The sequence below is a fragment of the Amborella trichopoda genome, chromosome 10 (genome assembly GCF_054954075.1).
Source record: "Amborella trichopoda isolate Santa Cruz 75 chromosome 10, AtrichopodaSantaCruz75HAP2 v2.0, whole genome shotgun sequence".
In the NCBI taxonomy this organism is placed as follows: domain Eukaryota; kingdom Viridiplantae; phylum Streptophyta; class Magnoliopsida; order Amborellales; family Amborellaceae; genus Amborella; species Amborella trichopoda.
The window spans coordinates 35,300,562-35,368,492 of NC_142345.1; the positions used below are offsets into that span (position 1 = coordinate 35,300,562).

Genomic DNA, 67,931 nt, shown 5'->3' on the forward strand with positions numbered 1-67,931 from the left:
GCTTGTCAGGTTGCCATTAGGGACTATACCCAAATTGTCTTCTATATACTATTGCAGGTCACTGATAAGACGACATGTAACTGGCTCGTCATCCACAACCAGTCCTAATATCTCGTATATATCAAATAGCGTTGGTGTCATCTCACCAATATGAATGTTAAAATGAAATATGTTGGTCTCAGAACGCCACCTCTACATTAGCTGAGACCAAAGGATGATCAATTCGGCCTGGCAGAATGATAGACAAGGGACCCAACCCAGACGCATTAACTAATTCAACTTGCTCTTCTGTTAATTTCCATTTGTTTAATTGAAAATTCTTTTCATCAATTCTAATTTCTTCTTTCTCCTGAAATACAACAAATAGACAACATATTAGTCCGAATACATATACATGTACTTCTCATAGAATGTTTAAACCTATATACAATTTATTGAAAAATAACAAATTAATAGAAAGAGCAGATGAATATATTCACATACATGTCCTTCCCATATAAAATATGATGCATGTCCAAGATGAAGTTGCAGTAAACTAAGGTCCTAAGGACCTCCGGGATATCCTCCATCGGGATGTAAACGATTCATATTCACTGAAATCCCATATGGTCACCTTGTTAATCATAAGGTTATATATACATAAATTTATTGGATAACAAATGAACAAACAATAATGACATGCTATTATTAAACAGAAAAACTGATTGTTTCTTGAAATTGAACTAAAGTCTCTAGTTGGTCCAGGTCAACTTGGGAAAATTTTTAGTTGGCCCAGCGGTTTTCTAATTACTGGTAATTAAATATTTGTTCTATCCAAAATTCATTATATCCGACCACCCAAAAACAACCACCCATTGGTAAATTATCACTCAGAATATGGATTAATACATATTTCTAACACTACAAATTGCATGTACCAAGTTAACCATTTTTAACCGTTCAATTTCATATATTCAAAAGAGGAGCAATAAGCATTCAATAGAAGACACAAATTTCAAAAGAAGAACAATAAGCATTAAAAAAAACACACAAATTTCACCAACACAAATATTCACTAATTGGGCAACCATAGATTTCATAAAATTGATATAATTGATAAATTGATCAAATGCAACTAAAAGAGATCAATATTATATAAAAAAAGTGAATAAACAATTAAGAAATTCACACCCAACATTAAAAATGATGTAGAGAATAGTCAAACTGATGTATTTTTAGGGATGCATCATATACTAAATAACTTCTATACTGACGTATTTTTAGGGATGCATCATTTACTGAGTAACATCTATACTGATGTATTTTTAGGGATTGAGTAAGAAATTCACTCCCAACAGTAATAAATTGAGTCATTTCTATACTAACGTATTTTTAGGGATGTATCCTAGTAAAAAATAAAATACCAATAGTAAAAATAAAACCGCCAAAATGATGCAGAGAATAGTCAAAATAAAACTACCAAAATGTAACTTCTATACCAATATATATTTAGGGATTCATCATATACACAACAAAACCTAGAAAAAAATAAAAAAACCAATAGTAAAATTAAAACCACGAAAATGTAACTTCTATACTTATGTATTTTTGGACCATTAGATGCATAGAATCATTAGGAACATTAGATGCAGAGTAGATCACAATGATTAATTTGAAATAAAAAGTAATAATGAAAAACGAGCAAAAAAATAAAAAACCTTACCTTGTTGATAAGATGAAGGAGGTTGAAGACTTCGAAACAGTAGCGACGGTGGATTTTGAAGATGATGCGAGGTTTACAATAGCAGCGAGGGTTTTCGGATGTGCAGCTAGGGTTTTTCGGAAAACCTTGCTAACAGTAGCGAGGTTTTTTTTTTGTTCAACTATCAGTCATTTTCGGATATTCAACAACCGAATTTCTGATATTTTCCAATGTTGAACATCCGAAAATGGGAAAAAGCATCGTTTGACCTGCGGCTAAATTCGGATATTCAACATCCGAAAATATCAGAAATTCGGATGTTGAACATCCGAAAATAGGCAAAGTTGTCTTTTTTAAAAAATAGCATTATGGAAGATAAAAAACGGACAGTTGTGTAATAACGGAAACTATTTGGTGTAATCGTAATAACGTAAACTATAACAGATTTCTACGTAATTTTCATACGATATATTGGGGAAGAGAAAGAAAATGAGAGCGATTATTTACCAAGTTCATTATGTTAAAAAAGATAGATAATAAGAGTCAATAAACTGAATAAAAAAATGGATAAGTGGACTAGTTTATTTCTTTATTTAGAGAGAGATAATAAGAGTGAATAAAGAAAGGGATCAGTGCACCGATGCCTTTCTTTATTTAGATTGGCCCATTTTTTTTAATTTTTCTTTCTTATTTATGTATTATTCTTGTCCCTTGATTCTCAAAAAAAAAAAATATGAAGAGTGAAGATTATTTTAAAAAAAAAACAAAAACAAAAACGAAGAAGAAGAAGAAGAAAAAGGTAGATGGGCTGGGCTTTCCTTGTCCAAGATATCATTTTCTTTATTTAGAGAGACAGAAAGAATAAGAGTTAATAAAAAAAAATGGATAAGTGCACCGGTGCCTTTCTTTATTTTGAGAGATATAATATGAGTCAATAAAGAAATAGATAAATACATTGGTGCCTTTTTTTTTATTTAGAGAGAGATAATAGGTGGCAATAAAAAAAGAGATAAGGGCATTGGTGCCTTTCTTTATTTAGAGAGAAGATAGATAATAGAATCAATAAAAAAATGATACGTACATTGGTGCCTTCCTTTATTTAGATTTCACCTTTTTTTTATTATTTGTTTTGTTTATGTATTATTCCCGTCCCGTTATTTTCAAAACAAGAAAATTATGAAAGTGAAGATTTTAAAAAAAAAAAAAAAAAAAAATTCTAAATAGCTCGGGCATTTATTGGGCCGAGATGAACATTTTCAGGTTGACTAGACCAGCACGGCCACATGGGAAAAATTTCGAGTTTTCCAGGCCCGCCAGTTAAAAACCCGACCTGTGCCATATCACTATTTATATCTATACCTGCCATGCCTGGCCTGGCCCAAAGCCCATTAGCGACCTATTAACAGGCCCGTCCTGGAAGTCCGAGGCCCGGCCCTGTCCATTGGCAGCCCTATATTAGGGCGAGGCCCTAAATAATCAAATTGAGGTATACCATAAAAATTCACTAAAATATGTTGTTTCGATGCTGAAAACCTTTTGTTCGATCATCTCAATCTCAAGAATTATGGATATGAGAAAAAATAGATTTTAAGTCTTGAAAATAGTGCATCTTATAATGTATTATTTCCAAAAGTTTTCAAGTGCATAGATCTACTCAACCTACACTGTTTTTAATATTTATTGTAATTATAGTTCAAAACAAATTTTCGAATTGTTTTACATATGTCTAAATATAAAGCACCATATTTTGACACTAATATACAAACCACCCTTTATCAAAAGCCAAGTTATAGTCTAATAGGACTGAAAAAGTCATTCTCCGTTCGCATCACCCACCAAACAATGTGCGGATGGTGACCATAAAAAGTTCAAAAGTCGCCTCTGTCCCCAACAAATATTCTAAGGGGCTGTTTGGATACCTGGAAATATATTATCTATAAAATATATTACTGGCGTAATATATCAAGGGACCGTTTGGATACCTAGAAATATATAATATGTGAAATATATTACTGGCATAATACACTACCTGGATTGTCACTGTTTGGATAGTATTTAGATGCAACCTGGGAAACACATTGATACTGTTTGACTATGTCCCGAAGAAATATGGGAAATACATTACCAACAATTTTTTTCCTTTTTTGGCTGTATACCAAAAACATGGTTGTGCGTACAATCCCTATTAGTATGTAGCTTAAACTTTATAATTGCATCAGGCATAAGAATCAGCCGCACCTTTTGTATGCCTTTGCGTCTTGACTTGGAATCACTTGTTTTTAAGATGTTAACACTTTGGAATAACATACTTTTATTATGATAAGCCATCATATTTTTTATGTTTTTGTGCTAAAGCCTTTAGATCATCTCTCTCTAGAAAAATTCAATGGGCAAATTCAAAAGAAAAAAAAAAAGTTTGGAGAAATTTGGCTAGTAACCTAGAAGGCTTTATTACTAAATAAGATGTATTGGAGGAGAAATTATGTTGGGGCATTGGAGGATATTGACAATGTAAATTAATTAAAAAAGTTCAAAAAAAAAAAAGAACATACTGATTTGAGGATTCTCTTTGGGTGAACTCAAGTATTTAGAATTTATTAGCAAACAATAGCAGCAAAAAAGAAAAAATAACGTCAAAAAAATAAACAGATCGATCTTAATAGAGAACCCAAATTCGTTTATTTTTTTGTAACAATAGCTACTGGTTGCATAACTAAAAAAATAAATCTTGTATATCTAAAAATAAAGAATAGCTACAACTGTGATTGCAGAACATGGGCCTACTCGATTTTAGCTGCTAGTTGAAAAAGATGGGTTGTTGTATGATTTGTGAGGTTTAAATATATATGGGATTCCATTTGCAAAAGGAGCTATTGATTGCAGAAGATCATTTTTGAGCTTTTAACCGGTGGTTGAATATATTTTTTTATTTTTTTAATTTTTTATTTTTTTTGTTGGTTTTTTAAGAGGTGAATCACGGAATTTTTGGGTAAAAAAAATCAAGAACAAAGATTTCCTTGATTACCCGTCAAGCCCGTAATAGATTTTTCACCCTTGAGCATGCCTAATAGATTTCTCACCCTTGAGCATGCCTTATAGATTTCTCACCCTTGAGCATGCCAAATAGATTTCCTTATTTTTGTAGAAATCTTGGGTAATCTTTTCCATTTCTTTACCATTAAAGTGTACCCAAATAATAGAAATATCATATTTATGTCTAATCTACTTTCATGTAATAGATTTTCAGGTTCCTAAACGACTCCTAACCTGTAAATGGATTGTTACTATTTAGGTAGTATTTAGATGCAACCTGGGAAATACATAATTACTGTTTCGCTATGTCGGGAAGAAATATGGGAAATGCATTACCAATATTTTACCAACACTTCCTATAAAGTATCATTTCTTCTCCTTCTTTTTATCACAAAATTCCACTGAAATGTAGAATTTAAGTTACCATCATCTCATTCCAAACAAAATTTCTAATAATAACATCATCACCGTTCCAAAAAGATTTTCTAATAATAACTTGTATCATTCTAAAGTCATCATCACACAATTTCTTACTTATTTTGCATGCCTTTGGCACTTACATGGAATCACATGTCTTTTAATATGATTAGACTTTGGTTACAACATGATATGTCGTTGGAATAATATGATTAGAACAACATGTTTTTATTGTGATAAGCTTTATTTTTATTTATTTATTTATAGAAGCCTTTCAAATGTCTATCTATATAAACATGTTCTAAATTTGTTTGTTAAAGGTTAGAAATATGCTAGGTGTTATAAAGTTAATCCATGATATTTTTATAGCCCATGGTAACTATTTTTTCCTCAATGATAATTAACTAGACCAAGGTAATTTAGATGTTATAAATATGTTGGGAGGCAGTCTCTCTTCCTCCTCAAACTGGGGCTCGAGAAGGAGGGAGAAATGGAGGAGTATATGCCAATATTTGCTCAAATCATGGTACAAGTCTTCTTAGCAGGCATGCAACTCCTCACCAAAATTGCATTTTCTCATGGCCTAGATTTTTACATCTTCACAACTTACAGGACCATAATTGGAACACTTGCCATTTTTCCCTTCGCTTATTTCATGGAGAGGTACTCTCTCTCGCTTATTTTTACTCTCTCTCTTTCCTTTTTGTTGTTGACTAAAATGTTGGACTAATTTCAGGGAGAGAAGGCCTGCCCTGCGCATCAAAACTGCAGCTCACATGTTCCTACTTGCACTGATAGGGTAAGAGACTAAGGCCACTTTGCTGGTATTGGGTTACTTCCAGTTTTCGAATCAGATCTATTAATGCTCTACTGTTTGTTAAATTGCAGGATAAGTGTTGCTCAAAACTGCTATTTCATGGGGCTTTACTATACTTCCTCAACACTTGCCGCCACTGTTCTGAATCTCATCCCTGTCGTCACTTTTGTCATGGCCTTCTTTCTCGGGTATCTCTTTTCTCTGCCCTCTTCCAATCACCCACAAAAACAAAATCAATCTCTCTCCCCCCTTTCTATTTTGAGGACAGAAAAGTTCCAAAGCTAGGACAATTTGTGAACAATGCTCAATTGCATGAACCGGCAACGGAACCCACCCATCGGCCAGGTCAGGTAACCTGGAACGGGTTTGAATGACCGGTATATGGAAAAGTTTATATAAGGTTGCAACCTTAATATGTAGAATCACATATGCATCTAAAAATTCTATCGAAAATGTTGTTTTAATGTTAAAAAAAATACTATAATCGATCATCTTGACATCGAGATGTATGAATATGAAAAAAAAAAGTTTTTTGAGTCCTGAAAATAGTGCATCTTACAACACATTATCTAAACCGTCCATTTTCAAGATTTTCATATATCTATAGATTTACTTAATTTTAACAATTTTTTAAATTAAAAATTTTTTAATTAGATATGGAAATAGATTTTAAGATAATACTAAGAATTTTTTACAACAAAATAAAATGTTTTGATAAAATTTTAAGGTGTGCCTTAATTGGATTGTTTAACCTTATAAAAACCGCACCCCCGTAACGTTACAAAAAAAAAATAGAAAAAGTATGATTAAAGTATAATTAAATAAAAAAAAAAGTTTATATTAAGTTGCAACCTTAAAATGTAGAACTACGGATGCACCTCAAAAATCTATTGAAAAATATTATTTTAATGTTCAAAACCCCTTTAATTGAGCATCTCGACTTCGAGATATATGATTATGAAAGAAAAAAAGATTTTGAGTCTAAAAAATAATGCATCTTACAACACATTATCTAGACCATCTATTTTTAAAATTTTCATATAATTTTAACCATTTTTTGAGTTTAAAATTTTATAATTAGATATAAAAATAGATTTTGAGATAATTTTAAGAATATTTTACATCAAAATTATATGTTAATGATTAAAATTGAATGTGCGCTTTAATTGGATTGTTTAAGGTTGCAACCTTATGTAAACCACACCCTTAAATAAATTCATCCAAATAAGATTAAAAAAGTGAAAAATGGATTTTGAAAAATAAATATCCTCCTAAGGATATCTTATAAATAAATTAAAAAAATTAAAAAAATAAGTATTTATGGCCAATAGGAAAACTATTAAAAAACATTATACAAACAAATTTCATATTTTTATTGAAATTTATATAATTTTTTGGTTTTTTTTTTTTAGAGCAATTGCCGTATAGACTTTAGCAGAAATTAAAAAAAAAAAAAAGTCAGGCAACCCATTTTTCTATATTTTTTTCAAAATTGTCCCGTAGTGAACCCCTAATTTTGAATATTGTTTTTTAGTTTTCTCACTAGTAGGACATAGCCATTGGCCGATTCGGGGTAACCCTGCCGGCCGGTTTTGTAAACACTGATTGTGAACCAGAATATTTTCTCACTCTCTCTCTCTCTCATCGATGGAAAACCAGAATAGAGGCCTTGGACTTACGGTGCAGAAGGGGACAAGCAAAGATAGTGGGAACATGCTTTTGTGTAGGGGGAGCCATGGTCATGACATTGTTAAAGGGTTCAGCCATTAAAATGCTAAATATCAGTAAATCCCCCACTTCATTTTTGTGGCTTTCTGATGCTTCCCTGTACTCTAAGTGGGCCTTTGGGACTGCGTCGCTTTCAGCCAGTGTTTTAGCCTGGTCTGCATGGATAAATTACCAGGTTATGTATCTCCTTTTCTCTCTCTACAAATCAAATAATGTTTTTTCGTTTCTGACTCTCTCTCTCTCAATTTGCTTTTGCAGGCATTGGTGTTGAAGCAATATCCTGCTCAGCTATCCATGACTGGAATTATGTGTTTCATGGGTTCAATTCAGTCAGCCATTATCGCACTTGTCACCAAGGAATCCACAGCTTGGAGAGTGGGGTGGAACGTGGAGCTCCTTTCCTGCGTCTACACGGTAAGAATTTTCATTTCTCACATATATTTTAATGTAATTTATGCGTTTGTGTTTGCTTTTTTGAAACGGTGCCGGTTGTATAGAGCCCAGAGCCTACTTTTTAAATAGCGTCAAGAAACACGGTTTCAATACTTAAAATATATCTTTGTGAGGGCTATATAAAATATATTTTCATCTTTATTCATGAAGATTAAAGCTTTGTAGATCGATAATTATATGAAAACTTGCAATTCGATGGTTCAAAAATGTGATATAAAATATATTATTTTTAAAATTTGAAATTTATTTTTTCTCGTCCATGTATCTTGATGTCGAGATGATCAATTTGAAGATATATAGACAGTAAAACAGTCTTTTTCGATGAAATATTTAAGGTTAACTTTAATTTAATTGTTTAGAACTTCGGCTCTATATAAATTTTTTCTTTTTTAAAAGCTTTTCAGCTTTCAAGTAGCAAATGAGAATTATTTATGTTAAAGATAAAAAAAACATATTTAACCGACTTCAATTAATTGAAATACAATTGCAATGGCGAGTAAAAGGATAAAAAAGTAAAAAAATAATTTCGTCATCAAGGATAAATAACGACAAACTCCGAAGGAAGAAAAATGAAAGCTCGACTGGTTTGGTTGTTCAAAAAAACAGTTGTATCCCATCCCATCCTCCATCAGTCTACGAATATAGAACACTTGGGACCTACCTACACATTGATTAAAAGATGTCATAAGATTCTATAGAACCCTTTTTTCAAATATACGGTGTGGTCGTACTGAATATAAAATGACGCTATTGACTACAACATACCATTGATGTGGTCCTCGACAGTGGTATCTGATGTAACTAATGAGTAATAATTGGAGTGATAACAAGGAGAGAAATGAAACGTGTCAAGCTCTAGCTCCTTAATAAATGACGACAAGAGGGAAGCCATGGATCAGGTAAAGCTAATAGATATTTTTTGTAGGGTGACATGACAACCTCCAACGCACCCCAGAATCATGAATTTACGGACAATATGGACACACGCAACGTGCAAGTGCTTCCTAAAGTAACTGACAGTAAAAGGGGGCCTTACCGCACCAAGGCGAGCTCTACATTTTACGCCGTTAGCATGTAATCCAATGGTGTAGATTGCTTATAAAAATTAAATTTGAAACTTTTTGCATTAAATCGACACATCAGACGGTGCAGATGTCAGACTTTCCGGTGCACACTAAATACATGTGTCGCTTAGGTATCAACAACTTTTTTTTTTTTTTTTTTTTAAGGGTGCAGTTTGTATAGGGCCAAGGCTCTAAACAACCCAAATAAAGCCCACTTTCAAATAGTATCGAGAAATAAGGTTTTCCTATCGGATATTTTTGTGATAGCTTTAAAATATATTTTTATATATAATTATAAAATTTAAAGCTTCAAAAATAGTGTGCATAAAATAGGTCTATGAAATTTTGAAAATTGACGGTCCAAAAATGCATTTCAAGATGCATTATTTTCGAAATTTGAAATCCATTTTTTTCTCATGTTGATATGGTCAATTTGAGCATATTTGGGCTAAAAAACAATCTCTTCTAGTGAAATTTTTGAGGTGGGCTTTAATTTGATTGTTTAAAGCTTTTGTTCTATACAAATTTTTTCTTTTTCTTACAAAGACAAAAAAGTATCTCATATATTAGAATTGGGTTAGGTTATGGTAAGGGTGGCAACGGGTCGGGTCTAATTGGACTCGGATCCAGACCCGAATAGCATTCAGGTCTAGGTTTAAGATTCGGACTTAATCTGTCAGGTCCAAAAGTTGGACTCCTACCTGTACCTGTTAAGTCCAGTATCTATCACGTTGGGTCCCAGGTATATCCCGTCAGGTCTCGGGTTTAACCAAGTCCATTGCCACCTTCACTACGAGCTTCTTCTCTTTTTTTTGTGCTTTTTGTTTTACCATCATATGCTCATTTTATTGGCAACAGAGTCACAATCGTCCACCATTAGATTTCAAGCCATCTGATTTGTCGTGCAACAACTAAAAATGACTACGAGTTCTTATTGTACATTAATACACCCAAACAAATAGGGCTTGAATAATTTTGTCTCTAACAATTAATGGGTGCGGGTTGGGTATGGGTTGGATCCAACCAGAACCGGACTCGGACCCAGACCCGAAGAGTGTTTTGGTCCAGGTTTTGGACCCAAAACCAACTACGGGGTCCAAATGTTGGTCTCATACCTAGACCCTTATCAAGTATACCCAACAGGTCCTGCATCAGGTTCGGGTCCATTGCCACCCTTTTGTTAGGATGCTCACACTATAGAGCATTTTATAAGTATATTAAACAAATTTTGGATACTCATTAACCTTTGTTTTTTAATACAATATTTTTTAGGATTGTATAGATTGAGACCAATTACCTCTTATGTAAAGAGGTCATAATTACTTGTAACCATCTTATGTGAAATCTGATAGCTTGAATGTATCACAAAATTTGAAAAAATTTCTTTTGAACTTTGAGCTTAGGCGATACAATAAATGTAGCCACACAATTTCACATTCAATGGTCAAGATTAATTGTGACCATCTTGTATCAAAGATACATAGTCTCATTGTATACTTTTCTATATTTTTTTTAGGGCAATATATACAATGAGACCATTTACATTTAGAACAAGATGGTCACAATTAATCCAGACCATTGGATGTGAAATTGGATGGTCGTATTTATTCCATTGATCAAGTTCAAAATTCAAAAGAAATTTCTCTCGAACTTTGTGACAAATCCAAACGATCATATTTTATATTGAATGATTGCAAATAACTGTGACCTCCTTATATCCAAAGTAAATAGTTTTATAGTATACAAGATCTTTTTTTAGTCATTTAGAAGGATGTGACATCATCCACAGAGGTTATGACATCATCCACATGGAGCACATTAAAATGCTCCATGTAGGTAATGTCACACTCTATGTAGATGATGTCACACTCCTCTTAATGACAAAAAGTAGCCTTAACAAAAGTTGCTCTATATACAAAACAATAATATATAAATATCCAAAATTTGTTGAGTACAATTATAAAATGCTATACAAAATTTGTTGATTACAATTATAAAACTATTTCTTCTACTAGTAGAAACCAGCCTTGTATTTAAATAACAAAAGAAATTAGGTCAAAATAGCAACATGTGAATGGATCTTTTCTAAATCCTTTACTTCACTTACCATACTTTCTAAGATATTTTGAACACCCAACTCAGGTACAATCCTCTTTGTAAAATTCACACAAATTCGGGTCCAACAGCCATATTTTTCTATCCTTCAAATCCAAATCATATATTCAAGAAAAGAATCTCAACACATTGGATCTATGAGATTTGTAATTTTGAAATACCCCTAGCTCTAAATCAACTACTTCCGAAGTTGAATAATAGCATGTATTATAGGGTTTGTATATGGGATGTCATAAATATCTTATCTTTTTCCTTTTATATTTTTATGCTTTTTCTTTATTTTCATAATTTTTTTGGGATTTTTCATGAACTCGGAGCCAGCGTGTCCACTCACTCTAGGTACTCGCCTGTTTCTAGTTTGTGAGCCATGTGTATATATATATGCATATGACCTATATAGAGTTATCGATATAAATGAAATTTTGGGATAAAAATAATAATTATAAAGAAAACATAGCATAACAGAAAGGAAAATTATCAGAAATAGCCTTCACGGAAAATTGAGGGTTTAAGTAATATAATGTGATAGTCATTACGATCACAATTTTGATATTTTTTTATTAAAATAACCTTTACAATAGTTGTATTACCGTGAACATTCTACCATTACGGTACTTTAAGTAATATAATGTGATAGTCATTACGATAATACAAATACCTTGAAAACTATTTTGGTAAAAAAAAAAGTTAAAATTAGGAAAAAAGATGTGGACAAAGTTTATAAAAGTTGAAAGCTTTTTTCCAATTAGGCGAAAATTAAAATATATTTCTGATAATTTTCCTCAAAAAAATAACAGAAAATAAGAAAGAATAATGAAAGAGTAAATAATGAAAAAAAAAAAAAAAAGCACCAAATTTAGTGAGTTTAGAAAGAAAAGACAAGGTAAGAGATGTTGCATTTGAGAGAGAGAATGAGAGATGATGATGAAAATAGAAGTTACATGAAATAAAACATATATATATATATATATATATATATATATATATATATATATATATATATATATATATATATATATATATATATAGAAGTTATATGATATGAAAATATAAATTACATAAAATAGAAAAAAGGTATTTATCTTTCAAAAATGAAAAAAGTATGAAAATAGAAGTTGGGAAAATGTCTTCATACCTCTCATTTTTAAGTTTTATATCTCACTAGACCCAATATTTCAAAACATATCTTGGGTCGTAGAAATTCTAAGTCTTGTATCTTCTAACCTCCTAAGCTAACTTTATCACTTTTAAACCTAATTTTTTGCTCCAAAAAAATATAATCAAGACATATCATTTATCTGTCTTCACGTGATTTTTCCCTAAATATCTCTCTCCATGACTTTTACCGAACCCTCTCTCTCCCTATTTTCCCACACTCTCTCCACGGTTTATTTTTCTTTATATATTTACTTGATTTTTGTGGATTTTTTCTATTGATTAGTTGGATATTATTCGCATGGATGATTAACTGTATGTAGATTGTGTCTATTTTTGGAATCCAAAATGAGAGAGAGGGGTTTCGGGAAACATGGGGTAGAGAGAGAGACCTAGAGAGAGAAAGTAGGTGAAAATCAAAGAGAGAGAAAGGGTTTGGGAGAATCAAGGAAGAGAGAGAAAGAGAGAAATTTGGGGGAATATACCACATAAAGAGATGAAAGGTTTAGAATAAGCATGTTTTTTTGTATTTGTTAGGGCTAAAAAAATACTTAAAAGTGGTTAAAGTTAGTCCGGAGGTAATGAGATATATTTTAACTCCTTAAATCTATTCAAATATGAAAACAAAAAACAGGGGATACGGGGACATTAAATAGGAGATTGAAGTTACATAAAATAGAATAAATGTATTCATCTTTCAAAAAAGAAAAGTTTTTTTGAAGAAATTTTTTATAAAGCTTTAAAAATCGTATTTTAAACTTTTTCATGAAAAAAACGTCTTACAATCTATTGAAAAATACGCATTTTAAAACTTTTTTCTAAAAAACCGACAATTTTTTTAAAAAGTCGTGTTTAAAATGGCGACTAACTGACTATGGTCCATTAAAATGGCGACTTACTAAATATGGTCCAGAATGGACATGGACTCCATGATTGATGTTTAGTTTTTGTTTGTGTGGTCATTGCCCTTTATTTGGCTGCCCTGTTTCAAGTTGAAATCCTCTTCTGGCTTAGTCTATCGAACTGAGTCAGATTAGCTATTTGATCTAGCCCGATTTGGGATGGTCGAATTAAAAACAATTGTAAATATAGAAAAATGGACAAATAGGAAAGCTGGGTAGTTCCTAGGTTCTTAGAACTAGAATCATCACGTCAGTGTCGAGCCATGATTTCAAGTCAGCTCGGCTATATCAGAACACTTATTTAAACAATTTTTTATAAGGCATTTAATATGCAGGGAGTGATGTGCACAGCAATTGCATACATGGTCCAAAGTTGGTGCATAAAAAAGAAGGGTCCCCTCTTCTCTTCTTCGTTCAATCCAGTTTGCACAGTCATCGTAGCCGTCTTGGAGCCCATACTCTTTCATGTTGATATCCATGTTGGAAGGTAAGTGTCACAATAGAGGTTCTGAAAACTCAACGCACCCCAACTATTTGTTTTTTTTCTTTTTCTTTTTTTTTAATATATAATTCAGGGCTCAAGCTACCGTCGTCACCAAAAATAATTTTATTGCTAAAAGATTTATCACATCTTGTGTACTTGGTAATAAGACAAAAAGATGAACATTAAAAAGAAATATATACGATGAGACAATTTACATTTCATCAAGAGGGAAATGTTTCTATGTGACCTCAACAACCTATAAGATATATGCTACCCCAATGTTTTGCCATTCGATTTGAATCGAACGGCTACAATTGTTTATACCACCATGTCAAACACTGTTTTATTTATTTACTTTTTCTACAAAATATTTTTTAATCACCAAATGACCAAAAAAAAGGTAAAACTAAATGACCAAAATGACCCTATAATTTTCAGAGATATTCTGGTAATTTTTCATAACCAGAAATATTGTTTTTATATATTTATCATGTGCCTCCTTGTTAGATCTATTCATGTCCCAAATTTTGATTCAAAATTATTTGTAGAAAAAATATTGAAAATAAAATATTATGAGCATCTGATCAAGATTCGATGGTTCAGTGGTAGCTTGTGACATTGTGACTCAAGCCATCTCAGCCATTTTCTCAGATCTGATGGTTGAGAACAGAGATCACATATACCATATATATGGGTGGGGTCACATAGAAAGCCGTCCTTTGATAAAAGGAGGTCATAATCATTTTTTACCATTAGAATTGCAATCCGGTGGTTGATGATATATTATTGTTTAGGCACAATATATAAAATAAATTTTCTCAAATGTTGTGACACACTTTCATCTCTTGGATTTCACATTCAACGTCTAAAAGTGACTATGACTTCCTTGTATTAAAAATAAATGATCTCATAGCATACCAACCTTTTAAAATAAGGGCAATTTTTTTATGTTTCTCCTTCAACATAAAACTCATATACTTCCCCTTATCCAACCATCCATTCTGAATGGAGCTTTAAGATTGTCTCAATCACAATGTCATGTCTCTACACTATTTTATTTTATTTTATTTCTATGAACTATTTTGACACCAAATTTTGGATGCCCAATCCTCTATTAAACTCGTACTAGTGGAAAATATAAAAAATGTTTTCAATAAATAAAATATCCAAAATACTTCGAAAAGTTTCAAAAGGTATTTTGGTCATTATATTTTATCAAAAAATTATTTTTCATATTTTTTTATAGGTGCGCCTCAATCAAAAGATGGCAGGTACTAACTTTTACATTCATACAATTTGTATAAAAAAAACTAAAAATAAAATACTTTGATACGTCGGATCTAAGATCAAACGGTGAGTGACCCTCTTGATCAAATTGGACGGCTGGATGGTAGGGGAAGCATAGATCTTCTATGATGTAGGAGAAGTATAAAAACCTTTCCGTTAAAATAAAATCTTTTAGAACCCACAATGTAAAAAGCATTAGTTGACCAATCTCATATTACATTTATTTTATATTTTCGCTTTGCGAGCTTTCAAATTGCTCTAACTTGAAAAAGAACGATTAAGATCTCAAAATGGAGTTCCCCAAATAAAAATAGTTGCTCAATTTTTAAATTTTTATTTTGAGTAGTTCCTTTCTCAATTGTCTTTTTTCTTTTTTTCTTTTTGACAATGTTACTTTCTCAAACTTACCCACCTCGCACACAAATGCACACCGTGTATCTAAATGGTTTTTGATATTGGTGTTTTGGCTTGGCAGTTTGGTGGGAATGGTTATGATAATATTTGGGCTTTATGGTGTGCTATGGGGAAAAGCCGGAGACATGAACAAGAAGCAGGGAATGAGAAATGAAGAGGCAGAAGGTCATGCATCACAATCCAGAGATGAGGAAGCCAATGTTGTAGGCCTTCAGGAGCCTTTGTTCAAGTGAAAAAAAGATAAATGTTCAGGGCACGTGTGAATGGATCATTATAATATTATGAGATGATTATTATATATCGGTATTTTATTTTTTGTAATTCAGTGGAGAAGAGGTCCCCTCTTCTTAATAGCAATGAAATTCAAAATGTCATATTATATCACCACACTATCTTGGCTTTAAGCCCATTCCCTATATTAATCAAGTTCTATGGAGAAAAAGTCATTATTGAAACAAATTTATGTAATGAAAATTATTATTGAAGCAGATTTATATAATGGTAAGCAATTAGCGATAAAAGGAAAGAATTCAATGAAAGAAAGTCCCGGTTTTTTTGTAGAGAAGCGGTTCCCACAGATATTTTGAGTGGTTTCCCTTTCAGTGAAAGAAAGTCTCGGTTGCTCTCAAGGTACTCTTCCTGGATAGTGGTTTAGCTATGAAATGGAGATGGTTTCTTCCTGGATATTGGTTTAACTGTGGAACAGATATGAGAGATCGCCAGGTCTAAAAGGGTTTACTCGATTGGGTTTTGTCGAGGTTATAGAGGTAACTCTATGTCTCAAAATCTATAATGTAACTTTTATTGATATAGTGGATTTCAGTTTGTCTTTCTTGTAGGTGTAGCCCTCTTGGAGCGAACCACGTAAATCTTTGTGTTCTTGTAGCGTGTGTGTTTCATGCTTTATTTATCATATTATGGCTCGTGCTCTCTTTTATTTTGTTTCTAGCTAGAGAAGTACACGATCTTAGTGGAATCTAACTTTTGGGATTCTTGTTTCCGCATCTATGAGAGTTTTTAAATCCAAACAAATAGTATCTGAGCGCACGGTTCAGTACATGGCTAGTATTTGTGCATTCGGTTGAATAAAAGCACATGGCAAAGTATGCAAGCATTTTATTTAACGTGGAAACATATGATGGAAAGAACAGTCTTTTCAGCAAGAATGATGAAGGAATTAATTTGGCAAAAGATGAAGAATTCATAAAATTATCCAATGGATGTTCGCATGGTGAGCTGGTGATTTTAATATCAAAGTGGAGATTGTTGGATATGATGAGTATCTAAAATCACCTACATACAGAAATCTCATAATATGTAAGATTGAGATTGATATCGATAAGTTTCCTAAAAGAAATAGAATTCCAAAGGGATTAGGACTCTAGATATATCTCTTGGTTCTTGAGATATATGTAATACTTATAAGAAGTTATATATATATATATATATATATATATATATATATATATATATATATATATATATATATATATATATATAAGTGTAGAGAGTTTGTGTGCCCCATTTGGGTCACCATAAGAGAAATGTGGCTTCCTCTAGAGAGAAAGGCAGAGCCTCGTCAGTATCTGCAAGGCTTCCCCTTAGAGAGAAGAGAACCTCTTATGGAGAGAAACGTCCCGATGTGCCTCTCGTAAATTGAGAGGCTGGTTTCTTGTAGAGAAACAATTCCCATGGACATTTTGGGTGGTTTCCCTTTTAGTGAGAGAAAGTCTCAGTTGCTCTCCAGGTTCTCCTTCTGGACAGTGGTTTAGCTGTGGAATGGAGATGGTCTCTTCATGGACAGTAGTTTAACTGTGAAATAGAGATGAGAGATCGGCGTGTCTTATTAATAGGGAGAGCAAGTCTAAAAAGGTTTACTTAATTGGATTTTGTTAAGGGTTATAGAGATAACTCTACGTCCCAAAATATGTCATGTAACTTTCATTTATATAATGGATTTCAGTTTGTAGTGCCCGTAGATGTAGCTCTCATGAGGTTAACGACGCAAATGTGTTCTTGTGGAGCGTGCATTTCATGTTTTATTTCTCATACTATGGCTCATGATCTCTCCTATTTTGTTTTTAGCAGAATAAGTACACAATCTTAGTGGGATCCAACTTTTGGGATTATTGTTTATGCATCTAAGAGGGTTCTTAAATCCTAACAAGTGGTATTAGAGCTCATGATTCAGTACATGGCTAGTGTTTGTGCATTTGGTTGAAGAAAAGCACATGACAAAGTATGTAAGCGTTTTATGTGGAGAAATATGATGGCCAACACAATCGTTTCAGCAAGAATAATGAAGGAATTTATTAGGTAAAAGATGAAGAATTCATGAAACTATCCAATGGATGATGGCATGGTGAGCAGGTGATTTTGATATCAATGTAGAGATTGTTGGATATGGGGATTATCTAAAATCACCAACATAAAGAAATCTCATATTATGTGGGATTAAGATTGATAGTGATAAGTTTCATAAAGAAAATCCAATTCCAAAAGGATTAGGACTCTAGATATATCTCCTGGTTCTTGAGATATATGTAATATTTATAGGAAGTTTTCTATTTGGTATGGACTCCTAGGGTGAAAATGCAGAGAATTTATGTGTCATGTTTAAGTCATCATATGGGAAATGTGGCTTCCTTTAGAGAGAGACGCAGGGTCTCTTCAATATCGACAAGGCTTCCCCTAAGTGAGAAGAGAGCTTCATATCAAGAGAAATGCCATGATGTGCCTCATGTAGATTGAGTGACTGATTTTTTGTAGAGAAGCGTTCCCATCGAGATTTTGAGCGGTTTCCCTTTTACTAAGAGAAAGTCTCGATTGCTCTCAAGGTTCTCCTGCTGGACAATGGTTTAGCTGTGGAATAGAGATAGTTTCTTCCTAGACAGTAGTTTAACTATGGAATAGAGATGAGAGATCGGCAGGTCTTGTTTATCGAGAAAGCGGGTCTAAAAAGGTTTACTCGACTTGGTTTTGTCGATATAAAGGTAACTCTATGTCCCAATATCTATAATGTAACTTTCATTGATTTAATAGATTTCAGTTTGTCGTGCTCGTAGATGCAGTCCTCTTGGTGTGAACCACGTAAATCTTTGTGTTCTTGTGGTGTGTGTGGTTCATGCTTTATTTCTCATACTATAGCTCGTACTCTTTCCTATTTTGTTTCTAACTGGATAAACATACGATCTTACTGGATACAACTTTTGGGATTCATGTTTCCACATCTAAGAGGATTCTTAAATCCTATTAAATGGGGTATCAGAGCGCATGGTTTAGTACATGGCTAGTGTTTGTACATTCAGTTGAAGAAAAACACATGGTGCGAGCATTTTATTTGAGAGGGAGATATATGATGACAAGCATAATCTTTTTAATAAGAATGATGAAGGAATTTATTTGGCAAAATATGGATAATTCATAAAGCTATTCAATGGATGTTGGCATCGTAAGCAGGTGATTTAAATCTCAAGGCGGAGATTGTTGGATATGGTGATTATCCAAAATCACCCACATTAGGAAATCCCATATTGCATAGGATTGAAATTAATATTGATGAGTTTCACAAAGGAAATAGAATTCCAAAAGGATTAGGAGTGTATATATATCTCTTGGTTCTTGAGTTATATGTAATACTTATAGGAAATTTCCTATTTGGTGTAGACTCCTAACCTTATATTTAAGAGATGAAAGTGCAGAGAATTTGTGTGCCCTATTTGGGTCACCATATGGGAAAGGTAGCTTCCTTTAGAGAGAGAGGTAGGGCCTCGTCTGCATCGACGAGAAATGTGGCTTCCTATAGAGAGAGGCAGGGCCTCGTCAGCATCGACAATGCTTCCCCTTCGAGAGAAGAGAGGTTTCTATGGAGAGAAACACCCCGATGTGCCTCTTGTAGATTGAGAATCTGGTTTCTTGTAGTGAAGAGGTTGTTGGGTTTATATGGCCTTTAAATGCCTTATGAGTTATTGTGAGGAGACATTTGATATAGTGGATCATAAACTCAGTGGGAGTGTGGTCATTCGTGGACCATACCATGCAAATGATGTTTGCAGATACCGAACTATATTTGACGATCTAAGCCAGTCGGTTGGAAAAAACTCATGTTACTTGGGCATAGTGAATAAACCGAGAAGGGTTCTAATTGTTCATCCCTTGATGAGGTCGGAGTATATGCCCAGATGAATGAGCCGAGGGATTGTGTGATCTTTGTGTGTGAAAGTAGCCTACGGAAACAAGGACCAAAGCCTCATCCATATACTATCACACAACATGCATATTGATATACCGTTTCGAGAAAGCAAATAAGCCACATTTTTTGGTGAAGCGTTTGCATGTGCGAGAGATACCCCTATGCGTCATAGAGTTGTGGTAGCATTAGGTCTAAGTGACATTGACTAGTTTCTAGGGGAGAACCTGAAATCTACAGATAGAGATTGCGACCCCTTAACTCATCGACCAAACTTTGGTGACGATCTAATGAGCTTCTGCTCGGACTGTGGGTCATGGGCAACACTGGGTCGGCATGATAAAACAAGTGCAGTTTGTAGTTCAAAATTGAATGTAGAGTGCCTCATTATTGATTTAATTCCTTGACCATAAAGATCATTTTCCCATCAAATTAATTTAATTATGTTTATTTTATGGTATATATTATCTTAGAATTATTATTTCATTTTTTATAAACCCCTAATTATTTTATTTATAAGATTTGGGTTTATAAAATTAAATATATTGATTTTTAATGATTTAAATATTCAAATAATATTTTAAAATTTATTTTTAAATATATGAATTTTATAGATGACTTGATTTTGGTTTATCTCAAATAAATTTGAGATTGTAAGTAGATATGAGTTTTAAATTGGTAAATTGATATGGTTTATCTAAATAATTTTGAGTTGATAAGTGTGATATATCTTAATGAGATTTGAGTTAATTTTTTTTAGAAAGCATGATAAAGTTTATGAATATATTTTAGATAAACTCACTTTTACTTAATTAATTTTTATTTGATGGGATATTGGTCAAAAGAAGAGGAAAATAATGGTATAAATAGCTTAAATCTCTCACCCCACAAGTCACCCTTGATCAACAGTTAAAATTCAATCTTGTGGGACATGCAATGGAAATCTTAAACCCAATATTATAAGGTTATAGTTCTCTCCTCTCTATCATGTACCGCTCTCTCACACGTCCATCCTCTCTTCCTCCACTTTATCCTCAAGGGGGACTTCATACCCCATTCTCCTTTCTCTCTCAACTTTTCTCTCTCCCAGTTTATCTACTGTCTCTCCTCTACTCTCTCTCTCCTTTGGCCTTTATAAAAGTTGGAGCACGTCTCTCGTGGGGAATTAAAAATTCTCTTCTCTCCAAATTTTGTTCAAAAACCTAGGGTCTAAGAAAAATAGAAAAGGGAGATTTTAGGGGATTGATCCCAAGGATCTTACGAGTGCATAAAGGTGGGTTCCATTGAAGAGCTTGACCGAAATTAGCTTTTTTTGGTTGAGATTGAATGAAGACCGTTGATCTTGCGTCATCAAATAGTGGTGACTCGGTGTGGAGTATAATAAGCCATGTTGAGGTAATCTCCGGAATTCTCTTCTGTTTCTTGCATATTTAATTGTATAGCTTTTATATTCTTAAGCACAAGATTTGTGGTTATTTTCTTTGATTAAAGAAAATTTGTTTAATAGCATCAAAGTTTTAAGATCTTGGATTTATAAGTTTTTATTTGGCAAGATCACACTTTCAGAGGTTCCCATAGAGATTTTGGGTGTTTCCTTTTTAGTGAAAGAAAGGCTCGGTTACTCTCAAGGTTCTCCTCCTAGACTGTGGCTTAGGTGTGGAATGGAGATGATCTCTTCTTAGATAGTGTTTTAATCGCGGAATAGAGATGAGAGATCGATGGCTCTAAAAGAGATTACTCGACTAGGTTTTGTCGAGGGTTATAGAGGTAACTCTATGCCCCAAAATCTGTAATTTAACTTTTATTTATATAGTGGATTTTAGTTTGTCGTGGTTATGTATGTTGCCCTCTTGGGGTGAACCACGTAAATCTTTATGTTCTTGTGGCGTATGTGTTTCATGCTTTATTTTTTGTACTATGGTTCATCTCTTTTATTTTGTTTCTAGCTGGATAAGTACACAATCTTGGTGGAATTCAAGTTTTGGGATTCATGTTTTCGCATCTAAGAGGGTTCCTAAATCCTTACATTTAATTGTATTATGGGTTGCGAGTGAAGAAATGATTAATGAATGCAGCATCAATAGTGATCGATGTGATAGCAAGTGAGACAATGCGATGCATATCAAGATCTAGTTGATATAAAATTTTAATTTTATTTTTAGAGTTGTGGGTACTTTTTTTATTTTTTATTATAATCAATATTTAGAAATAGGATTAGTATGAGTTTTTTGGTTTAGTTGATAAAGTACGCTTTTTAAAAGGTCCAGTTATTTATCTTAGAAAAGTCGTATCGTTTAATTAAGAAGGTGGATAAGTTCATTTTTTTATAAGGTTATTTTCCAAGAGTCGGTTTTATGAAGGATAGGCCCCCTTTTTATAGGAGTTAGCTTCGTAACAACTGTTTTTTAGGAGGCATTGGTTTTTGAAGGTTTGCATCACAAATAAGGGCATATTTTTAAGATTGGAAAATTGTTTCATGCATGCTAGACTGTATTTCTATATATGCGGTCCAGAACAGTGTAAAGCATCTACCTTAAAGAAGGATGCAAGTAGGTGTTCCATCTAAAAATAATAGAAACTAACAGTCCAAATGTTTTTTTACTAGAATTATTATTTTTAATTATTAAAATTTATGTATTTATTCCTATACATGATCTCCATATTAGAGATTACATGTCCTTAAATATTTAAGTCTTAAAATCCATCTCAAAAATAGATTTATTAAGAGGCCCGCATTTCTACATATGCAAGCTTGGACGCATAGGAGGAATATGCTACTTGTTTTTTTTTTTTTGGTGTAGGAGGGATGATGTTTTTTGGGAAGTTTAGAAAGGAATAAAAGTGGTACATCCCATTGTAATTGAGGGAATTAATTTTTATAGAATAATAAAAAAAAGGAGGTAATTAATTTTTATAGAATAAAAGAAAGTTTTTTTTGTAGAAAGACCATTTTTATAGGTGTTTTTTCTTCTGTTGTGCTTGTGGGTATGTAGCAGAATACTCGGATCTACACGTTTGTTCCTTCCACTTGCGATTTCCTTCACGGTTTTTATTTCGCTCTCTAAAACACGATGGATTTTGCTGGGTGTTATTCGCCAGTGAATTTTTCAACTACGTCACAATATTAATATTGATGTATTTGTTATCACTTGTAACTTACTATATCAATAAAATTAATTTGGTAGTGAATTATTGATGTATTTGTTAATAAAATTAATTTGGTAGTGAATTATTGGTAGTTTGACAATGTCCTTTGTAATTGTATGAGACAAACTTATAGGTTGTTTTACGTATAAGATTGTTTTTTAAAAAAAGCTCCTTTTACTATATCTAAAGTAATTTGCTAGAAATAAAATGTTGTTAACGAAAAATAACCAATTGAGCGAAATATCACCTAAAATTTTGAATAAATTAATGACATATATATAGAACAATATGTGTATCAATTCAGCTAATAGAATAATATTATGCAAAGTATATTAATTTCAAAAAAGATAGTATACTCTAGATAAGAAGATTAACTGTTATCTAAACAGCCCCTTAATAAATTCATATAAAATTAAGAATAAACTTAAGACTATGTGGTCAGCCTGGAAACACACTACAATATGATGCCTTGAGTTCCACCCCTATCATATATAAGATAGAGACAAGAGAGTTGTAAAATTGAAAAATCCAAAAGGATGAGAGAGAAAAAGGGTGAAAATAAAAAAGTTACATGTTGATAGATGAAACTTGAAGGTATAGTACCACACAAATTTGTGATTCCCTAAGTTTTAGGGCATGTTTGATTATGGTGAAATCCCTTTTTGGAGCCCTTATAGAGGTTGTTCACTAAGAGAGATCTGCCATTAATACAAATAAAAAAAAACAAGAGCTCTAGCATCAGTATAGAAAAGTTCATACGCAAAAATGCATATTGCGCTAGAAAATGTGATTTTCGAGCTTACTATTGTTTGTCGCTTTCCCAAACACAAACATTAAAGGAAAATTGTTTATTGCGGGTTGGACCGCATTTCTACAATACATTAGGTCCAGAGGTATAAAGCATCCATCTTAAAGATGATGCAACAGGTGATCCATCTTAAAACAAGTGGAACTAATGGTCCAAAAGTTTTTTTTCAATATAATTATTATTTCTAATTTTCAACTGTTTTTATTTTTTTTTTCCATATTCATGATCTCCATGTTAAAGATTATATATTCTCTAAAGTTGATGATCAAATTTTTTTTTAAAAAATATATTTATTACCAAGCCGGCATTTCTACAATCTGCAGGTTGGCGTCATAGAAACTGTGCCCAACATCAAAAAGCATTTCCATCCAAAAGAGACCCTCAAAAAGTCATTTTCTGTGGAAGAAATGTGCCCTAAGGGTGCATTTGATAACTTTCTCTACAGTTTCTCTAGAATTCTCTATGCTGTTGACTTTTTTAGATTCTAGGAAGCGTATGAATATTGGTAGCCTGAAAACTAGGGAGCCTGTTTGATAAATTATACTGCTAGTATTTTCACCTATTTGGCAATGGAAAAGCTAGTATTTATATATGTTATATATAATATTATATTTTATATAATAATATATATAATTACAATATATAAAAATATTATTAAATTATATTATAATATTATATTATATTATATTAAATATAATAATATATTATATTATAATATTTATTATATTTTATGTTATATTAAATATTATTATTTTATATTATTATAGTATAAAACATTTAATATAACATGATAATATTGTATTGTATGATATAATAATTTATATATAATATAATATGTAATACAAATATACCATTATTATATTTGTTGATGGAAATAGTGAAATGGAGAAAAACTAAGTGCCGACTTTCCCTAATTTACAGTTTTCAAACAGGTGAAAACTACAATACAAAAAAAATATGAGACTTTCCCATGTTTTCTCCATCATTAAATGCCCCTTTAAAATTCCTTGCTTTCCATCGCTTTTAGTTACCGCGACGCCCCATTCGTAAGTGCAGAAAATGGGAATCCTCTTTCAATCAAGAATTTCATTGAATTTTTCATATTTTTCCCACTCTTTCCTTTCTATAATTCATCCTCCTACTTAAATACAATAGGAAAATTTGAAGTATCATCCGATTGGTGTTATGTTGGTCACAAACCCAGAGAGTATAACTGAAATAGAAAAGGGAAGGAGACCAGTTCTAAGTCTTGTGATGATGGGAGACAGAGAATGTGAAGTAGGAAGCTTTTATGAAAGATGAACCATCAAACTTGAAAGAAGTTGAGCTTTGAAACGTATTTCTTCAAATAAGTAATTCTTATAAAATAGATTTATGTTATTTGGTTGATACATGGATGCATAACACTCTTTTGTCGTTTTTGTTTTTTGTTTTTTACTTTTTTGTTAAGAACTTTTTAATTGTATTATTCATTGTAATCTTATTTTTTTGGGAGTGTATACAATGAGACCATTTATCTTTGTTGTAAGCAAGTTACAACTACTCCTAGTCATTGCATATCAAATTGGATAGCTTGAGATGTTTTACAAAATTCGAGAATTTTTTTTTGAATTTTGAGTGTAGTCAATCATACTCTTAAAACCATCCAATTTGAAATCTGATGGACAAGAGTAATTGCGACATACTTGTATGAAAAGTAAATGGTATCTTTTTATACTTTTCCACTTTTTTCTCCATTTAAATTTGAAATAGTTTCTTTCTCTAAAAATTTTGAGATAATTTCTCTCTAAAAAGTTTTAAGTAGCTTCTCTCTCTAAAATTTGACATAACTCTCTCTCCAAAATTTTATGGTATTTTTCTCCCTAAAACTTAAATTTTGATATAATATCTCTCTTTAAAAATTTTTAGATAGTTTTTCTTTCTAAAAATTTCAAGTACTTTCTTTCTTTAAAATTTGATATAATTTTTCTCTCTATAATTTTAAGACACTTCTCTCTCTGAAACTTATAATATAAGATAGTTTCTCCCTAAAAATTTTTGGGTAGTTTTACTCTTTGAAATTTTAAGATATTTTCTCTATCTAAAACTTTAAATTTAAATAGCTTCTCTCTCTAAAAAACTAGATATAGTTTATCTCTCTAAAAACTTTCATGTACTTTTACTTTCTAAAATTTAAAATTAGAGATAGTTCTGCTAGCTAAAAACAAATTTGAGATAGTTTTTCGCTCTAAAAATTTTGAGAATCTTTCCTTTCTAAAAATTTTCAAGTACTTGCTCTCTCTAAAATTTAAAATTTGAGATACTTTCTGCAAAAAATTTGATATAGTTTTTCTCTAAAATTTTAAGATACATTCTCTCTCTAAGACTTAAAATGCAATATGGTTTATTTCTCTAAAATTTTTGATATAGTTTGTTGCTCTAAAACTTAAAATTTGAGATGGTTTCTCTCTAAAAATTTTAAAATAGTTTCTCTCTCTAAAAATTTGAGGTGGTTTCTCTCGTTGAGACTTAAAATTTGATCTACTTTCTATCTTTACAAATTTTGAGATAGTTTCTCTATAAATATTTTTAAGTACTTTATTTCTCTAAAATTTAAAATTTGAGATTGTTTCTCTCTTTAAAATTTTGAAAATGTTTCTCTCTAAAACTTAAAATTTGTCGCTCTCTAAAATCATGAGATAGTTTCTCTCTTTCAAATTTAAAATTTGAGAGAGTTTTTCTCTAAGCATTCTTAGATAGTTTCTCTCTCTAAACATTTCCAAGTACTTTCTCTCCCTAAAACTTGAAGGAAAAAGTTTATATAAGGTTGCAACCTTAAAATGTGGAATTACAAATGCACCTCAAAAATTCATCGGGAAAGGTTCTGTTAATCTTGAAAAACCCTCTAGTTGATCATCTCGACATCAAGATGTATGAAATAGTGCATCTTGCAACACATTCTCTAGATTGTCCGTTTTCAATATTTCCATATGTTTATAGATCTACTTGATTTTAACCATTTTTTATGTTTAAAATTTTATAATTAGATATGAAAATAGATTGTAAGATAATCCTATGAATTTTTTATATAAAAATTACATGTTATGATAAAATTTGGAGGTGCACCTTAATTGGACTGTTTAAAGTTGCAACCTTATAGAAACCGCACGCAAACTTAAATTTGAGATAGTTTTTCTCTCTTTCTCTCTTTGCCTAAAACTTAAAATTTAAGATAGTTTTTCTTTAAAAAAATTTAGATAGTTTTTCTCCCTAAAATTTTCACGTACTTTCTCTCTATAAAACTTTAAATTTGATATAGGTTTTCTTTTTGAGAATTTTCTGGTACTTTCTCTTTATAAAACTTAAAATTTGACATAGTTTCTCTTTCTAAAAATTTTAAGATAAATTCTCTTCCTAAAACTTAAAATTTGAGATAATTTTTCTCTCTAAAAATTGAGTTAGTTTGTCTCTCTAAAACTTAAAATTTGAGATAGTTTCTTTCAAAAAAATTTGAGTCTCTCTCTAAAATTATTCAAATACTTTCTCTCTAAAACTTAAAATTTGAGAAAGTTTCTCTCTCTAAAAATTTTGAGATAATTTCTTTCTCAAAATCATTTTTAACGAGTTCTCTCTTTAAAATTTGATATAGTTTCTCTTGTAAAATTCTAAGATATTTTCTTTCTAAAACTTAAATTTTGAAATAGTTTCTATTTATAAAAAATTTGAGATAGTTTTTCTCTCTAACAATGTTTAGATGACTCTCAAAATTAGATATAGTTTCTCTCTCTAAAATTTTAAAATGCTTTGTCTCTCTACAGCTAAAAATTTGAGATAGTTTCTCTCTAATTCGTGGGGGTGTTTTGGTAGAGTTAATTATATTTTATAAAATAGGTGTCTCCGTATTGAGGAAATATCGTTGAAAATTAATTTATGAAGGTAAAGGCAAGGATACGTTTTTTTATTTTGGGCTTGATATGAGAAATAATTTCTGACATAAATACGTTTTTTGTCTCAAACTTTCGATCCAAATGACCCTTTATTCGAAATATAACCAAAGCGCTTGGGGAATGAGTGAGAGCTGCTTGGAATGCTAGGCATGCGCATTCTTTTTTCGTTTTTTTTTAACATCACCAAAACTCATTTGGATATCTATTTGTGAGTTGTGACAAATTTGAGGACCCCACAAGAAAATGGGAAGTTCAAGGACATGGGTCATTTGCTATGTTCAATGTCATCCCGTCATGAATAGGCTCAAGGTGTGGTAGACAGGGTGGGTGGCAGGGTGCCACAACATAATATTTTGAATATCTTATTGGCAACCGAGGCCATCTCCATTACCTTTTGTTACAAATTGGCCAAACATAAATCCTTATTTGATATGGTGAGTACCCCCTAACACTAAATGCAACAATTCAAATAAAATACCTCAAAAACAATAATGTGTAAGTAATATATTTGGAAAAATTATAGAATCAATAAATAGGAAATTTGAGAAATAATCAAAACACAATAGTAGAGGGGGACACATAAATTTACGTGGTTCGTTCAAGATGGGCTATGTCCAGGCAAGAGAGCAAGGATACATTTACTATCTCAAAGAAAAAATTTAAAATCTTACAGTTTTCTAGAGATTACCTCATACATGGAAAGAAAACTCAATAGAAATCTCCTACCATTAATCCGATCATCAATCAAATCATTACTTTATTTCCATCGACTAACACTGTCGTCGCAAGGAAACCTCGATCAAATCTGGTCCAACACAAAGCCACAATGATACTAGAGTTTACACAAGAAAGCCTCAATCTCTACCTCCCAAAGCTTCTATACACTTTTCTTTTCTTTTTTTTTCTTTTCTTATATTTTTTCTCTTTAAAAATGTCTTTTATAGACCTCCATAAAAGGCCAATTTTCTATGGCAAAATGTTCTTTAACAAAAAAAAAAATACCATAAAGGTGACATTTGCATCACATCCCAATAATCTCTACCTTGATGCAAAATCACACTCTTGTCTTGCAAAACCATATCTGGTTATTCCCTTCTTGAAAAACTTAAAGAACTTAGACAATTCAACAAAATCTCTAGCCAATAACCGACATGAACATGCCCTGCTTATCTTCTTTCGTGCTTGTTCTTCTTATGCAAACTCCATCTTCTTCAATACTATCGTTCTTGAGGTCATCTTATCTTCACCCATGCTCTAGGTGAATCTACACACCTACAAGCACAACTGGTGTTTTATCACTGAGATCCCTTCCATAAGTCTCTCTCCCACAAAGCCTTCTTTATATTTTCATAAAATTGGCAATGCTTTCACATACTTTTCAAACATTCATGTACGCATTTCACTCTATTCCAGCATTTTCTTTCTGGGCTAAACACAAGCCAATCAAGAAAACTACAAACAAGTGAAATAACAAATTTTATAGAAATTATGGCAATAATCATAATCAACATTAGAGTAGTATACAACGCTCTAATCACACTGGCCCTTGCTTCACCAAACTTTAAACATTGGCCCAAAGAAAACTCACGTAGTGTTTTCGGTCTGTGCCGCACCAAACTTTAAACATTGGCCCAAAGAAAACTCATGTGGTGTTTCCTGCTTCATATCCCCTTCTAAAAGTCCCATATCTTTAATTTCTTGATGTTACCAAATATCTTCATCAAGATCTTTAATTGCCAAATCATGTACTTCCTTTTGAGTTTCATCTTTCTCTACAACCAAATTTACCATTTTACTTATAATTATGCTCCCTAATAATTCATACAAGTTTCTTTCTCGGACTCCCTACATCATAACTAAAGCCCATTTTGAAACTTTGAGCACTCCACATTACCCGATAAATTTGCAACTTTCCAAATCTAGAGAAGAAAGTGAAATCAAGCTTTGCTTCATATCCGGCATATGTTTCACATTTTCAAGTATTTGAATCATCCTATCATACATCCTTATGAGAATCGTATCATTTTCGATCGTTTTACTCATTGAAATATTTCTCATTAATGCTAAACCACCCTCAAATGGCTCATATGCACACATATGATGTGTGGCTCCACTATCAAGTATCTAACTTTGATAGTACATAGGATTACATCCCACTATCAACACCTCATCTTCAATATAAACAGATGTTGATTCTTCAACTTAGTGAGCCTCATTCTTGGCCTTATATTTTTCTTCCATTCCCAAACCAAAACACATAGAGGAATTTTGCTATTTTCATTGCCAACAATTTTTCTTTATGTGACCAAGTCTGCCACAAAACCAATAAACTTGTCATAAGGACCCCTCAACTTTGATTGGCTATTTGAGGAACTCTTGATGAACCACCCCATCCATCGAACCAGTATCTTGGCATAAGAACATCCATCATCGAAACCACCAAATCATCCATCGATGCTATCTTTCGAAATTCATTGGCAAGAAGAGCACTACACACTGAGCCCAAATCAAGAGAATCTTCTTCACTACAACTCAACGTAGTAACAAGGTTATAAAAGGATTCGGACCATATGCAAGGTAAGGTGACCGCCTTATCTTCATCTTCCATTCTCACACCAATACTTTCAAGTTGACAAATGATATTACTAAATTCATTCAAGTATTCTAATACTTTTATACCCTCTTTCATTCTAGAGGAATATAATTTTCTTTTTGAGAAAATTCGGTTTGTGAGAGATTTTGTTCGAAACAAACTTTTCAATTTTTCCCACAAATCTTTTGTCGTCTTTTTACCAATAATATTAAATAACACTTCATTCGCTAAACACTAGCAAATAGTGACACGTGCCTTCATATCAAGTTCCTCCCAATCATCATCAGTCGTATTAAAGATTTCTTATCTTTTCCAAGTAGTGCTTTGTGTTACCCCTTAATGTTCCAATACATCTTGCATTTTTAATTTTCAAATTTCAAAATCATCTTTCCCCATTAAACTTCTTCACCTAAAACTTTTGAGATGTTATTTTCCCAAAATTATTATACCACTTCCTTGATCTCTGATACCACTTGTTGGCAAATCGGGATAACACATATCTCTATTTAAAGTGGTGAGCACCCCACAACAATGAATCCAATAAGCCAAATAAAATACCCCAAGAAAAATAATATGTATGCAATATATTAAGAAAATTTATATAATCAAGATAAAGTTCTTATTGTTACTAATCTGATTACGAGATGGAAGATAATTATGAATGTGTGGTTAATGTATGAGGAAGATAGCGAGACTGGGGCACACTTGTTTATTCAATGCTCATTCATATCCAAAATTTGGTTGTGACGTTTTCAAATGATGGGGATAAATCTAACTTTACCACAATATGTTTTGGATTTGATAACTCAAATGGAAGTGCCTTTATCGAAAATTGGAGGATCCATCTGGAAGATTTTACGGGGAGTTATCTTGTGGGAAGTTTGGTTGGAGAAGAACCAAAGAACATTTGAAGAGGTGGTTTGTAGCTTTGAAGGGGTGAAACAACATCAAACTATCTATATGGTCTTGGTTGTCTGTTACTAAGGAAGGAATGAGAATTTCTAAGACCGATGTTATGATTAATCTTTCTAATATATTTCAATTGGATGTGCCTAGAAACAGACCAAGCGCTAGATGGAAACCACCAAACCAAGGTATTTTAAAATTGAATTTTGATGGTAGCTCTTTGGGCAAACCAAGTCCAACTAGATTCGATGGAGTAGTTCGTGATTGGCAAGGAAATGTAATAGTTGCATATGCGGGCCCGTGTGGAGTTACTACGGAAACCATGCTGAATTACTTGCTATCTTCCATGGTTTGAAATTATTAGTAGCTAGAAATTTTGGAGGTGGATTTATGATTGAAGGGGATTCGTTGAATGTTATTAAGTGGTGTAAGAAAGAACAACGTTTCCATTGACAACTTAAATTGATCGGCTTGCAAATCTTTGATTTAATGTCATCTTTGACTCTTTCCCTAGCACATGTGTATAGGGAGAATCAAGGAACAAGTACTATGATAAATAATCAAACCACAACAAAACTAAAAGCCGAGAGGGACACACACATTTACGTGGTTTAGCCAAGATGCAACTACGGGCAAGAGGGCAATGATGCATTATCTCAAAGAAGAAATTTGCAAGCTTAGGGTTATGTAGAGATTACCTCATACATGGAAAGAAAGTCCAATAGAAATGGTCTACCATAATCCCACCATCAATCGAATTCTTGCTTTGTCTCTATCGATTAATTTTGTCACAACAACGAAACCTTGATCAAATCTAGCTAATACAAGAGCCACAATGGTGGTAGTGTTTACACAAGAAACCCCCAATCTCTACATCCCAAAGCTTCTCTACACTTTTTTTCTTTTCTTTTTTTCTTTTCTTATGTTTTCTCTCTCTAAAAATGTCTTTTATAAACTTCCATAAAAGGCCCATTTCCTATGATAAAAATATCCTAAAACAAAAGAGAAGTACTACAACAAATGATATTTGCATCATGTCCCAACATATTCCTACCACGAAAAGGAGACCCTTTCCTCATTGAACTCTCTAAAAAAATTGTCATTCCCTAGTATGGGTTGGGTTGAATTGAAAATCTTTGGTTGATGGGGAAGTTGGATATCAAGTTACTTCTACCACACCTTCGTTTTTAAGAAAGTACTTTCTCAAGCTAGTGAGAATGCCTGTTCCTCAAAATAATTTTGTTCATGAGCCATGAAATAGCACTTTCATACTTAAATAGGTTGGATATGGAGTTACTTCTACCACACCTTTTGTTTTAAGAAAGTACTTTCTCAAGCTAGTGGGAATGCCTGTTCATGAAAAGAATTTTTTTATGAGCCATGGAATAGTGCTTTCATACTTAAATAGGTTGGATATGGAGTTACTTCTACTACACCTTTTGTTTTTAAGAAAGTACTTTCTCAAGCTAGTGGGAATGCCTGCTCCTCAAAAGAATTTTTTCATGAGCCATGAAATAGCGCTTTCACACTTAAATAGGTTGGATATGGAGTTACTTCTGCCACACCTTTTGTTTTTAAGAAAGTACTTTCTCAAGTTAGTGGGAAAGCATGTTCCTCAAAAGAATTTTTTCAGGAGCCAAGGAATAGCGCTTTTATACTTAAATAGGTGAGGGGTCCGTTTCTCATAGAATATATGAAGAACTGAGAAAAATAGGAAAGCTGTTTCTAAATTATTACAATAATTAACATTATCTTAGGAAACCAACATGAGAATCCGAAGGAGCCACACCTCCTAATATTGATAGACATTTTATTACTAAGAGTAGTATTTTAAAACATTGATTAACAACATAGTTTGATCCCAAACTGGACCGATCCAGATTAGCCAAATTAGTGATCCATTAATGAAGAAAATAAAAAAAGAAAAAGAAAAGAAGTTGTGTAGATAAACTTTCCCCATTTATAATATATTTGTTTGATAAATTGAATAATAAAGAACCATTATATAATCAATTGGTGTCGAGATGATCAATTTGAGATATTTGAGCATCAAAACAACGTCTTCTAGTGAAATTTTTGAGGTGGGCTCTAATTTGATTGTTTAAAGCCTCGGTTCTATATAAACTATTTCCTTACATAATTGGGACTAAATAGAGTAAGACGATTTTGAGAGGAAACAAGCCAAATGAGACATTCAATCTAACCTAGATCAGTGATTCCTTAACTGGATTAATGATATTTATAACCTTGACTTGTGTAACCTTGTTGACCCACTTATATATTGAGGCGAGGCAAACCTTTACTGGATGTTATTTGGTTCTTTTGTGTGGAATCTCTGGGGTGTGTTTTCAAAGCAGGATCTTGGTGAAAGTGTGCGCCAGCCTTATGAAAAGTGAATCCTAAAAGCCTAAGGCCTGGTAGGTACAATGGTTTCACAATGAAATTTATGAACCTTCCAAGGGATCCATCTTGACCTCGAGAGTTAAGGATATAAAGAACAATAATAATTTTTAGTTCTAAAAATAATATGTAATAAGTTATCTAGACTGTTTATTTTCAAGATTTTCAAGTGTTTATGGATTTATGGGATCTTATTTTTAAAATTTAAATTTTTATTAATCCGGATGAAAATAGATTTTTCAGCTATTGTAAGGTTTTCGATACGAGCATTACATCTTCCAGCAAAATTCAGAAGTGCGCCTTACTGGAATGGTATAAAGAGGGGCACCTTATACAAACCTCACCCATTTCATACATTGGAACGAAGTCGTTTCATCCAATACTCTCATTTGGGTCACATTTTGTAGGACCTTTGAGGTGGTGAGAAAATTAACCTATTGACATGGTTTTAGTGCATGAAACTATACTGGCTCTGATGAGGCAACAGGTTTCATCAATGCATTGTATTCTTTTCGAATGTTTTACTTCATCAATGCATTATACATTTTCTTGAGAATTGATCTTTTCGTAAAAGGTTGATGGTATTTATAATTTCACTTTATTTACCTCAATTACCCCCCTTTTTCTACTATCCATTACTAATGACAATTACAAATGATAGACCAAGAGATTGGAGGTAAAATCCCTGCTTTGCCAATGCATCATTCAGGGAGTTATTCTCTCTAAAACAATGAGAAAAGTGCACCTGAAGGGATAAAGAGAGCTCTTTGATCCAATCAAAAGTTGGAATTAATTTCCAAGGAATGGGTCGAACTTCTTTTGCCCAAAGGATGACATTTAGGGCTATATGTTTTCATGGAGTCTTTGGAAGTATGGGTTCAACATTCCAATAACTCTCACTTTCCTGTTTGTTGTGGTGCGGTGGAAGCCTCAAAATTGGAGCCCAGCCTTCACCGCCCCACTTAAAAAGGCCTTCTTTTTTGAAGTAGCTTCCATGCTACAGTGTGGAATCCGCATCTTTCACAAAAGTGGAAGAGGGTGCCTTATGTGAGAATATTGTGTCTTCATTGATGAAATTTATGTTACAATAGTGGATTTATACAAAAAGAATTGCATGTATATGTAATATACATTTAATACTTACTAAATCTGTAAAATATAGTTTCTAAACAATTTTAATGTACAACATGCATTTCGACTTATTATATTTGTTCAAACTCCCCCTCAAACTCGAGATGCTTTGAAAGAATCATTGAAGGTTTGGAAACAAACTGCTAGAAGTGATATGGATAATGAGATTTGGTAAAAAAAAGTCCATGAGTTGAATGGCGAAAGGCACATAGGGCAGAGAAATTGTGCTTGTCAAATATTCTTGTCAACACATATTGGCAATCGACTTCAATATATTTGGTTCGTTCATGAAACTCTGAAGTTTTAAAAAATATAAATAGCACTCTTGTTGTCATAATAAAGTGAAGTGGGAGTGGCAATAGTAATAGTCATGTCTACAAGCAGTCAATAGAGCAAACCAATCTCAGTGGTAGTTTGTGTCGTAGCCCTTTATACAGCTTCCATGGTAGCTTGAGTAATACATTTTTGTTTCTTGCTTTTCCAAGATATAAGAGAACCATCTAGAAACATGCAGAACCCAGTAGTAGATTTGGAGTCACTTGGATTCTCCATAAAATCCGAGTCCATGTAGGCCCGGAGCTCAATAGAGGAAGAAGAGAAAAATAAAGCTTGTTGATGGGCATCTCTGATATAACAAATAATGTGCAAGATAGGAGCCAGATGAACAGAACGAGAAGTACACAGAAACTAACTATATGAACTTCATAAGCTAGATGAGCCACTGGGCAAAAGTTTCTATAAAGTCAATGCCATATTGTTGGTTGTAACATTTTGTCATAAGGCAAGTTTTGTATCTTTCAATGCAGCCATATGCTTTTGCTTTGATTTTATATATACATCGATATCCAACATCAGTCTTTTCTTTTGGAAGAGGGACGAAGTCCCAAGCATGCATGCGATTAAGAGTATTTAACTCATCCATCATTGTCTATTGCCATTCAAGCTGACTTGCAGCATCCTTGTAAGTCTGGGGCTCAGAATAAGAATGAACAGAAGCAAAAAAAAACTTGATGATGAGGCAAAAAAGTTTCATTATCAGCAAGCCGTGCAGGTGAGACAAATACATGGGTGTTTCGCCTAAGAGTATGGAGCTGCATAGAATCAGCAGGTGCAGGATTATAATCTGGACTGTCAGCATGAGTTGGTTGTGCTTCTTCCTAGTCTTCAAGTTGAAGGACAAAAGGGGAATGTTCATAAGAAGTTGGAACATAATCAGAAAAAAGGACTAGAAAAGAAAGGTTAGAGGAGAAGCTATCATTTTCATTGTTAAAAACAAGAATATGTTACAAAAACCCATGTCGGGATACCCCAAGTCTTTTGGTCAGGGTAGCTCGCAAAGCAACATTTGATAGTCTTAGGAGACAACTTGTCTCTTTCAGTGGAGGGTTACAGTACCAGACGAGTACAATTGAACCCATGCAGAAGGGAATAATGAGACGTTCGCGTGAACAAATTTTCATATGATGACACTCTAGATAAAATGGAAGATGGCATAATGTTGATGAGATAAATTGTTGTATGAACAGCTTCTACCCAAAATTCTTTTGAGACAAATGTAGACAGAAGAAATGCTCTTGTAGTTTCTAAATATGACGATTTTTACACTCTGCAACACTATTTTGTTCTAAAGTGTAAGGACATGTTTTTTGGTGTTGAAGGTTTTTGCCAGTAAAACTTTTTTGAAGCAATCTACTGATGTATTTCTCTCCAGAATTTAAGTGAAGGGCTTTAACTTTGGTGGAAACTTAGGTTTCTACATATGAATAAAATTGAATGAAAATTATATAAAAATCAGTGTGATTGTTCATAAATTAAAAAAAAAAACATCTATAACGAGTATAATCATCAATAAAAGTATCACAATATCGTGATCTCCCTTTAGATAGAATAGGAACAAGTCCCTACACATCAATGTGTACGAGTTCAAATATAAAAGATGAAATAGAATTACTTCGAAAGAAGAGTTAAAGCATGAAATTTAACAAATTAACAAGTTGTACAATGTTGGACATTAATATAGGTTTTATTTTTAACCGTACCAAAAACATTACGAGAGAATTAAAGCTGTAACCTAGAGTTAGAGCTGTGACCATGGCGCTGATTCCCTAATGATGTGTCATCCATCCTTTCTCTCTGCCTAAATCCTCTTTAATCTTGTGTTTTTTCTAACTCTCTCTTAGGCTTTTCTCTCTTTATTCTCTGTCTATGACTCACCAAATGCACTTTCTCTAACTCAGTAAATGCACTTTCTCTCTCTAACTCAGTAAATGCACTTTCTCTCTCTAGATGAATTTTTTTCTCGCTCTAGGCCACCGCTCTAATCATGACATTTCTCTCCCTATATTCTCTTTAAATATGCTCTCCCTCATTTCTCTATGTAACTGTCTTTAATACTGCCCTTTCCCTAACTCCTTTCTCTAACTATTTATTTCATGTCTCTAAGTCTTCTGTATCTAATCGTACCACTCTCTGTGCAAGTACGCAACTGTGAAGTCAAATATCTGTCAAGCTTTTTCAGATCATTCTGAAGCATGAATAGCAAGCATGTTTTAAAATGATTCATCCTAAAAAAAATAACAAACAATAAGGGTTCAGGTGGTATAGGGATGCATCGGTAGCTATAGAGGTGAGGTGCACCTTCAAATTTTATTATGGTATATAATTTTAATGTATAATGTTCTTAGGATTATCTCAAAATCTATTTTTATATCTAATTATAAAATTTTAAATTTCAAAAATAGTTAAAATCAAATAAATCTATAAACATATGAAAATCTTGACAATGGACAGTATAGATAATATGTTATAAAATGTACTATTTTTCAGACTTAAAATCTTTTTATTTTTCATGATATACATCTCGATGTCGAGATGATCAATTAAAAGGTTTTTCAACATTAAAAATACCTTTTCCAATAGATTTTTGAAGTACATCCGTAATTCTACATTACAAAGTTGTATCTTTATATAAATTTTTTCCAAAAAATAAAAATAAATATAAAACACTCATATAGGAGCCTAAATCTTACACATAAGCTTCCGTACCATAAAGAGAAGGTAATCAAAAGTAGAAACCAGTTTTGGAACGACACAACCCAAAAGCTTGTGAGCCTCCTCAGTATAAAGTTGCATCTTTATATAAATTTTTTCCAAAAAATAAAAATAAATATAAAACACTCATCTAGGAGCCTGAATCTTACACATTAGCTTCCGTACCATAAAGAGAAGGTAATCAAAAGTAGAAACCAGTTTTGGAACGACACAACCCAAAAGCTTGTGAGCCTCCTCAGTATAAAGTTGCATCTTTATATAAATTTTTTCCAAAAAATAAAAATAAATATAAAACACTCATATAGGAGCCTGAATCTTACACATAAGCTTCCGTACCATAAAGAGAAGGTAATCAAAAGTAGAAACCAGTTTTGGAACGACAACCCAAAAGCTTGTGAGCCTCCTCAGTATAATTGTCTGCCCTTTCGGTCTTGGAGGACTTCCATGGCATTCATTATCTCCCCCATACAAACCCATTAACACTCAGTCCAGCAGAGGTTCTTTCAAGTCCACATGCACATAGCATGTCCCACCATTTGTAGGGTTATTCCTTATCGCCACATTATTATTCGCGGTCCCCTTTTGTTCTATCATGCCATCCTTGGCTTTGCCCCATAGCACAAAATAAAGGCCACAAATAACTACAATTATGCCCACCACACTGTAGACATGGAAAGAGTAGATAGTGAGTTTCATGCTGTAGCTTTCCTGATCATTTTTCCAACACCTACTAAAAATAATTGTCCTTATTGGAGGGTACAACACACTTAATGAAAAGACACAGGTCACATGAGTTTTTCGCAGGTGATTTTGAAAGGGCAGCTGCTACCTAACATAAAATGATCTGGGGGCAAAAAGTCAGAAAGAAGAGTAACTTATGTATGGATACAAAGTAAATAAATAAAATGTAAAATGGGTCAATTTTGGTAAAAATCACGAGTACATGTATGTAAAGTGTGGTAACACCAAAATATGAGTGGTTTAATGATGGGAACCTATGATCTGTCGACAACCGTACCAAAATATAGGACTTTGCTTAGACAATTAAATTGACCCATATTTTATTTTATTTATTTATTTTATGTCTAGACGTATATTACTCTAGAAGAAAGTCGCACCTCTCCTTTTGAGAATTTTGAAAAATATGGCATACCTAAGCCCAAAGGCATATTTTTGAGTCGCTTATCAGGTGTAATGTATTTCCATCTTTAATTGAAGTTATGTAATGAAAAGTTTTTCTCGACCACTTTTTTTTTATGTGTTTGGAAAATATCAATTAACCGGTCAAATCATATTATAAAATTATTAAGGTGGTAAGACAATTCCATTTATTATTATGATGATTACTCTTTAAATTTCATTTCAACTCAAGTGCTTTTTTAAAAAAAAATAAGGTTATGTTGGGTGGTCACTAGTAGTTTATCATCGTACTCAATAAAATTTGGATACTTTTATACCATTGTTTTGTACAAAAAGTGTTTTTTTAATAAGAGTTTTTTTTTTTATTATGAGAAGTGTAACATCATCTACGTAGAGTGTGATATCAACCATCGAAGCATTAAATGCCAAGGTGATATCACACCCCATGTGACCCCTCGCAATAATAAAAAATATCTTTATTAAAAAAATACTGCATATATAAAACGATGGTATACATATGTTTAAAATTTATTGAATACAATGATAAATTATTTTACAGTGTGAGCACCTTAACATGATCCAAATAGACCAATTAAGTCAGACAGACTAAATGTTGAAAATGCTTTTCACTATAAACCCTCGTTTTGTGTTGCTACGCTTGAATAACCATGATATTTTCATCATTTGGCTTCGCCCATTTAAATCTCGCCAAATTATATGGATCCCTTGTCTATCCAAGATTCCGATTTTTTTTTTTAAAGCTATCGACTGTTATTCAAGATTCCAATATTCAAAACGATGATTCTAATATTCAAAATGGTAATTTGTTAACTTTTGACCATATTTCCAAAAATCCAAAAAGTAATGTATATTTTTTATAATTTCCCTATTAAATACCGGGGCGCGAGACATCCATCACATCACATCATCGTAATACAGTGCCCAAGCTGTTAAGAAAAAACCAAATTTGGTACGCAAGTTCATGCATTTGTTAAACTACAGGCCTGTCGCATTTTTAAATTGGATATCTTAAGAATTGGTCTTCTTTTCTTGCTTCAAGTTTTAATATTTTCCTTTTACGTTACCGGTTCAGAAAATCACAAAAGTAATAAAATAATAGTTTGTGGCCAGGCCCTATTATTTATTGGATTGGGCGAGCCTGATGACCGAGAAAAAAGCTATTAAACATAGAGAAAAAAAAGTGGCAACGGGCCGGGCCACGCCTGGGCCGGAAAAAAGCAAATAAATAAATAAAAAAAGAACCAAAACAAGGGCTGGGGCTGGCATGGGCCCTGGCAGGCCCTAATTACTTCAATATTTATTTCCAAAAATGTGTAAATGAGTGCACACTAAAAAGTAAAAGTAAGTATAAGAAATTGAAGAAATATTAGAGAGGATGTGTATTATGCTCCCTCGGGAGCATACTTTAATTTTATTCCCTCGCACAAGAGAGGAGGATTTTTTCAATAAGAAATTTTGGGAACAGCTTAAGAATCAATAGATGATTATTATCAAAAAAAAAAAAATTAAAATTTGAGTTTTTTTATACTTAGATCTCGTCATTGAAAATTGGATGGTCTCTATTCATAAAAAAAGTAAAATATGAAAAGGTTTTTTCTTTTTTTGAGATTATTCCATGGGTAAGTATTGGTGAGGTTACATCCTAAAAAATCAGGGTTCTAAAATTAATTATAGGTAGGGTTCTATCCCAGGGAGTAAATGGACGCTCCACTCCCCTAAGAATAGAATACTTTTTGGTCAAAAAAAAAAAATAGAATTGATCAAGCAATAAAAAAAAAAAATTTAAAAAAAATAAAAACAAATATATTAAATACTTTTAATCATCATGATCTAAGACGTGCCATTAGCTAATTAAACATTAGGTATCGTTTAGTGACTTAGGTCAACAAACACCGCAATTAAGGGTATCTATCCTTAGGGATGGCAACGGGTCGGGTCCCTGGACTCGAGCAGTACAAGATGGAAATGTACGCGGTTCACCCGGACCCAGAGCCGAAGAGTCCAGAGTACCCCATATCTGTAACTGTACCCAGACCCACTAGGACCATTGGGTTCGGTACCCAACCCGTGCCTATTTCGAATAGTAGAGATGCACCTGGACCCTACCCGTCGGGTCCAAATGCTGGACCCATATGGGTCCGGAGATAGACCCATACATCCGTCTTCTCCCCCTTTCAATGAATCTAATAACAAAAGAACTTGCCTTCCAACGTGGACGTCAACGTGAAAGATAATGGGCTCCAAGACGGAAACAATGACGGTGCAGACGGGAAAGAAGGCAGCAGCAAAAACGGGTCCCTTCTTCTTTATACACCAACTTTGAATGAAGAATTGGAAAGCGGTGCACAGCACGCCCTGCGCATTCAATTCGTTGCAAGACTTTTCAAAGGCATAAAGTCGATAATTGTAGGTTATATGGTTTGCTTATTCTGAATTTAAGAGTGTAATGACAAGACAGACCCCACATGCCTAACCATACATTTTGATTTACTTTAAATTCTATTCACATTCATTGACTCTGTCTCAGCATCAAAATATTACAAACTAACAAACTGCTCAGATTTTATGGGAACCAAACGATGCCGTTTCTACCTATTTATTGGAGTTGGTCCCCAATCGTCAACAAAGTTCCAAAACTCAGGACTTTCAAATTCTCATAAAGTTGTGAGCACTACCATACCATTTATAGAATCCTATCAACTGATTGGTTCTTTGTGAGAGAAAAAGGCAGTATCTTTCGGAGGTATTCAAATTCTCTCCAAAAGTAGTAATTCACATGCAAGGAACAGTTACAAAGTAGATATGGTTTCCAATTTTAGAGAAGGAAAGTTGTTTGCAATTTCTTGATGGTGTATGTCCACTACTCTAAAAAAACACGACAGGCTATACAAGCATCATGCATAGAGCATTAAAGCAGAGCCTTCTCTCTACCATTTCTATCATCTTGCTTTTGCAGGTATATTTATTGCATGTAAATTTAAAAACTAATACTAGAAATCGTATAATCAGATCCTCTCCCTTCGGTTATTGGTAAGAAAAGAAGGCATGGTGAAGAGAGAAAGAAACCCATGATTATAGCCCACGCTGCGCAATTGGAAGAGAGAGGGGGAGAGAAGTATAGAGATTGCGAAGCATGTGGGGAGAGGAGAGTGAAAATCATGAATACCAAAGAATTAGCTGCAAATCTAATTAATCTTCTGATTTTTCAAGTAGATCAGAGAGGGAGTTAAAGGGAAAGAGAGGCAGAGAGAGAATCAGAGAGGAAATTTAGAGGGGGAGCTATTCAGTGGGAGGGTAGAAGGCTTTTATGAAATAAAAAAATCAAAAATAAAAAGTAAACTTTTATATAAGCCGGGGCTGTAGGTGCCCCAATTTGTCTTATTCACTCATGGAAAAGATATGGACCATCTAAATTAATGGGCGGCGTGGAGGGCCGCACACCTTACTGGAGCCTTATCAAAATATATATTTTTTAAAATAAGGCAAGGGTTCCGTTCTCTTTATGAAACATGTTATGTGAGTCTAGATGAAATGACGCCTTTATCAAATGTAGATCCAAGGGGATGGGCGACACTTATGAAGGGGTCTTTAAACTTAATTTTGATGCCAATTCTTTAGGGAACCCTAGTTTAGATGGTTTCGAACCCTGATTTAGATCGTTTGAAGTTTTTTGAAGCTAGGAATTTATATCTTTTATGTGTTATTGAAAGTAATTCATTGAATATCATCAAATGATGCAAAGAAGAGCAGAAGTCACTTTAAGAATTGAGATCAGTGTTGTTAGAGATCTTGGACTTTTCTAGACCCTTTAATTTCACTTTTTGCGGATTTTATAACGGAGACAATTGTCTCCAATTTTTTTATTTCCTTGTAGTTTCCTTCTAATAAAGCTTTTGAATTTCTTTAAAAAAAAAAAAAACGAATTGCTGGTTTTAAATCGCCCATTGGAATAATAAAGCTTTTGAATTTCTTTAAAAAAAAAAAAAACGAATTGCTGGTTTTAAATCGCCCATTGGAATGAACACGTCAGCATCAAGTTCACAAGCGATTAAAAAACCCAGCGGCGGAATCATCTAATCAAAGGAATTGTGGGCAAAAAGCAAATTCTAAACATAGTTTCCAGGTCAACCCAATATTCTAACCAATAATCCATGATAAGGGGTTATTGAAAGAATAGCTTTTTACATTTTAGGACAAAATGCCGGATGAGTGCGAAAAAACTTAAGCCCTTACCATTACGAAAATTGTTTGATGCGGGCTGGACTGCATTTCTATACATGCGGTCCACAAAGTGTAAAGCTTCCATGGATCCATGGATGCAAGTAGGTGTTCCATCTAAAAACAATGGAAACTAATGGTCCAAATGTTTTCTATCTAGAATTATTATTTTAAATTTTTAAAATTTATTTGTTTATTTATATTCATGATCTCTATGTTGGAGATTACATATCCTTAAAAATTAAGTCTTAAAATCCATCTCAAAAATAGATTTATTAAGAGACCTGCATTTCTACATATGTGGGCTTGGCCGCATAGAAACCTGGTCCTTACAATTAAAGGATTTTATGTTAAGAAAATTGTTTCATGTGTTGGGAGGGGGGGGGGGGGGATGCATTGCTACATTCCCCCCGAGGAATAAAGCATCCATCTTAAAGATGGATGCAAATGGGTGGTCTATCTAAACACAAGTGTAACTAGCGGTCCAAATATTTTCTTCGTAAAATTATTATTTTTAGTTTCTAAAATTTATTTATTTATTCATATTCATGATCTCTATTTTAGATAATACATATTCTTAAAAATTGGGTCCGAAAATCCATCTCAAAAATAAATTTTTAAGAGGGGATTCATTTCTACATGAACTCGTAGAAACCGTGTCCTTCATATTATGAAACTATTCATCTTTAGTACAAGGAGGTCACATAATTTCCTAGCCATTAGACGTTTAATTGGATAGCTTGGGGTATCCAAAAAAAAATTTCATTAGCCTTTGAGTCTAGTAAAAAATATATTTATAACTATCCAATTTAAAATATCATGAACAAAAGTAGCTATGGCCTCCTTATAATAAATATAAAGTGCGCATAGTACCTCCAAAATAGAATAGCAAAATGAAGAAAGACACTTACGCTGTAAATATAGGTCAACAGACGAACATCCCATTTCAATGTCCAAGCGCTCTGTTCTTCAAAGATAAAGGCGATCCCAGCCGTTGGAATTATTGCCATGAAGCACATCAGTGCAGTAAGGGTTAACTGAGCTGGATAATTCTTGAATGCCCATGCCTGAAAAACCAGTAACAAAATCCGAAAAATAGAAAATAAAGTTCACCCATTCCTAAAATGTAGAAGGATTTCTAACCGGAGACTAAAGACCGACGGTTTTAGCAGCACCAATAATAGTAGTGAATGTGTATTGGTGGTGACAAAAGGAAATGAATGGTTTATGCAGAGTAGAGAAAAATTCAGAAACTTTTGAAGGATTAAGCAGAAAAAATATAACAAAAACAAAAGCTTCAAAAAGTCGTGATATAAAGAGTAAAGTTTTATCAGTGGTAAAAGAAAAGGAAAAGGACAAGATTTAGCAGATGTAGTCACAAACTGGTGAAGGTTTAGGAGGTGGTGATTAGCGTTCGGAAACACGACTCCGCCATTGGAGCAGAGTAACTCGGACTCGTTTAGCAGAGAGTCTGGCCAAGCGAAAAAGTATTAAAAAACTAAAGAAGTAATAAAAATTCAAAATAATGGGAAAGATATATTTAAAGTAAAAACAAACCACACCTAAATGATATAAAAAACGTAGTGAAAAGATGGAATTTGAAAACATCAATTTGTGAGAGCGGTATTTTAGAAATAATCCAAAAACAATGGAAAATCTTAAAATAAGTATTCATAGTTAAAACTCTTTTTAATCTTTGCTAATATGATAGAAAACATAAACAAAAACATATTACAAACAAATTTTTTATTTTTCTTCATATAATTGTTTTAAAATCCCAAAATTAGACCACCTATATAGAATTCGACTCGAACCCGCTAGGGTAGTGAATCCGAGTTGGACCGCCCGAGTTGAGTTTTGAAAAAGAGGTGATGATAAAAAGGTGAAGGTTTTATCAGCCCTGAGCAATGACCTGATAATTGAGCCATGCAGACCAGGCCAAAACGCTGGCCAAAATAAAGATTGGGCCCAAAGTCCAGTTACTTTGAGGGGAGGACGGGTGGATCGCATCCATGAGAGAGACAAGAAGGAAGTTAGCCTTGAGCCCTCTTAGGATTACAATGGAAGGACCCTTTACAAGCGTCACTATCATGGCACCCCCAACACATGTCAATGTCCCCAAAACTTTTGCCCTCCCTCTTATACCCCTTACATCAAGTCTCTCCAACCTAAAACAGTAGAGAGAAAATTTGTATAAGTTTAGAGAGAGAAAATCACAAATATCTCCAATCTACAGTGAGAGAGAGGAATGAGCACCATATTACAGAAAGATTTATCAAATTTGATTGAGTTAATTGACATTAAGAGAGAGAATGTTATACATAAAGAATTTTAAGAGAAATTTAGAGAGAAAATTCAGTTATTTTCAAAGTTTGGAAAGATCTTACCTTAAGAGCAACGCCACAACAAAAGTGATGGCTGGAATGAGGTTCGCTATGGTGGAAACGAAGGTGGAACTGGTGTAGTAGAGAGCAGTGAAATAGCAGTTTTGATTAATGGCCATCCTGCAAATTTTTCAGAAATCCACTCTTCTGAGTAGATGCTATAAACCCACTTGCATGCACACAAAAAAACCAGATAAATTATTGGATTTTACCCTAAGCAAGCAAGAATGAAGATCCCACCGGCTGTTCTGAGGTTTAATGGAGGCCTCTTGTCTCTGTAATTCATGGTCCAAGCATTAATGGAGCCAAAACACTAAACAACTAAAGAATATGCAACAAGACATAGAGAGATAAAAGAGAGTACTTTTCTATAAAGTAAGCCAAGGGGGCTAGAACCAAAGTGGCAGTAATGGTTCTGTAAGCTACGAGGACTAAGGGGCTCATTCCTTCTGTAAATGCCACTTTGGTCATCAAATATAGCCCTGCAAGGGAGAACTGAACCATGAGTTGTGCCATAACAGGCAAGTACTCCTCCATTATCATCTCTCTCTTCTCAAGCCTTCTATGAGTTTAATCTGGCGAATATGATCTCCTTTCTCTTCAAATTCTCGACTGGGTTTCTCTCTTTGCTCAGTTCCAATACCAATAGAACAGTCTCTTCCCCTCTCCTCAATCCTTTATACAATGAAATCTTCTCTCTCCTCAAATGAATGGTCTCACTTTCTCTGCCCTCCCCTGACGAGGACTTCCCATTCATTTCTCCCGTGTAATAAGATTTGATCTCTCTCTCTCTCTCTGGCTCTGGTACGGGTGGGGAAATTGGTTTCTTACGGACTCTAGCATTTTAGATAAAATATAAAATCTTTCAATTTTAAGCATATATTACAAAAACGGTCAATCAACACGTCCTCCTTTTTCTTTTTCTTGTTTCTTTTTTTTTTTTAAAAATTACCTCTCGATTAACTCTCTCTCGGTTACTTTTAGTCTTTTTAGTAGTAGAGCTATGCATTAAAGCTTGGGCCACTGCTTTACCAACAAAACAACTTTAAAAATAAAAAATAAGTAATCAAATTTTGGGTTAATCCATAGGCAATTTTGAATAGAAAACAAAAAAAGTGGAATTAATTACTTTATTTATAATTTTCACCTATAAACTAAACATTTTGTAGTTGTAATTTTTACCTATGAACGAAATATTTTGTATTCTACCAAAATTTTTACGGTCCGTAATCCATTGGGGATGGGTGGTGAAATTGGTTTAACCCTCTCTTATTTCTCTCTAGAATCTTCTATCAGAGAAAATGTGTTGTGAAAATTTGTTGGACTTTCTCAAACATGTTAGGTGCAAATTTAAAGGAAAAATTTTAATATAAAATTGCAATTTTATACTTCAGTAAAAGATTATCTCAAGAATTTAGCACAAAAGAGTATTTTTTGGATTTGGATAATGTTTCAATTGGTGATCTCAACGTCATGGATTTAAGGAAAGAAAAGAATATGAAGTCTTGAAAATAGACTCAATCTATACTATTTTAAAAATTGAGTGATTTACATGCGGATCTTAAAATGTCTTTTAAAGTACAAAGACACTACAAAAAAAAGTTAATCAACCTACTTTTTTTAATTTTTTCAAAATTACCCTTAAGTTTGAGGATAGAATTTTCGATCCAAAATTTATTTTTTCTTAAAAAAAATTAGTAGGCAATTCCCTACTAACAAAAACGCTATTAAAAAATAATAAAATTCAATCCAAGGATGTCCTAGCATAGAGGGGCAATTTTCAAAAAAAAAAAAAACAATAGGGTGACCGACTTTCTTTATAATTTCTACTTAAGGTACATCAGTCATTCCTTTAAAATTTCAAATTCCATAATTAGGATTTAACTTAGATTTTGAAGCCATTTCCGTATTGTATACGGGGGGCACCTCATACAAACCTCAACCAAAGTTAAAAAGGGCACGTACGCCCTCGTGGCCAGCTACTCACCAGCTTCTCTCGCACATGAAGTTTCTTAACGGAGTTTTCATCTCATTTATTATCGGGGATCTGCAGCCAACAACCCTTCCGGATCTATGAAAAATCAACCGCTTATATTCGATTCCACGTCACTGAAAGAAAGTAGGGACCCGTCATTTAATGTGCCATAAACAACAAAACAAAGTCCGACTCTCAATCATTGTAGACTTTTTATTTAACTTTACAAAAATAGAATCTTGAGCTTTTTTATTTATGGGGTGCCTTCAAATAATATCGGGAAATGTAGTTTTAATAATGAAAATCTTAGTGATAGCTTTAAAATATATTATTATATTTAATTATAAAATTTAAAACTTAAAAATAGTGTAGATCAAACATATGTAAAAAATTTAAAAATTTTGAAAATTGTCGATTTAAAAATACATTACAAGATGCATTATTTTAAAAACTTGAAATCGATTTTTTCTCAATCATGTTCATGCATCTTAATGTTGAGATGATTAATTTGCGGATATTTGGGCATCAAAACAATCTCTCTTAGTGAAATTTTTGAAGTTGGCTTTAATTTGATTGTTAGTCCTTCAAAAAATTTAAAAACATTCAACTTTCAAAAAAACATCTTTCATAAAAACAAATGCACCCTAGGGCTTGTTTGGATAGGAGGAAATTAGGAATCTAAGATATTTGAAATCCAATGAAATTTATGGATTTTTAATATCAAAGGATTTTTGCCATGGAAATCTCTCGTTTTGATGAACTATACAAAATTCATGGATTCCTTACAATCACTGCCATGTCCATTGTTTGGTAACAAAACTTGATACAGTTTCTCTCTCTAAAATTTTAATACTATCTAAAACTCAAAATATGGGATAATGCATCTATAAAAAAATTGATATAGTTTCTCTCTCTAAAATTTGATATGGTTTCTCTGTCTAAAATTTAATATAGTTTTTCTATCAAAAACTTAAAATTTGAAATTGTTTCTCTAAAACTTTTAAGATAGTTTATCTCTCTACAATTTTTAGGTTCAATTTCTCTCTCTACAATTATTAGGTTCTTTCTCTCTCTAAAATTTAATATCGTTTTTCTTTCTAAAATTTTAAAATACTCTCTCTCTCTCTAAAACTTGAAATAGTTCCCCTCTTCAATAATTTTGAGATAGTTTCTCTCTCTAAATATTTTTAAGTAATGTCTCTCTCTAAAATATGACATAGTTTTTCTCTCAAATTTTAAGATACTTTCTCTCTCTAAAGTTAAAATTTGAGATATTTCTTTTTAAAAATTTTGCGATAGTTTCTCTTTCTAAAGATTTTTATATGCTTTTTCTCTCTAAAACTTGATATAGTTACTCTCTTAAATTTCATATGGTTATTCTCTTAAATTTTAATATGTTTTATCTCCCTAAAATTTCAAGTTTGAGATAATTTCTCTCTCTAAAATTTTGAGATAGTTTCACTCTTTAATATTTGATATAGTGTCTCTCTAAAATTTGATATATTTTCTCTCTAAAGTTTAAAATTTGAGATACTTTCTCTCTTTAAAACTTAAAATTTGATATTTCTCTCTCTAAAATTTGTTGAGATAGTTTCTCTCTACAACTTAATATTTGATATAGTTTCTCCCTCTAAAAATTTTGAGATAGTTTCTATCTCTAAAACTTTTTAGGTACTTTATCTAAAATTTGATATAGTTTCTCTCTTTAAAATTTAAAATTTAAGATAGCTTCTCTCTCTAAAATTTTTGAAATAGTTTCTTTCTCTAAAAATTTGAGATAGTTTATCTCTTTAAAACATGATAGTTTCTCTCTAAAACTTAAAATTTGAGATAGTTTATCTCTCTAAAACTTTGAGATGGGTTATCTCTCGAAAATATTTTGGTATTTTTTCTCTAAAATTTTAGCATACTCTCCCTCTAAAATTATAACATACTTTCTCTCTCTAAAAGTGAAAATTTGAGATAGTTTCTCTCTCTAAAAACTTTGAGATGGTTTCTCTATTTAAAAAAAGGGTGTGGTTTTACAAGGTGGCAACGTAAAACAATCCAATTAAGGCACACTTATAGAAACCTTAAACAATCCAATTAAAGCACACCTCCAAACTGTATCAGAACATGTTACGAGAAAAAAATTATTAGGATCATCTCAAAATCTATTTTTATATCTAATTGTAAAATTATCTATCAAGTATCAACATATGAAAATCTTAAAAATTGACTGTCTAGATAATGTATTACAAGATGTACTATTTTTGGGATTCAAAATCTCTTTTTTTTTTCCGCTATTCATACATCTCGATGTCGAGATGACCAATTAGTAATTTTTTCAACATTAAAATAACATTTTTTGATGGATATTTTTGAGATGCATCTGTAATTCTGTATTTTATGATTGCAACCTTATATAAAATTTTTCCTTAAAAAAATTTAGGGACTTTCTCTCTCTAAAATTTTCATACCTACCAAATGTTGCTTGTGTTTCAGGTAGAGAGAGCCAATGAGTAAAATCCATAGGCCTTGAAAATTCAAAAAAACAGGTTTTGGTGTGGAAATGAAATCATGAAAAAGTAAGTCTTATTTCTATGATTTTGATTGTCTTGATTTTAAGTATCCTAGTCATTAAGCAATCCAAATGCTAAATTTTGGCAATATCCAAGATATTAAAAATCCATTTCTTAAAATCCAAGTAAGAAAATTTCTTAAAGCTTCCAAGTGATTAAGGCAAGGAGATCCATTAATTCTTTCATGTTCATAATAATTGTGGAAGGTTACGATGGTTTTCTTTCCTGATCAAAAAGTTTGGGTCATTTTGGTGGTTTTAAAATTTGAAGGAGGATGAATGAGCTTGGATGGCGTGAAACATGGCAATGAAGTTAAATCAAAAGAGAGGCGCCCATTCTCACTTGGCACACTGTGAACCAAGGAACTACGCATCCAATAATTTAATACTGAGAAAGTTGAGCTTTGCACTCAATTGAGCCAGCTATTCTTTGATAATACGCTAGACTGGAAGGTAGAAATATACAACCAAGCTTTTCTATCCAAATATAATATAAGCAGTCAATTGCATTAATTTACCATAGAACTGTAGGTGCCAGTGTAGCTAAATCCATGGAGCATTACCACAATTTATTATTTTAGTGATCATTTTTTTAATTTAGATATGTAACACGAGGGTTATAGCCTATTGGTTTATGAAAAGATAATATTTCCCCTAATTTAGTGACGATATCGTGGGATGGGTTAAGTGTGGCCCCATCAGGAATGGCAACAAGTTTGGTCTGGAGTCTAGACCAGGTCAACTCCAGCCTTACCTCAGCTTTGGTCCCTATAGGACCAAACCAAAGCGGCCACCGCCAAGGCTGTGACCCGGCTTTGGCCCTGTCCAAGCCAGGCCTGGCCTAATACACTCAAACAAAGAAAAAAGAGAAAAAATTATGGGAAAAAAGGGGGCCAGGCTCTGGTCCATGCCCGACCCAGGCCAACATTTAGACCGTGGTGACCTGAACCTTAAGTCATATTTTCTTGGTCCAGGTCCCTGTTAGTTAGAGTCAGGCCAAGTGGGTCCCCCAGCCCATTCCAATCTAGGCACCATTTAGGGCTCTCAAAGCTGAGCAAAACTGGTGTGCACCTTTATCTCAAAGGAAACTATGTTTATTGGGGGGCCAAATCCCACATTTGGTGGAACAAAAATTCTCTTAATGTGAGAACACGCTTTTGGGCTTCATGTCTCCATCTTCGTACATAAATGAGAAAACTCCATTAATATGGCTCCCCAAACAAAAGCTCCTCCTTTGGCTACTGTAGGGAGTTCATATACATATAAAAAAAAACAAAAAAAACAAAAGCACATACAAATATTTTGAACATCCTTGAAATGGAAGATGGAGCTTACAAATAATTTTGGATACACTTCCTCTTATTGGAATTGAAAATAGGAAGGCATTTCAATTTGTTTGACACTACAAGGTTTTATGCTCCCGCGGGAGCATATTGTTTATTTTACGACCTTGGATAAGCCTCAATCTAGGAGAAATTTTATGACCCAAAATTTTGGGGATGATGAAAATTTTTTTCCAAATCACACCCTCCGTGCACTTGAAAAAACCATGTCTTGAGATTGAACAAAGACCGTCCAATTTTTTTAAGGTTGTTCAAGTGCTAAGAAACCTAAATTTCAAATTTTTACTTTTGAAACTAATCATCTAGTGATTATGAAATGATTCCCAAATTTTAGATTGAAAAAAATCCCTGGAATAGGTCATTTGGTCGAGGGAGTAAATATATAGTTATACTCCCACCATGGCATATTATATGTGCTCTTAAATGACTATATGCTCCAGCCGTTGTCTTTCTAGTCAAAAGATTATAATATTCTATCTGGGATCATTTCATCCATTCACTCCCTCAAATATCATCCTCAGAATCCCAACTTTTCCATGAAAATAATTACTAGATAATTCTTTGCGGATCTCAATATTTTAAATTAAAAAAAATCGGCTCCTTCACCCAAAGAAGTCAAGTGTCAATATGAACATGCTACCTGCTCTCATCATTATACACAGACTTCACTAACAGCTAAGTTGGCCGCCGTATCTTTGGCATGTCCTACTCCCTCTATCCGATGTCTTACTTGGGAGGATTTTTTTTATTCTAAAATTTTAGGAACTATTTAAGAATTATTAGATAATTATTTTAAACAAAATTAGAATATGAGTTTTCTGATGCTTAGATCGTACCCTCTAAAAATTGGATGATTTTTATTATTAAAATATGGCTGACGATGTTACATCCCAAAAATTTAGGTTCCTATAATTAATTCTAAATGATACTTTACCCGAGGGGGACATTCTACTCCCGAGGGAGTAGAATATCTTTTGACATCTTACCCCTTCAATCTCTATTCCTTGAACTCCATCGTCTAAAAAACTGCAGGTTGGATGTGAAATTGGTAGGCTTCATTTATTTCATTAACCAAATTCAAAGTTCAACAGAAATTTTCTTGCAATTATGACACATCCAAGCTATTTGATTTCACATCAGATAGCTGTATTGATGAAGCTCAAAGTTCAAATGAAATGTTTTTTAACATTATGACACACTCAAGCTATCAGATTTCACATCGGATGGTTATAAGTAATTGTGACATTCTTGTACTAAAGGTAAATGGTCTCATTGTAGAAAACCCTTTTTTTTCTAGTTTTGGATCTATTACTTCTATAATGAGATGAGCACTTACGCTTCCCACTCTCCGACCATGAAGAAAGCCCAAGTCCGCTACCTCCTTTTATTTTATTTTATTTTTTTATTTTATGAGAAAAACCTCAAACTTTCGGTGGTCCAAAAATCAAATCAATGGTTTGAGGGTTGGTTGCAACTCGTAAGGTGAGGGGCTTATTTCGATTGGTGGCCCCCTATGCACAGCAGGCTCTGCATCCCTATCTCTTTAGAGAAACCACCATTCCCATATGGTGACCCAAATTGAGCACACAAATTCTTTGCATTTTCATCTCATATATACAAGATTAAAAATTCATACTAAATAAGAAACTTCCTATTGATGTTACATAAATATCAAAAATCAAGAGATACATACAAAAGTCTTAATCTTTTTGGATTTCTACTTTCTTTAAAAAACTGATCAATATCAATCTCAATTCAACATAATATAGGACTATATTAATACCACATAATATAAGATTTCTTTTTGTGGGTGATTTTGGATAGCACCAAATCCAACAATCGCCACCTCGATATCAAAATCACCTGTTCACCATGACAACATCCATTTGACAGCTTCATAAATTCTTCATCTTTTGCCAAATAAATTTCTTTATCGTTCTTACTGAAAATTTGTGTTTGCCATCAAATTTCTCCACTTCGAACTTTGCGTTCGAAAACCTTTATTGCGATATCGAAAATCCAAACTAAACTCTGATACCACTTGTTGTGTGCAGTAGCTCTAAACCCAACGGGTTGATTTTTGCCAAATAAAATACAAGAAATAAAGCATGAAATACGTATTACAAAAACACAAAGATTTACGTGGTTCACCCCAAAAGACTAAATCCAAGGGCACGGCAAGCTGAAATCCAATGAAAGTTACATCAAAGATTTTAGAATAAACTTCGATAAAAAACACAAGTTGAACAAACCATTTTAAACTTGCTCTCTCAAACGAAACCACTGTCAATCTCTCATCTCTATTCCATAACTAGACCAATGTCTAAAAGCAACCATAACTAGACAAATGACAAAAGGTACAGCTTTTTTGTCTAGCAAAGACGTATCAGGGACGAAGAAGGATGCAAACTTCTACGTACGACTATATGATCAGATAGTGGAGGAGGTGGGAGATAAGCATGTAGTCCAGTTTATTACGGACAATGCGCGTGCATGTGTTTCTGCGGGCAGCAAGTTGATGAATAAGAGGAAGCATCTAGTATGGACCTCGTGTGCTGCACACAGCATCGATCTTATGTTAGAGGAAATCGGTGAGATCAAAATTGTGAAGGAGACTCTAAATGAAGCAAGGTTGGTGTCGAGATTTATATACAACCACTCTAAAATATTATTTCTGTTTAGATAACACTCTAAGAAAAAAGAGATAATCAGGCCTGCCATAACCCGCTTTGCGACCGATTACTTAGCTGTGGACTCCATTCGACAATCTGAAGGTGCATTAAAGAGATTGTTTACTTGTGAAGAGTGGTTAAATGACCGCCTCTCGAAGTTCAGTACCGGTATAAAAGTGGATAACATAATCTCAAATAGGCTGTTCTGGTCTCGATGTTCCAGTATTGTAGAGGCCACTGCCCCTTTGGTCTCGGTGTTAAGAATGGTGGATGCTGATAAGAAAGCTACCATGGGTATCCTTTATGAAGGTATTGAGAGGGCGAAATCAGCTATTGGGGAGAAGTGTAATTTTCTAGCAAAGTGATCGAGATTATAGAAAAGAGGTGGAACACCAAATTTGGACGTCCAATTCATTATGCTGGTAAATATATATTTATATCATTACAATGTTTCAGTTTAAATCATTTTTTTATGAAATTGTAAATGACATTTTTCTACCTATATATTTTTTAGGTTACTACTTTAACCCAAAATTTTTCTATTTGACACCTGAACAACCCCACAAGATTATGGAAGGGGTCAGATACATTATTGCAAGGTTGGAGAGAAGCCATTGAAACCAAGTAGCAGCAATACAAGAGGTATTATTTAATGTTTGGGTAAGAACTTCATTGAGTTGTTATATTTGTGAGGAATAATGCACTAAAACGTAATATATTTGTTTTAGCTTGCTATGTATAGGGATGCTATAGGATCCTTCGGAACTAGACTTGTCAGAAATTCTCGAACTATGATGGATCCAGGTTATCCCCTCGCTAATATTTTGTTTATTCATATATTTAATCTTATGAATTGTTCTTGCCCTTACAATGCTTTTTGCATTTTAATCCAGCTGAATGGTGGGAGATATATGGTACTGATGCACCTCACCTAAAGAGGATAGCAATCAAGGTGCTCTCCCAGACATGTTCTGCTACTGGCTGTGAGCGCAACTGGAGTACGTTCCAATGGTTGCACACTACTAAGAGGAATCGACTCGCTTCTGAGAAGCTTCATAAACTAGTCTACATTCATTATAATTTAAACCTCAGAGAGCGACAAATAAGAAGGAAGCTTGAAGACTATGGACCGATAGACTTAGACACAATATTTGTCACAGACACAGCAGACCAATGGGTAGTAGAAGAGGAGGAGCCAGTATTGCACAAGAGAGCGTTCCTTGAGGCTATCGGTGATGAAGATATTGAAGAAATTGATGAGCAGCATGAAAGAAGAAGCAGCCAGCCAATGTATCCACAATATGTCGGTAATATTGCACCTAATGAGGGAGAGTGGGAAGGGGGTCTAAGAGAAAATGAGAGAGATGATGATTCTAAGGCCACCCTATCCCAGCCATATTATTCACATATCGAGTCCCAACAGCAACAGTGTAGGGATGAGCACGACAGTGCAGGTGAGCATGAAGGATGGACAAGCTTCGGGGATTTTGGATTGGGAACACAACAAAACACTAACACTCAGGGATTTGGGAATAGTCAGACGCCCGCTAATATCGATGATTCGTTTTTAGATCGAATCAATTAATTGTCAAACGAATTCAATCAATGGCACCAGCGTGACCAAGAAGAACAACAACGTCGTCTATCATTTTATTTTTAGATCGTATGTTACTAATTTTATGCTTTATTGTAGTCCATGTATGTTGATATACTTATTCCATGATAATTCTATGTTTATCCTTTTGTGTGATGTAAATTAAATGTTGAATGGCGGTTCATGCAGGGAAAGAACATATCAATATTCGCATATTCATTCAAAAACATGAAAATTCTTAATGGAGTACCCTCATTTCTTATTGAATTCCTAAAAAATAATATTTATAATGAATTTTAATAATTTTTTCGGATTTTTTTGAAGCTTTATTCTGACCGATTCACCCGATTCCCGATCCGGATCGCCGATTCGCCGATCCGGATCTATTTTTTGAAAGCCCGATCCGGGTCACCGATCCGGTTTTTAAACCATTGGTATGAACAATCCGAAGCGTACGATTCAGATCGAATGACTAAAGAAGTGGGGTTACATATAATTGTTGGGTCACACAGAAATATTTCCCTTTTATAAATGAGGAAACAACATCAACACGGGCCCTTGAACATGAGCTCCTGCTTAGGCTACGTAGGCAAGGTCATATACAAAAACAGGAGTGCATATACTTTGCTTCTACAGGAGCACTACTGTATAATTGCTCCCTCAAACAGAGAACTTATTTGAGAAGACCCTTTTATTTATCCGAAATTTTGGGAACCAGCTAAAAATCACCATATGGTTATGTTCAAAAGAAGGAAAAAAATTAATTTTGAGGTTTTTAACACCTATAACTCACCCCTTCAAAAATTGGACTTTTTTTTTAATGTTTAAAAAATTGGAGTATTTATATTTAATCTAGATGCATTTTTTTTTTCAAGCCCATCGATAAAGCAATATAGAATTCCATTTTATTGAGTTTAGCACATGGATTGAGGATATTACATTAAAATTACTCCTTGTTTTCATGCTCCCATGGAAGCATGAAAACTTTTGGCTAAAAAAAGAAGAACAAAGGCACCTATAAATAGTTTGTACATCCATGAAAAGGAAGGTGGACGTTGCATAGAAATTGGATATAAATCCTTTCTTTCATTTTTATTCACAATTTGCCTAAAACCAAAATTACTTTTTCAAGTTGAAAGATTGTATCCTTTGTGGAGCACTTTCATCCATTCATTCTTATGATACAACCTTTTTTAAATAAACTATTCAATCTTGAAAGAGGCCCTCTCTTTCAAATCTATCTATAAAAACCAGTGTTTTAAAAATCGACGACTCGAAAACCGGCACAGCTCGTGCCGGTTCCATCATAAAATCGGGAACCGTCCGGTTTTAGAGTAGAACTGCCGGTTCCCATCCGGTTCACCCATGTGCTCTTGTTCGTCCGTGCGCACTCACACGTGCGCACGTGCAAGGTTGCCCCAATATATTTGCACATCACCCGCTTCTATAAGAGAATCGGCGATTTCGGCCGAATCACCGTATAGAATCGGATGGTGACATCATGTCTCGTTATGTATGACGTTTCCAAGGGTAATTGGGATATTTGTCTTAAAAATAAAAATAAAAATAAAAATAATTTTCAAAATTGTTGGACGGCAGCACCACATTCACATGCAATCACGTGTTACCCCATGTACCGTTCGCTCGCACGATGTTGAAGAGCTCATCCTCACATCTTTTATAAACTTGGAAATCGCTTGATTTTTCTGATGTGGGACAATTCCCACTTGCCTTCAACAGCGTGCGAGCAATCGTCACACAAGCCATTACCTAATAAACGGCCATATAATTTTTCCAAGCCATTAACTATTGCAACCCATTGTCCATATGTGTAGCGTTTTAATTTAGCGTGTCAAATTAATAGCACTAATAAACGGCTATATAAAATTAAAAAATAAATTAATAGCACTCATTAATTTAGTGTGTCAAATTAAAAAATGGCCATATAAATTTTTTTGATGTTTATTAGTAAAATAGCTTTTTCGATGGGTTTTATTACAATATTTTATTTTTATTTTTATTTTTTTGTAGCTATTGTGCATATTGCCGATAGGATTTTGTTTTGAATTTTGGCATCTTTACTTTTCATTTTTTTGGGTCAAGTTATTTTGAATTTTTTAATATAATTACATTAGAATTTATTGGTGGTTTTATTTTTAATTTTAGTCATATGATATGTAAGCCTCTTCTAATAATTTTTTAATCACTTTTCAATTAGATAATATTCTAAAATATTTTTAATTTGTTATTATTTGTCTAATAAAATAATTATAAAATATAAACTAATAATTATAATTTTAGTATATAATATTATAATTAGTTAGGTTGTAATAATTTTGGATTATAGTTAGTTAGGCTGTAATAATTTGGATTTTTTAACGGATTAGGTTTTTTCACCAAAACGAGATTTTAATGACCATTCTTTCATTGATTAGTCTACACTTTATAATAGTCCATGTATAATTATATATTTTATCCATGATAATTCTATGATTTTTTTTTTATGCGATGCAAATTTAATATTTAAGTTTATACAGGGAAAGAGCATCTCAATATACACAAATTGATGAGAAAAATGAAAGTTAATAATGTAATACCCTCATTTCTTATTGGATTCTTAAAAAACAACATTTATAATGAATTTTAATCATTTTTTCGGATTTTTTTGAAGCTTTAATCCGACCGATTCAGCCGATTCCCAATCCAAATTGCCGATTCGTCGATCCAGATCTATTTTTGAAATGCCCAATCCAGATCACCGATCTGCTTTTTAAACCATTGATAAAAACAATCACAAAGTGATTCTTATTTCATTCCAAAATTTCAAATCTAAAAGCTCCATGGTCTAAAGTGTGCGGGTGGCATGTCCTTTTCTTTTTTACTTTTGATTTACACTTTTGAAGCTGTCACTTCCATGGTGAGCTCAGCTCATAGCTCACCACTCTCCAAACCAAGTGGAAGGCCCAAGTCCACGACCTCCTTATACTTGCAAGAGCCATATAAAACACCTCAAATAACACAAATCAATTGAGGGCCCACTTGATTCAGTGAAAAATAATAAATTGCTACATAAAAATACAAATAAATGGTGTGTGCCAAAGCTTTGCCCAAAGATCATACCCCTAGACTTCTTTAAACAGAAAAAGAAAATAAAGGGCCAGAAGGAAAATTGTTTGGTTAGATGAGAAATAAGAAGTTGAATTAATAAAGGAAACTTAAGTTAATACGATTGTTCATGGTAGTATGGATACCAGCTTTCCATAAAATTGAAGTATTTGAAATACGAGTTGATTGAGTACAATAAAAATAGCCATTGGTATATGATCACCGTAGAGGATACGGATAATAGACATCATTGAATAGGAGCAGCTGATGTTAAATGGCAAGCAAAGAATTGAAAGGAGGGACTTGAAGAATAAATCAAGGCTTATCTAAGAATCGAGAAGATCTCTTGGAAACAAAGATCCATAGTAAGTAGCTAAAAGAGGGTAATTTGAACATGGAGTTATGTTTATTCTATAATTAAATACTAAAGAAGAGTGAATAATGTTGATGGCATACAGATTCAGGGTTTTCAGGAAAGATGCTTCAAAAATTTAATAGGAAATGTTGTTGGGATGTTAATAAAATCTTAAATCGATCATCTCGACCGCAAGATATATGGACATTAGAAAAAATAGATTTCAAGTATTGAAAATAGTGTTTCATGCAATGTATTATCTAAACCACCAATTTTCAAGATTTTCAAGTGTTCATTAATTTGCTCAATCTATACTATTTTTTAAGTTTAAATTTTATAAGAAATAAAAATATATTTTATAAAGATTTTTTATACTGAAACAACATATTACGGCACTATTTGAAAGTGCCCCTACTTTGATTGTTTAGGATCTCAGCCTTACACAAACTGCACCCTAATTTAAAATAGTTAAACTATCAAGGAAGCCTCCCTAATTTAAAATAGTTAAACTATCAAGGAAACCTATAGGAAAGGATATATATATATATATATGGGCTATTACTACACTGCAATTAGTAGTTCCCCCCTATTTATTAGGGAAAATCGTTTGATAGGGCTGCAGCGCCCACGGGCTGACTGCTACAGTGTCAGCCAATGGCTCCGATTCAATCTGGGCTGATCTGACGGTTACAGTCTCATTTCGTATTTGAATTTTCAATTTTTTTTTTTTACAAATCCAAATCATTTGAAAATTTAGGCGTTCATTCTTCTCATCAATGCGCACCTAATAAAAATATAAAAACACTAATTAGCAAAATATAAATTGACCAAAATACCCCTTAAATATTTCGGGGGTATTTTAAGAATTTATATTTTATGAATTATTTTTTTATATTTTTATTAGATTTTTCAAGTTTTGAATAATAGACACTCCAAATTTCAATTGATTTGAGTTCATAGAAAAAAAAAAATTTCAAATACGAAATGAGGTTGTGACCATCTGATCGGCCCATATTCAATCTGGGCCATTGATTGACACTGTAGCTATCAGCCCTTGGGCTGACAGGATATATATATATATATATATATACGTGGTTCGGTATTTTTGCCTACATCCATAAGAAGGGATATTGCTTGTTATTATTGACTTTTTGTTTCCCTTACATTATATAGATTACAACCTCAAAGCAGAGAGAAGAGTAAAAATAGAAGGTGATAGAGAGACATCCCAGATTTTGAAGTAACCATTATATACAACTTGTCAACACGATTACAGCCTCATTGTCAGCTATTCCAACACTCCCCTCAAGTTGGTGCGAAAAGATTGAAAGCACCTAACTTGATAAGAATTTCTTTAAATTTCTCCTTCCCGATGGCATTTATAAAAATATCTACAAGTTGGCTTCCACTGTTGATGTAAGGAGTTTGAATGATCTTATTTTGAACATTTTCTCTAATGAAATGGCAATCAGCCTCAATATGCTTAGTTCGTTCATGGAACACAGGGTTTGTGTAACAATCCTAAACTTTTGAAAAACAAAAAAAAAAAAAAAAAGAAAATAAACTTTTAATACATGATGATTCGTTTGAACATGATGGTCCTTAGGGACCATCTCTACTTTTCAAAGCTTTTCGTTTAAAAGCTTTGTTGCTTCTTTGCTCTTGCCACGTCCACTAAAGGACGTGGGCTTTAGTCGTTTAAAGTGTAAGCAAACGCTCACACCTGTAACGTAATAAAAAAATAAAATAATATATTAGTAGAATTTAAATTCAGAGAGATGAGGACTCCTACCTTAGAAAACTTATGAGATTTTTCTTTCTGGTCGAAACACAGTGAGCTCCTTTCTCTAGCCGAATTTTTATCGGAAGCTCCTTCTCAAGTATTTGTGGGTAAGTGACATTGTCTTCTTGAAAAATAGTCTGTTTTTAATAAATAGTGATATTTTCGTCTATGGTCTTTATTTTATCAGTTTTGTGTATAAGTGACATCGTCTTCCTGAAAAATAGTCTGTTTTTAATAAATAGTGATATTTTCGTCTATGGTCTTTATTTTATCAGTTTTGTGTGTAAGTGACATCGTTTTCTTGAAAAATAGTCTGTTTTTAATAAATAGTGATATTTTCGTCTATGGTCTTTATTTTATCAGTTTTGTGTGTAAGTGACATCGTCTTCTTGAAAAATAGTATGTTTTTAATAAATAGTGATATTTCCGTCCAGGATCTTTATTTTATAAGTTTTGTGTGCAAGTGACATCGTCTTTCTGAAAAATAGTCTATTTTTAATAAATAGTGATATTTCCGTCTAGGATCTTTATTTTATCAGTTTTGTGTGTAAGTGACCTCATTGTCTCGAAAAATAATCCATTCTTTTTAAAAATAAAATGAAATAATTATTTCTGCTTATTATCATGAATTTTAGGCGCGATAAATTTTATGCGCACGTGACCTCATTATCTTGAAAAATAATCTTTTTAATAAAAAATGTGATATTTTATCTATGTTAGAAATTTTGAATGCTGTAAATTAGAAAAATAAATTTATTTATTTTTCTTGTCAATTGTAAAAAATAAATGTGATATTTCTGCTTTTAGTAAAATTGTGATATTTCTTTCTACTGTTTTGAATATTTAGACATTGTAAAATTCATATGCAAATGACTGCCTTATTATTAAAAAAATTGACATTTTTGCAATTGATTATAGTATTGTTGTGAAATGTTTATTTGTGAATTGATATTCTATAAATTGTGATAATTCCGTATTCTTAAATTTTTATAAGAGTTTTTTTTTTTTATACATATTAAATTGGCAATTATGCTAGAATGCTTTTACAAACTGCTACCTTTCTAAATTTGAGCCCAAAATATTTGATTGGTTATTTTTGAAATATTATAGAGAGTGACTGTTATTAATGGTTTAAGTGAAATTCATATTAATGGTTTCAGTGATATGTTGAGTACATGATATTGCTGCTTTCGAATGTTTATAGAGATTTAGAAATAATTTAAGTATGCAAGTGGACTCATCCGGTTCGTCGGTGAGGTATAAGTGGACCTATCTGGGACGCCGGTAGGGATTAAGTGGACTCATCCGGTACGCCGGTGAGGTATAAATGGACCTGCAGGGATTAAGTGGACCTATTTGGGACGTCGATAGGAATTAAGTGGACCCATCAGGACGCTGATGGGGTATATAGGTGACCTACTTGGGACGCCAGTAGGGTATTTTGTGAAATCCTTTGAATTGTGTACTGCCGTTAAAAGTGTTATAAGCATTTCAATTACTCAGATTATACTTAATTATGCATTTATTGAAAGTGAAATTGTTGATGCATTTCTGTTAATAGATCTCATTTTAGAAAATATTGATATCTTTCAATCATGATTATTTTTAGGATTATGATGATCACTTACTAAGTAGCCAAACTCATCAAACTATGGTAAACATTTTTCAGGATAACTACGGATTCATTTTGAGTGCTAGTCAAGATCAACCTTGGAAGATACTGTTGTTGTGCTAGCTTTCTTTATTTACTATATAAGACCTCGCCACTGTAAATTTGTTCTATCAATAGATGTATATATGTTTTGTCCGTCACATCTCAGGAATAATAGTATTGTAAATTCTTGGGGTGTGACAATTATGGTATCAGAGCAATAGGTTTAAGATTTTTAGGAAATTTAAAAATATTTTTCAATAATCAGGTACACAAATTTAGAGGACTAAATTTCTTTAAGGGGGGAAGAATGTAACAATCCTAAACTTTTGAAAAAAAAAAAAAAAAAAAGAAGAAAATAAACTTTTAATACATGATGATTCGTTTGAACATGATGGTCCTTAGGGACCATCTCTACTTTTCAAAGCTTTTCGTTTAAAAGCTTTGTTGCTTCTTTGCTCTTGCCACGTCCACTAAAGGACGTGGGCTTTAGTCGTTTAAAGGGTAAGCAAACGCTCACACCTGTAACGTAATAAAAGAATAAAATAATATATTAGTAGAATTTAAATTCAGAGAGATGAGGACTCCTACCTTAGAAAACTTATGAGATTTTTCTCTCTGGTTGAAACACAGTGAACTCCTTTCTCTAGCCGAATTTTTTTCGGAAGCTCCTTCTCAAGTATTTGTGGGTAAGTGACATCGTCTTCCTGAAAAATAGTCTGTTTTTAATAAATAGTGATATTTTCGTCTATGGTCTTTATTTTATCAGTTTTGTGTGTAAGTGACATCGTCTCCCTGAAAAATAGTCTGTTTTTAATAAATAGTGATATTTTCGTCTATGGTCTTTATTTTATCAGTTTTGTGTGTAAGTGACATCGTCTTCCTGAAAAATAGTCTGTTTTTAATAAATAGTGATATTTTCGTCTATGGTCTTTATTTTATCAGTTTTGTGTGTAAGTGACATCGTCTTCCTGAAAAATAGTATGTTTTTAATAAATAGTGATATTTCCGTCCAGGATCTTTATTTTATAAGTTTTGTGTGTAAGTGACATCGTCTTTCTGAAAAATAGTCTATTTTTAATAAATAGTGATATTTCCGTCTAGAATCTTTATTTTATCAGTTTTGTGTGTAAGTGACCTCATTGTCTCGAAAAAATAATCCATTCTTTTTAAAAATAAAATGAAATAATTATTTCTGCTTATTATCATGAATTTTAAGCGCGATAAATTTTATGCGCACGTGACCTCATTTTCTTGAAAAATAATCTTTTTAATAAAAAATGTTATATTTTATCTATGTTCGAAATTTTGAATGCTGTAAATTAGAAAAATAAATTTATTTATTTTTCTTGTCTATTGTTAGAAATAAATGTGATATTTCTGCTTTTAGTAAAATTGTGATATTTCTTTCTACTGTTTTGAATATTTAGACCTTGTAAAATTCATGTGCAAATGACTGCCTTATTATTAAAAAAATTGACATTTTTGCAATTGATTATAGTATTGTTGTGAAATGTTTATTTGTGAATTGATATTCTATAAATTGTGATAATTTCGTATTCTTGAATTTTTATAAGAGTTTTTTTTTTTTATACATATTAAATTGGCAATTATGCTAGAATGCCTTTACAAACTGCTACCTTTCTAAATTTGAGCCCAAAATATTTGATTGGTTATTTTTGAAATATTATAGAGAGTGACTGTTATTAATGGTTTAAGTGAAATTCATATTAATGGTTTCAGTGATATGTTGAGTACATGATATTGCTGCTTTCGAATGTTTATAGAGATTTAGAAATAATTTAAGTTTGCAAGTGGACTCATCCGGTTCGTCGGTGAGGTATAAGTGGACCTATCTGGGACGCCGGTAGGGATTAAGTGGACTCATCCGGTAAGCCGGTGAGGTATAAGTGGACCTGCAGGGATTAAGTGGACCTTTCTGGGACGCCGATAGGGATTAAGTGGACCCATCAGGACGCTGATGGGGTATATAAGTGACCTACTTGGGACGTCAGTAGGGTATTTTGTGAAATCCTTTGAATTATGTACTGCCGTTAAAAGTGTTATAAGCATTTCAATTACTCGGATTATACTTAATTATGCATTTATTGAAAGTGAAACTGTTGATGCATTTCTGTTAATAGATCTCATTTTAGAAAATATTGATATCTTTCAATCATGATTATTTTTAGGATTATGATGATCACTTACTGAGTAGCCAAACTCATCAAACTATGGTAAACATTTTTCAGGATAACTACGGATTCATTTTGAGTGCTAGTCAAGATTAACCTTGGAAGATACTGTTGTTGTGCTAGCTTTTTTTTTATTTACTATGTAAGACCTCGCCACTGTAAATTTATCCTATCAATAGATGTATATATGTTTTGTTCGTCTCATCTCAGGAATAATAGTATTGTAAATTCTTGGGGTGTGACAGTTTGATGCTATGTGAATAGCGGCTTGATTATCACAATGGAGCTTAATTGGAGTGGAGTTTTTGAAACCAAGATTCTGAGGAAGAGTCTTCAGCCAGATGAGTTCACACGCTGTAGAAGCCATAGCCTGGTATTCAGCCTTAGCACTAGATCTAGTTACAACATTTTGTTTGTTACTCTTCCACCTGACTAAATTTCCTCCAACAAAAATACATAATTTCGTAGTGGATTTTCTATCAAAAGGATCTCCTGCCCAATCAACATCACAATATCCCATAATAGTAGTATGGCCATTTTTTTTCATTAAAATTCCATTCTTTCAAGAACTTTTGAATTATTATTACTATTATTACTATTATTATTATTACTATTACTATTACTATTACTATTACTATTACTATTACTATTACTCTATTACTATTACTATTACTCTATTACTATTACTATTACTATTACTATTACTATTACTATTACTATTATTACTATTACTTTTACTATTATTATTATTAGTATTATTACTATTATTATTACTATTATTATTACTATTATTATTACTATTATTATTACTATTATTACTATTATTATTACTATTATTATTACTATTATTACTATTATTATTATTACTATTATTATTATTATTATTATTATTGCTATTATTATTATTATTATTATTATTACTATTATTATTATTATCACTATTATTATTACTATTATTATTACTATTATTATTATTATTATTACTATTATTATTATTTATTTTTTATTATTATTTTTTATTATTATTACTTTATTTTAATTTAATATTATTTATTATTATTCCTTATTATTTATTTATTTATTTATTTATATTATTATAATTATTATTATAATTATTATTATTATTATTATTATTATTATTATTATTATTATTGTCATCATCATCATCAATAAAAAATTTATATCAAGTCACACAAAAAAATATGGATGACTAGCATTTTGTAAAACAAAGAGATCAAATTTGTAAAAAGAACAATGAAAAACATAATTAGGGGGGCCAATGGTCCCAAAGTTTTAAACTTGATGGGGCTCAGGAGATTTTTGTTAACCCAAAGGACTAATAAGAATGGAAGTTTCGAGGAGGGGGTTAGAGCTTATTTTCCCATAATAATATTATATATAATAACATGATGCATATCAAACAACTAGCATAATAATTTAATTAGAGTATTAATTTTAGATAATATATTTTCCAAATAAAGTTATAGTCATCCAAATAGATAGAAGGTAATGAACTCAACTTCTTTACGCTTAGCCAGCATCTGGCCAACTCTGGTTTTCTAAAATCTGATGTTTTGAAAATGAACTATAGCATCTTGAGTGCCAGACATGTTAGGAAGGGCAATTTGTTCAAGTAGAAGGCTCTAAGATGGCAAAAAAAAAAGCCCAAATTGACATGAATGACAGTAGTGAGACGAGATATATGATTTATGGTCTAACCAAGGGTATGACCCTTAATAGAATAAAATGACAGAACAAGATTCTTATAAAAAACATCGAATAGTTGGTATAAAGCATTGATGATACGACGGTGGCACATTCTTAATACATGTCATATCTTAATACATGTCATTGATATGTAGTAAATTGGTAATGTTTTATTGATATGTTGTGGCACATTTGATACGTGTTACAACTAGGAAAAGTATAAAAAGGGACTATTTATTTTTAGTACAAAGAGGTCACAATCATTTTTGTTAATCAAATTTTAAATCTGATGATTGTAGGTATGTTATTGACTAGAATCGAAGTTAACAAAAAAATTATTTTGAACTTATCACACCTCCTAAGCCATGAAATTTGACATCTAAATGCTAGGTGTGATTGTGACCACCTTGCAACAATGGTCAATGGTCTCATAGTATACAATCCCGAATGACAATTAGTGCAATTGATAAGTGACCACTCTTATTGATATGTGGTCCTATTTTATTGAAGTGAGTAATTCTGTTTTATGTGCATGGTTGTGTGCTATTGATTTTTATATTTTTGGTGAATGGTTTGTGGGCATTGATATGTGGCTATGTTTTATTGAATTGATGGTAGTATGTTATTTGTATGTGCTATTCATATGATGGTAGTTTGCCATTTGATGTAGTAAATCTATTATACGACTATGGATATGCCAAAATTTATATGATCATGCAAATGTGATGGTGATATTATGATTCACATATGACGAGTTCTGATATTTATGATTTGTACCTTATTATGGAATTTTTACAGTTCAAAAAAAAAAAAAACCTTATTATAGAATTTTTCAATTATGAATGTGGCAGACGCCCTTTTATTGATCCCACTGAGCTCCGTACATTATACACTGCATTATCTGTTGTGTAGGTTGTGTTTAAGGTGTCTTATTATGGTATATCACTCCATTCTCTCTGTATACTTAACAAAAAGCATCAATGTATCTGCTTCTATCTGTATCCTTCATTCTTTGTTTTTGGGGTGAGTAAGTGCGGAGCGGAAGTGAGCCGAGGTTATAGCGTTGTAAATTGTTGAGTGCTAACCAATTAACCCCAGGCTCTTTTTTTAAGTATCACTTCATTCATCATCATCATCATTATCCTTTTAGCGTTTTCTCAATTAATTGCAGCGACTACATGAATCTTGGTTCTCCATTCCAAAGTATCACTTCAATAAACTTTGTAATATTTTGAAACAAATATCCATATTTCAAGTACAATATATATGTTGTCGAAGATCAAATAATCATATTCTTGGAAATTGTGGACATAAACAACGTATAGTGTGATGTAAATTGTTTACCAGCATTCCAAAGAGCAGTTCAATAAAGTTATGGCATTCTGGCATTGGGACGAATTTAACTAATGTTTCAAGGAAATAATTGTCATCCTGCGGGGTTCAGAGGAGGCAGCACCCGAGGGAAATTTTTGTATCCGTACATGGGGGTTTTTTCGGTAATTTGTATCATCTACTTGTGACTCTATA

At 32.7% G+C, this 67,931-nt stretch overlaps 3 protein-coding genes across 6 annotated transcripts; 2 read left to right on the top strand and 1 right to left on the bottom strand.

Moving 5' to 3' along the window:
* Positions 1 to 5,591: 5,591 nt before the first annotated feature.
* LOC18427680 (WAT1-related protein At4g30420) lies at positions 5,592 to 15,934 on the top strand. 3 transcript variants are annotated; one of them, XM_011622637.3, is made up of 8 exons: positions 5,592 to 5,794; positions 5,868 to 5,930; positions 6,020 to 6,136; positions 7,608 to 7,851; positions 7,935 to 8,090; positions 9,055 to 9,174; positions 13,701 to 13,852; positions 15,612 to 15,934. In XM_011622637.3, the coding sequence occupies exons 1-8, from the start codon at positions 5,622 to 5,624 to the stop codon at positions 15,781 to 15,783; spliced, it is 1,197 nt and encodes a 398-aa protein (XP_011620939.1). In that variant the 5' UTR covers positions 5,592 to 5,621; the 3' UTR covers positions 15,784 to 15,934. The 3 variants fall into 3 exon arrangements, with proteins under 3 accessions (XP_011620939.1, XP_006836791.1, XP_088705798.1); XM_006836728.4 differs by lacking the exon at positions 9,055 to 9,174; XM_088849672.1 differs by lacking the exons at positions 9,055 to 9,174; positions 13,701 to 13,852.
* A 22,004-nt stretch (positions 15,935 to 37,938) lies between these two features.
* On the bottom strand, positions 37,939 to 46,071 carry LOC18427679 (WAT1-related protein At4g30420). Of its 2 annotated transcripts, XM_011622636.3 has the most exons (7): positions 45,829 to 46,071; positions 45,677 to 45,739; positions 45,468 to 45,584; positions 44,993 to 45,248; positions 43,992 to 44,147; positions 41,066 to 41,217; positions 37,939 to 38,362 (listed from the first exon to the last, which is right to left on the bottom strand). In XM_011622636.3, the coding sequence occupies exons 1-7, from the start codon at positions 46,005 to 46,007 to the stop codon at positions 38,185 to 38,187; spliced, it is 1,101 nt and encodes a 366-aa protein (XP_011620938.1). In that variant the 5' UTR covers positions 46,008 to 46,071; the 3' UTR covers positions 37,939 to 38,184. The 2 variants fall into 2 exon arrangements, with proteins under 2 accessions (XP_011620938.1, XP_088705799.1); XM_088849673.1 differs by lacking the exon at positions 41,066 to 41,217.
* Positions 46,072 to 54,699: 8,628 nt separating this feature from the next.
* LOC148780179 (uncharacterized) lies at positions 54,700 to 55,853 on the top strand. The gene is made up of 2 exons (XM_088849473.1): positions 54,700 to 54,818; positions 54,908 to 55,853. The coding sequence occupies exons 1-2, from the start codon at positions 54,749 to 54,751 to the stop codon at positions 55,597 to 55,599; spliced, it is 762 nt and encodes a 253-aa protein (XP_088705599.1). The 5' UTR covers positions 54,700 to 54,748; the 3' UTR covers positions 55,600 to 55,853.
* The last annotated feature ends 12,078 nt before the right edge of the window (positions 55,854 to 67,931 follow it).

Excerpts from the sequence above, each read along its gene's own strand:
- LOC18427680 (XM_011622637.3), top strand. The coding sequence starts at position 5,622 with ATGGAGGAGTATATGCCAATATTTGCTCAAATCATGGTACAAGTCTTC. Across the intron at positions 6,137-7,607 it reads GTCATGGCCTTCTTTCTCGG|AATAGAGGCCTTGGACTTAC; the intron begins GTATCTCTTTTC and ends ATGGAAAACCAG. Across the intron at positions 7,852-7,934 it reads CTGCATGGATAAATTACCAG|GCATTGGTGTTGAAGCAATA; the intron begins GTTATGTATCTC and ends TTGCTTTTGCAG.
- LOC148780179 (XM_088849473.1), top strand. The coding sequence starts at position 54,749 with ATGTATAGGGATGCTATAGGATCCTTCGGAACTAGACTTGTCAGAAAT. Across the intron at positions 54,819-54,907 it reads TCGAACTATGATGGATCCAG|CTGAATGGTGGGAGATATAT; the intron begins GTTATCCCCTCG and ends ATTTTAATCCAG.
- LOC18427679 (XM_011622636.3), bottom strand. The coding sequence starts at position 46,007 with ATGATAATGGAGGAGTACTTGCCTGTTATGGCACAACTCATGGTTCAG. Across the intron at positions 45,585-45,676 it reads TTCATTCTTGCTTGCTTAGG|GATGGCCATTAATCAAAACT; the intron begins GTAAAATCCAAT and ends AAAAATTTGCAG. Across the intron at positions 44,148-44,992 it reads CTGCATGGCTCAATTATCAG|GCATGGGCATTCAAGAATTA; the intron begins GTCATTGCTCAG and ends CTGGTTTTTCAG.